This window comes from Dryobates pubescens, chromosome 24 (genome assembly GCF_014839835.1).
Source record: "Dryobates pubescens isolate bDryPub1 chromosome 24, bDryPub1.pri, whole genome shotgun sequence".
NCBI classification, from domain to species: Eukaryota; Metazoa; Chordata; class Aves; order Piciformes; family Picidae; genus Dryobates; species Dryobates pubescens.
In genome coordinates, this window is record NC_071635.1 from 3582431 (window position 1) to 3651898 (window position 69468).

A 69468-nucleotide genomic window follows, 5' to 3' on the forward strand; every position below is an offset into this window, starting at 1 on the left:
TTTTTTTGGGATTCCCATTCCCCATTCCGATTCCAAAACCTTTTACCTCCTCCTAAAACCTTCTTTTCAAACCCCTCCCCCAGTCCAACTTTCTTTCTGTCACTGCAATCCCCTAAAACTTTCCCCCTCCAAATTAAACAAGCCCCAAATGTTGCCTGTTGGACGCAGCACTGGGGGCAGCAGCCTACAGCTGCCCAGCAGGGAAGTTTCTTCTGAATTGTTTTCCAGGAGAAGCTGCTTGCTCCAGGAGGACACAGCACCCATGGGTGCTGAGGCTCTCACCTGCTGGGAGAAGCACCTGGCTCTGACTGCTCTTGTCCACTGGGGCCTTAGGTTAAATCTCAATTTTAGGCAAGTAGCTTGGTTGTGTTTGTCTAAGGGGGACATCAGGAACCTCTGCTCAGAAATGGCTTCAAGAGATAGGATGTCAACTGTTCAGTACAAGCTGATTCTCAAGTCCTAGATGCAAGAGATAGGACACAAAGTCCAGGGGGAGACCAAGCCCATGTTACACCTGCAAGCACACACCAAGGCATTTGCAATCTGTCCTTTTATTTACAGATTTTAACATACATGTCAAAACACAGCACAGCCACAGAGCTGTAGATACAGTGACATCCATACTGCATTCTGCCATGGCACATGGATGGGACAGGCTGTACTCTGTGGAAAGACAAGATCCAAAACTACATCACACAAGGGTGTGAGATGGAACAACAGTCTTGAGCTGCTGGAGGATGGAGTTGTGAGTAGCACAGGGATACCACAGAGCTGACTCCAGCCAGCTCTGGAGGTCTCCTAACAGTCCTGAGATAAAGGCAATGCAATCTTTCTCTCCCTGTGAGTTTTACACTTGTCCCACCTCCCCTCAAGGAACCCCAAGGTTCCTTTAGGGACCTAAAAGGACTGATGACTTCAGTGAGCTACTGAGCACTCAAGAGTGCTCACTTCACAGTGCTGCATGGCTCAGCATTTTACAGAGATATTCTTGATTCACCCAGCATGGCCAGACAACAGGCCCAGCTAAACACCTGCAAGGCAGCTACCCAAAGACTGGGGGATGAAAGCATGAAGGGAAAAGGGACCTGACAGAAGGTCACACTGCTGCTGAGCATTAGCAGGGGTCTCCAAGGAACAGCTGGGAACACTTACAGGTTGTATTTCTTGCACAAACATTTTCCTCACTGACATTTTTGTCAAGGCAAAAGTGTTTTCCAGTACAGGTCTGGTAGCCCCCACCACAACATGGCAAATTGAACAGCTCTCTACTCTCCTCACTGTTCATTTAAAAAGAGAAACCCTCATGAGGGCAGCAGTTAGACAAAACCAAAGCCCAACTTCCTTCCAAATCCTCTTCTGCCCTTGCCACACACCAGTCACCACTATTATTCTCCAAGTACCCTCAGACAAGACCTGGCCCTAGGCCAGAAAGTCAGCATCTCAGGAGCTGTGTTGTGCATGCAAGAAATGCAGCAGTGATAGCAGCATGAGCTCTGCCCTCAGGCTGGACCTGAGCCACCTCCCATGGCAACCTGCTGCACCAACAAGATCAAGGGATGCTCCTCTCTCCGGCTGACACTTTGCAGCTCTAGCACCTGGAAACTCAGGTGGGTTGTCCCCACTGTTTCAGCAACCTGCAGAAAGAGGAGAAGAGCAGAATGATGTCATGGTCAGGCTACAATACCAGAGGTATTCCCTCATGATGTGCTTCCTTCATTACAGCTACAGCTGGGGGAATCATTTAGGCAGGAAAAGATGAAATACACATGAAACAACTTTAGCAAGGTCTCTTTTTCCCCAACTTCTCCTATCAGGACTGCAGAAATTAAAGCCTACCTCCACCTTTCAGAGACAGATGTGATCTTCTCCATAGGTCTAGTGCTCAACTCTGGGGAAGCTGCTTTCTAATGCATCAGGCAACAAGGTCCCTGACAACTGTGAATTGGGAAAGAAAAAACAGAGGATCAACTTCCAAGAAACAAGAGAACAATCAGAAATCACCTTCTAGGGACATAAGCAGTGCCAACATGTAACTTAAATCTATTCTTTGATCAAGTCAAGACTTCAAATGCTTCCTCCCCCAACACAGTCTGCCAAATCTCAGATGGAAGTGAGGTAGCCAAAATGACTGTCGATGGAATTACTTACCTCTCAAATAACATCTCAGTTTTACTAGGGAATTAATCTGAAAGAGAGCTGCAAGTTCTCCCCTTCTCTCCCTATGCCAGGCCCCTAGAGTTTCTTCCTCCCTACTGCATTCAGCCCCTTGACATCTAACTCAGCCAGATGAGCTCTCCTTGAAACACATGTCCCCCTTAGTTCCAGGCAGCTGAAATAGCAACAACTCAGGTTGTCTGTCTTAGCAGTGAGAATCTAGTATCTAGCTGACCCATGATTCATCATTTAGAGCCCTGTGTTCCATCTGTGACCTTTCTCTTTTCCCTTAGCATGAATGCCTCAGGTGCTTTTACTCAGTTAAGAAACCAAGCAAGTTCTGCTTCTGTTAGGAGTCACAGTGGAAATTTGTGGGTCACAGTGTTCAGCCAGTCCTGAATCAAACAAACACAGAGCAGCACAAACTATTTCATTGCTTTGTTACCTGCTGGGAGGCCAGGCTTGGATTATGGAGGTCTATGGCAGCAAGGGAGGGGACACGGGACTCTAAAATGGTTTTATTTTCCTTTCTGAGGAATCTGGGATGCCATGCTGCAAAACACAAGGAATCACTGCTGTAATGCACTCTGCTTCCTGCCACCTTTTTAGCAGCCAGGTTTTATTTAGGGGGCAGCAAAGCTCCTACCTTCCACTCCCCTCAGTTCAGGAAGATGATTTAGCTCTGGCAAACGCAGATCTGTCTTGGAGCATTCCCATTTTTTCCTGTTGGCCTGAAGGGGGTTTTTTTCATTAGTCACCTGAAATCAAGAGCATAAGTATCAGCTCAGGAAAATACAGGGGAAAAACACCCCAAAGCTACAGTAAAAGAAACTAATGTGTGAAAGAATCTGTTCTGCTCAAGGGTCACTTGTACAATATAAACAGCTAAAACCACCCCATCATCAAAGTGAGGCTGCAAAATACAACACTTGGAGAATGGTTTGGATTAGTTGCCTGTAAAAAGGGAAATGCCCCTCCTGGACAGAATATTGCCTAGGCAGTGAGTGCAGTGGGAAGCTTCCCTTTTCACTTGTTTTCATCATCAATTTTTAATGCATTTAGAGCATGACTAATTTAGACCCTGCCCATGCTCAACCCACATCCTCAGTTCTGCTTCAGTAGCACAGCACATATGGTCTACTACTTCTGGCCAGGCAAGAGGCCATGGACACATTCTGAGTCTCACAAATACCCTTGTTGTTGGACTTTTCCCCTCATTAAAATTGTCCTCTGACACAAGATGTTTCATATCAGATAACTATTAGCAAAAGGTAACAGAGGACAGACTTGTAGGGACAATAAAAGGGGTGAAGAAATGAATGTCTCTAGTTGGGAGTTACGGTGAGGGCTGCAACAGATGGGATTCCTGACAATAAAACACACACTTGAGTTCAGAGTTTACCTCTGCTTTGCCAAGGGGGAAAGAGAGAGGACTTACTGATGTCAAGCTGACACTGTAACAGCCTGCTGGAGAATGCTTCCGTTGCTTTAGAAATGGGTTCAGGTATTTCTTACTCTTTTCATCAACTCTGTAATCAAAAATGTCCCAAAGTTTGTATTAACTGGGGTAACACAGTGAAAACAGAAAGAGCAAACCCAAGACATCCAGAAACACTGTCATTACATGCTTAGAAAGAAGGCTTGTGGGGAGAACATCCTTTGTGAGCTCAGTTAACAGAGCAGTTTGCTCCAAAGGACAAGCCAGCACTCAAAGCAAGGCCATTGTCACAGCAGCTGGCAAACTGTTGTTCAGGAGAACTTCGCCAAAAGCAGGCACACAAGGACCCTGTGCAGCTGCTCATGGGGAAGCCAAGATTTTGGATTCATGTACAATCTTCCACCCAAGAGCTGCTCTCAGCCCTGTCCTGTCCCAAACCCACAACCTGACGTTCTCACAACACCAGCACCTCTCTCACAGCTCCTCAGCAAGAGGGATGATGGATAAAAGCTCTTCCAGCTCTGCTCCCATACCTGTAATGAAGGTTCCCAGGCACATGACCCATCCCGACTGTAGTGGGAGAAAAGCTCTGGTTGATGGGAGGGATCACTGTTATGCCAATGTTCTTGGCACAGTCCAAGCTGCTGCTGGAATCTTTGAGGCTGGTTTGAGGGCTTATTTTGAATGGGTTGATGGCACTTTCATAGAGGGAGCTCAGGTGGGAGGCTCGCTCTGCTTTCTCTGCATCAGCTTTTGAGCGCTTTGCCTTCAAGAGCTTTGCTTCCCTGCTCTTTGGGTCGATGCTGATGTCCTGCTTGGGAAGAGAAGCACCATCGTGTTTAAGAGGGAGCTTAGAGCAGATTGAAAGTCAAAAGCCTGAACCTGAATGATTCTGCAAGGATATGATGGATCTTGGAGCAGCCAAACAGCTCGAATCAAAGGCACAGAACTTGCACCCAGCAGCCTGCAGGCTGTATTGCACCAAGTGTCAGAGCTGTGGGGGTACACTCAACGGGGGGTCCTCAACTGGGCATCTTCAGCACTGTTAAGACTCAGAGTGGCCTCCCAGGGTGAGCTTCTCACATCACACTTCTCCAGGCTTTTTAAAAAGCATGGAATGGACAATTATGCTTCTGGTTTTGCTATGAAATCAAACTGCTGCACATATTTACACAGAAAAAAATAGTAACAGAGGTTTGAAGAAGCAAGCTGGAGACCAACCTGGACACCAAGCATTTTTCTTTCTTCTAAAACATCATCTTTGTCCCTTTTGCTGATTTTTGATTTCTTTTGCAATTGATGGTCTTTGGCCTCCTTCTGAATCTTCAGTTTAAGCTCCTGAGTAAATCTACATTTCATATAAGGAGAAAAAAAGGCTTCTGTTAATCTCCATGTCGTCACCAGTTGGTGTTCAATCCAGCCTTTAAACTAATCAAACAATTCAACTAACAAGGCAGCCAAATAGGCTGTATCCCTTGAAATAAATCAAGTCCTGCAAGCACACACATTTCACATGTGTGAAATGAATATGAAATGAATTCCTCAGCAATGAAGGTGTCTGTACCCCAGCCTGGTGTGGATGCAGGCAGTGAGCACAGTGTAAGCCTGTGCTGGCCAAATAAGGCACAACTGGGCGCACAGCCTGATGAATTAATGTGGTGACAACGTGCTGAGGCAAACATGCCACTGCAATGTGTTCCCTTTCAACTGTTCTCCTACTTCCAGGAAGGCTAAAACCAAACAAACCCAAGACATTTAGAGGCTGTCAGCTCTGCAAACCCAGCATTCTATCTTCAAGTGCAACTGGTTAACCTCATTCTAATATTAACCCATTTTGGGCAAGAAATGAACTGTTTACCTTTCAGCAAATCCATCCTTGGTAAAGAGGTCACACTGCAGGAGCTCAGCACAGGATGGTCTCTTGTCTGGATCAATCTGCAAACACTTCTGTCAAGTCAACATCAGAAGGAAAATATGTTAGAAATCATGGAGTCATAGAATGGTTTGGGTCGGAAGGGACCTCCAAAGTCATCCAGTCCAAATCCCCTGCATTCAGCAGGGAGATCCTCCACTGCATCAGGCTGCTCAGAGCCTTATCCAGCCTGACCTTGAAGAGCTCCAGGAATGGGGCCTCAACTACCTCCCTGGGCAACCTGTTGCAGTGTACCCACACCCTCATGGTCAAGAACTTGCTCCTAACATCCAATCTCAATCTGCTCTTCTCTCATTTCAAACCATTCCCCCTCATCCCATCACTGCAGGCCTTTGCAAACAGTCACTCTGCAGCCTTCTTGCAGCTCCCCTCAGGGACTGGAAGGCTGCTCTTAGGTCTCCCTTGAGCCTTCCCTTCTCCAAGCTGAACAAGCCCAGCTCCCTCAGCCTGCCCTCATAGCAGAGGTGCTCAGTGATCAGTTAATTACCTTGGCTAAATCTAGCACTGCAGCAGGGAGCTTGGGATATCGTTTGTCCAGCGATTCAGCCTCCTTCACTTCAGGCAGCCTCATGCCAGAAAAGAGGGGATTTTTATAGAATAACTCTTGATGTCTTGGAATTAAATTGCCTGGAATCACACAAACAAAGCAACCACATGGAAGCAATACAGAACAGTTCCAGGGATCACCTGAGAGGCTGAAATTGCAGGTCAGCACTACTGTAAGGGCCAAGAGGGTGTGCTTACCCAGGCACTTGGTGATGTGGTAGAGCTGGTCAATGTCTGAATCTCCAGGGAAGAGCGGCTCCCCTGTGAGCATTTCTGTTATCAGACAGCCAATAGCCCACACATCCACAGCTCTGGAAAGAAACAAAACATCCCAGCTCACCACCTGAAGCAGATCACATAGGAACATGTCCAGGCAGGCTTTGAAAGTCTCCAGAGATGGAAACCCGTCTGGAGGATTGTTTGGACTTTTCTACCTTCCCTCCACCACTCCAACTGCACAGGAGGAAGGTCTGGCATAGTCTTCCCCAGTACTAGCACTGGCAACTGAAAAGCTCCTACAGGTAACAGACCAGGAATGCTGAGGGCTCTCCTTGCCTTTTCAGCCAGGAAAGCCTGTAATTGGGTGCAGGGTGGGAGAGAGAAGAGAGTGACAACGGCTCTCTCTCCCAGAGAGTGTTGTTAGCCATTGGGATGTGCTGCTCAGAGAGGTGGTGGAGCCACCATCCCTGGAGGTGTTCAAGAGGGGACTGGACGTGGCACTTGCTGCCATGGGTTAGTAGTCATGAGGTCTTGGGAGACAGGTTGCACTTTATGATCTTTGAGGTCTTTTCCAACCTTTATGATTCTAAGACTTAAACCTTTACAAGTGAGCAGCTGAACAGCATCCCTTTAACACGTTTGCCAAGCAGCAGTCCCCTGCCTCCCCAGCAAACAGAGAATCCCCCCCAGTACTGCCCACAGACCCCTCTGCAGCCTTGCCTGGCAGCCTCTTACTTGCCATACTTGCTGTCTCCCACCAGCAGCTCTGGGGCCCTGTACCAGCGGGTTGCCACATAGTCTGTGTAAGCTTCCCCAGAGGCTGCCAAGGTCCGGGCAAAGCCGAAGTCACACAGCTTGACGACTCCTGCCTGGGAAACCAGGATGTTCTCTGGCTTAATGTCCCGGTGTATTATCTGCACAGGGGAAAAGCAAGTCAAAACAAACAAAATGACCTGTGTCCACAGGGTAAGCTGACTGGCTTATCAAAAATCCTAGCTCCCCCACACTGACTGGCTCACCAAGAGCAGCAGCTTTCTCACACCCAGGTAGAGGAATCACATTTTTTTTGCGGCCATGGGGAACATATGGAGGCTGTGAGAGGCAGTGGTGTGCACACAGTCCAAGGACAAGTGCACAGGCCAACACAGGATATCTAATTTTGGATGTGTTTTATGTATCACTCTGCATATGCTCTGCAGGTGTATTTACAAGAGGGAGTTTAACAGGCACAAGTTAGGATGCTTGAAAAATCTGGCCTAGATACCTCATGTTTAAAAGCTGGAAATGCTGGAAAGGGTCATGGGCATGTCCTGAAGTTAAATGCAAGAAGTATTTTGGGATTTTCTAAGAGACACTTTCCCCAACTTAAACTATATAAATGTGTGTTTATATACACAGGTATACACCTGGGGTTAAATTGAGGAACCTCTCACCAATCAACAGAGAACAAAAATCTTGACACACTGAAAGAAAAGCAGCCAGTCTACACGTTTATATAGACTAGGAGCATCAAACTTTTGAAAAGATTATCTCCCTCTGCAAAATAAGCCAAGCTGCAATGAGGTGCCACCAAGTATTGGATCCCCAGGGACTTCTGGGCCTTCTCCTTGAAACACTCCCACAAACCAGCCAGAGACAAACTGCTGGATTAGCTGACATCAAGCCCTGCCATTGTATATGAAATTCAGTCCTTCCCTTTTGCCCTGCCTCTTCCCTCTCAACCAAAGATTTACCTCTCTAAGTTATAATGTGTATTTGAAACAACACACATCTATGAATCCGAGGTTAACTGCAGCACTACCTCCTGGTGCATACTTACATTGTGGCTGTGACAAAAGGCTATTCCTCTGATGATCTGAAACAAGTATTTCTGAACCCTGCTGTAGTCCAGCCCGTTTGGAAAGGCCTCAAGGTCATCAAGCACCGTGTGATCCACAAATTCAAACACCAGGTACCACCGTTTCTTCTTTTTGTACACTTCCAGCAGGTTCACCAGATTCTCATGCCTGAGTTGCTGTTATAAGACAGGAGAGATCTTTCAGTTGCAAACCAGCCAGGGTGCTGCCTTGGCTTGCTCTTCCTGTCATGGCACTCCCATTCATCACTCTTAAAATCAATTCATAACAATCAGCTCATTGGTATTTTAGAATACATTTCACTTTGCCAATTTCATTGTTTGATGTTACAGAGACAGGACAAGGGGTGATGGCTTCAAACAGGAAGAACCTTGATTTAGTTTAGCCATTAGGAAGGAACTCCTCCCCATGAGGGTGGTGAGGCACTGGTACAAGTGATGCTGCAGTGGCTTCAAGCCCAGAAGTGTTCAAAGGCAGATTGGATAGGGCCTTGAGCAACCTGGTTTAGTAGGTGTCCCTGTCCAAGGAAGGGAGGTTGGAACTAGACAATCTAGAGGATCACAGAATGGTTTGGGTTGGCAGGGACCTTAAAGATCATCTATTTCCAGCCTCCCCTGCCATAAACATGGACACTTTCCACTAGATTATCATTCCCCTTGCCTGCAGCAGAGCACGTTATTAGAGTAATAGCTACAAGAGCTTCAAAATACAAAAGCTCACACTTTGTTAATCATCTCGGTGCAGTGGCTTGGGATGGAGACATAAAAGTCTCCCAGCTGAACGACTAGCTACACATTTAAACAGAAACCCATGCAAAAAGTCATTGTTCTGGTCTGATTTTGCTGGAAAACACAGACCCGCTCACCTCACTGCCCCTCACAGCCCCCTACTCACCTTCAGCAGCCTTATTTCCCTCACGGCGATCTTCCTCACCACAGCATCGTCCTCACTTTCCAGGAACTTCTTGACGGCGACGACCTGCCCGTTCTCCTTGTTTCTACACTTGGTCACCATCCCGTAGCTGCCTTCTCCCACCAGGCCCAGCACTTGGTACTTCTCCATGGCCACAATTTCCCGCGGCGAGAGGTCGAAGGAAACTCCTCTAGGCCGTGGCAGGTTCAAGGGGCCCGGGTGGAAGGGGCCCGGGATGAAAGGGTCCGGGATGAAAGGGCCCCGGTGGAAGGGGCCCGGGTGGAAGGGGCCCGGGTGGAAGGGGCCCGGGATGAAAGGGCCCCGGTGGAAGAGGCCCGGGTGGAAGGGGCCCGGGATGAAAGGGCCCGGGATGAAGGGGCCCCGGTGGAAGGGGCCCCGGTGGAAGCTTCCGGCCGCGCCGCTGTTGCCCAGGCCCAGGCTGACGGCGCGGTTGCCAGGGCAGCGGCGCGCCGTAAAGCGCAGCCGCCGCGCACGTCCCCCCTGTCGCGACAGTCGCGCCGTACGGCGCGCCGCTGCCGCTGGTGTGAGGGGAGGCAGCCTGCTCCGGGTTTTTTTTCTCCTACTGTCCAATCTAAACCTCTCCTGGCACAACTGAAGGCCGTTTGCTCTTGTTCTAGCACTAGTTACTTGTGAGAAAAGTCCGAGCCTCCACCTCACTCCAGCCTCGTTTCAGGGAGCTGCAGAGGGCAATGAGGTTTCCCCTCAGCCTCCTCCAGACTAAACAACAGCAGTTCCCTCAGCTGCTCCTCACCAGCCCTGTTCTCCATACCCGTCACCGGCTTCATTATCCTTCTCTGGACACTCCACAGCACCTCAGCGTCCTTCTTGGAGTGAGCAGCCCGAAACTGAACCCAGTGCTGAGTACAGGTGAATGATCCGTGTCCTCGTCCTGTTGGTCACACTGTTCCTGATACAGGCCAGGATGCTGGTGGCCTTCTTGGCACAAGCTGGCTTATACTTGGCCAGCGGTTGACCAGCACCCCAGGTCCTTTTCCACCAGGCAGTTTCCAGTCACTTTGCCCAAATCTTGCAGTATTCATGGGGTTGTTGTGACCCAAGTGCAGGACCCAGCGCTTGGCCTTGTTGAACCTCATCCCCCTTGCCTTGGCCTGTCCAGATCCTTCTGTAGAGCCTCCCAACCCTCCAGCAGATCAATACTCCCACCCAGCTTGCTTCCTAACAAAGTCAGCCTAAAAGAACACCCAAGACATGCTGGAAATGTGCTTGACTATTAATGAGTAAAAAGCCTTTATAAAGAATTTTCCTTGAGGTTCTTTTCCTAAAGCCATTAAGGCACATCAAGAACAAATGACTAAGCAATCTCATCCTGGCATGAAAATGTGTGGTGGGCAGCGTGCCACAATGAAACCCAGTATGAATTCATTTAATGAATAATCCCTGCCTGAGCAGCTGAGTGCTGTGGCAGCTTATGTTGCTAGGAAAGTGGCAACGAGCAAGGTGGAATAATTACAGTTAAAATGGAGGTATCAGTGCTCTTGCTGGGCATTTGGTTTTTAAAGCATGGCAGTTTCTGCATATATTACTGTGCTCTCATAATACTTCACCTGGAGTGCTGTGCCCTCCACACAGGAAGGACATGGACCTGATGGAGCAGGTCAAGAGGAGGGCAACAAAAATGACTGGGGGGCTGGAGCACCTCTGCTATGAGAACAGGTGGAGGGAGCTGGGGTTGTTCAGCCTGGAGAAGAGAAGGCTTCAGAAAGACCTTAGAGTAGCCTTGCAGTCCCTGAAGGGGGCTACAAGAAGGCTGCAGAGGGACTGTTTGCAAAGGCCTGTGCTGATGGGATGAAGGGTCAGTGGTTTGAAATGAGAGAAAAGCAGATTGAGATTGGATGTTAGAAACACCGCAGGAGGTTGCCCAGGGAGGTAGCTGAGGGTCTGTCCCTGGAGCTCTTCAAGGTCGGGCTGGACAAGGCTCTGAGCAACCTGATGTAGTGGAGGATGTCCCTGATGAATGCAGGGGGGTTGGACTGGATGACTTTGGAGGTCCCTTCCCACTCAAACCATTCTGTGATATGATTTTATGAACGTGGCAGGCAATTTACAAAGACCTGTCAAGTTTGACAACTTTTTTCTTTGGGGGAAAAGCATAATATATGTTGCCAAAATACCAGTTCCCTGAAAAAAAAATAGCATCATCCTGAGGCATCATAAACTGTGGGAATGCTTTCTGAGACCTTTCTCATATTCCTCTTGAGTCACATCAATACCTGTCACCTTCTGTAATTCATTTGTGGTTATTTTTATTTCTCCTTCACCTTCATTCTCACTTGCAAAATGCAATCACTGTAATGCATCTTTCAAGGTTGACCTCACATTTCCAGGGGAAAAAAAAGCATTGGGAGCTCAGCTTGCATTCATTTATTATAGTCCTCCCACCTTCTACTGCTCTTCATTATGCTTTCCTGGGGTCCCACAATCTGGTCAGACAGCTAATTTGGCAACCAGTTAATTCTTCCACGGCTGAGATACCACTTCTAGCTTTCTTAAATGAAAGGCACCAACTACAACCACACAGAGAGTCACAGAATCATTAAGGTTGGAAAAGACCTTTGAGATCAAGTCCATTTGCAACCCAGCTACCATGACCACTTAAACTACATCCTGAAATGCCACACCTGCAGCTTCTTGAACAGCTCCAGGAGGCTTGGGGCAGTTTGAGTAGGTTTGGGGCAGTTTAAAGAGGTTTGAAGATGTTTGGGGTGGTTTGAGGAGGTTTGAAGAAGCTTGGGGTGGTTTAAGGTGGTTTGAAGAGGTTTGGAGCTCTTTAAGGAGGTTTGGAGCTCTTTCAAGGAGGTTCGCGGTTTGGGGCTGTTTAAGGAGGTTTGGAGCCGTGTGAGGAGGTTTGGGGGACTGTTTAAGGAGGTCTGGAGCTGTTTGAGGCGGTTTGGGGCTGTTTAAGGAGGTCTGGAGGGGTTTCAGGCGGCCGCCTCCCCCTCCGCCATAGCGCGCGGGAAGGGGCAGGGCCGCAGCCGGCAGGGCGGGGCTGGCGCGCGGGGCTGGCGGCGTCCGCCCCTGCGCAGCGGCCGCGGCCATGAGGCGGAGTGCGCGGAGCCGCCGCCCGGCCCTTTGTTCCGTGGGGCACCCCGCCGTCGCCGCCCGGTCTCACCGCCCGCCTCTTTCTCTTTGCCGCCCGTGATGGCAGCAGCGGCGGCGGCGGCGGCGGCGGTTTGAGCCCGCCCGAAGGGAGGAGGAGCCGCTGCCCAGGATGCGATGGGGAACTGCTGGGCGCAGTGGTGCTGCGGGCTCTTCTTCCGGAGGGAAGCCGGCCGGCTCCAGCGGGGCGGAGGGTAAGCGGGCAGCGCGGATACCCCTTCTCCTCCCCGGGGCGGGGAGGTGCTGGGCCCGCCCGGCTCCGCCTTCCCTCCTCCTCCTCGGGAAGGTGAGAAGCGGCCGGGATGGAGGGCCCTGAAGCGGCCGGTTCCAGTTTCCCGCCGAGGGCTTTGGCGGCGGGACTGGGATACCTTGGGGTAGGAGGTGCGTGACAGGTAACGCAGCAGTGCCTCGATGTGGGCCCAACAGGCAGGGGCCGGCGGGGCAGGAGGGGCAGTGGGTCAGGGTCTGGGTGGACCCGGTCGGTCCCCGCGGGTGGGTTGAAGGCAGGAGAGAAGGCAACGCGGAGCGGCTGCTTTGGTATCTCCGGATGATGAAATGAGGCTGAAGGGTTGCTCAGCTCAGTGCAGTTTGCAGGGCTGATGGTGACACGTTTCCAGAGATGGCTTCGGTTAACTGTCACTAGGGATGTGCTTACCCCTTAGTCCTCTCCCGCGGCTGTTTTTCCAGAGGAAGATTGTTCAAGTCAGCTGCCGAAAGCCGTGCAGGCTGCTGTGTTTGTGCAAAGCTGGAAACCCACCAAATCTGGGATATGATCTGGTGTTCTCTGAGTCAGTGGCTGCGACTGTTGGGGCATAGGGTGACTCCTATAAAGATGAGAGACACAATCATCTGAATAAACGTTCACATATCTTATAAATATGTCATCTGTGTTTTGTCCTGCAATGCTCAGTTTGTGGATAAGATGCATACCCAAAAGGACTTGGTTTTATTCTGTGTGCTTTACCAGTGTTTGATGCTTAACAGTTATTGTTGACTGATACATTAGGATTGAAGTCATGCCAGATGGATACACTGAGCATTTAACACACTGCAAACTCATGGCCTCCTATCAGATGCATCTGATGTTCTGCTTGTCCTGAAGAGCTCCTAGGAATGCTTTTAAGAGAAATGGGTGAAGGACCAGGAGAGTGTATGTAGAGGATGCCTGCTTGTGTTGTCAGAACTCCCTGAGAACATCTGAAATGCCTGAACAGTTGGCCCTTAAGTTTTTGTTGCTCTTACTGACGAAAATAGGTAGTACCTGTAAGGTTCTTGCTTCATCTGTGTTTTGCTGAGTCTCCACTCATAGGCTAATAAACTTTTTTAGCAGTCAAATGTAATGATAGTAAATCTTCAGAAACTTCTACTTACCCTGTAGATTATTGCTTTGGCTGTGGGGAGTCTCTTTGGGCTTTTATTTTTCCCCCCTCAATTACTTTTAACTGATTTGTGAGCACTGGGAGACATCTCCTGACTGACTTCCAAAGGAAAATATGATGGAGATAAAATAGGATTAAAGTCATTCACACTTTGGCTGGGGTGTTGATTTTTAGTACAGCAGAAGTAGGTGTTGGTTGGAAGTACAGAAGGAGCTTTTGTACAAGCACAGAAATGCCTGAGGCTCTGGGTTTATTCCTGATAGCAGTCAGCACTTGCAACTGGAAACTCCAGTTTCCCCAACAGTTCAATGAAATGGATGTTGTAGTGAAGTGCCAGTGTGCATCTGAGTGTTCTTTTGGGTGACAGCCAAACCTCTTTTGCTAGGTAAACATGTGCTCAGGTAACTTAATACTGTGTTATTTTTCTAGAGGACAGTGTTAAGGTAGTTAAAGAATCAAGGAGGAGACTGATGCCCTGTATAAAATTACTGTCAATAATTTTGTAGTTAAAAGTGTTGTCTTGACTTCTCTTTAGATGTTTTTCTCTAAGCTTCAATCCTCTGGCTGTGCCAAGCTGTCACAGCAAAATGTATTGTTTAGCACTGACGTTGTACAAGATGCTCTACTAGGAAAGGCTTCAGGGAGACCTTAGAGCAGCCTTCCAGGACCTGAAGGGAGCCTGGGACAAAGCTGGAAAGGGACTTTTTACAAGGGCTTGTAGTGTTAGGATGAGAGGGAAGGGATTGAAGCTTGAGCAGGGCAGATTTAGACTGGAGATTAGGAAGAAATTCTTTACAGTAACAGTTGTGAGACACTGGCACATGTTGCCCAGGGAGGCTGTGGATATCCCCTCCCTGGAGGTGTTCCAGGCAATTCTGGGTGAGGCCTTGAGCAACCTGAGCTTAGTGGGAGGTGTCTGCCCACGGCAGGGAGATGGAACTGGATGATCTTTCGGGTTCCTTTCAACCTAAACCATTGTATGAAAGAGATGAGTGTCATGATGATCAACAGCTACTGCCTGGAATAGTGTGGTTTTTTATTTACAGTATCCTGAAGGTATTGCAGAACATGCTAAATAGCTTTACATCATGAGTCTTAACATCCTGATGAGCGATTTCTTCTCAGTTGAGGGTGTTGGTCTTTCATCTAGTTCTACAGATGCTTACATTCTTTGGCCTCTTTCTGCCTCTAGCAGTGATGCAAAGCACAGGGCAACAAATAAATGTGTTTAATACATGAAGATTTACTTTATATTATACTTACTAATTGTAAATAGCTTCTAGAATGCTTTCAGGCATGTTTTCCTTCTGCCATGGCTTGAAGACTATTCTGTAGTGTAACTACAGACTTATCTTTCCAGGTCAAAGTATTTCAGAACATGTTCAACAGGAGAACACTACACTATAGAGGTGAGTGCTTATACTTGCAGTGATTTAAAAACAAAAGGAGTGGGGAAAGCTGCATTCTAACAGTGCCTTTTATGCTTTTGCAGTTTATTTACACTGAAATCTGGGTTATTCCAAACTGTTGCTGCACTGGGTGGTGGTGGAAATCTGTTTTGGTGCATAGGTTCCAGCTGTAAGAGAGTTTGTTCCTGCAGCAGCAGAAATAGGGTAGAAAACAATGTTCTGTCCTCCTCCCTAATGGTTGTTGTCTCCTCCCAAATTGTTACTCATGTTCTGCTGATGTTGATGTCCAGGTCCATAGGATTCTTGCAGTATTTCACTGCATGCAGGCTGACTCTTCTGAGAACAGTGTGGAGAATTTCCATTTGCTTTGGGTGTCTGTGGTAGCTGAACTTCTGCTGGATGAATTTATGCAGCTCAGAATGATTCATGTATTCTTGCTTGCTTTTTGACTAATGAGATTTCATTTTTATCAGGGCTCTCACAGAAGCTGTAGTGAGACACATGAAATATGTTTTTAATTTTGACTCTTAGGAGAATATAATGTTTAAGTAAAAGCCTAAGGAGATGGGTCCTAATCTATGGAGATGGGTCCTACTCTAATCTTCTCTCTGCAAGTAGGAGCTTTCAGAAACAGTGTTGATGTCCCACTGTTATCCCTGGAGTAGTTTGTACAAGACAGATTAAAGATGTAATCATGTTTGTATGTCTTTGCAATTCAGTATAATGTGTCACTAAAGGTTATTTGCTTTTTCTTTACAGTTTGAGAACCTGGTGGAAAGTGATGAGGTAGGTACCTGGATCATGGGGTGAAACCTGCCAGTACTACCCTTAAATGGTTCCAAGATGTGCAACTTCCTCCCACTTCATGCCATGATGTAGACAGAAATTGCAGGGTTCTTGTACTTTGAGTTCTGCCTGCTCCAGAAGTGAATATTTAAGACTTTGGGAGAGTCTGGTTGGGGGGAGTGTGGGACATAATCCTTTCAGGAAGAGAGCATGATAGATGTTAGGGAGGAAAAAGGAGGGGAAGAAATGAATGTGTGTAAGACTTAGAGAACTTGTTCCTGGTGTAACTCTCTGTCAGAGAACAGAAGTGGACCTGGGTTGCTTTGCTTTGGGAGTGTTCTGTCTTTCCAGTTTTGGATAAACTGGCTGAACCATGCTTAAGAAAAAAAAGAAGTTGGCCTTGAAACTTTACTCTTGATAAATTGAATTCAGCTTGATGAGGAGTGGGGGACACACCACATTTTCAGTACCCTGCCCTGTGTTTAACACTTTGGTTCCTGAAACTCACCACTGCAGTACCTATTTTCAGATGGAAGTACTTCTTTACTTTACTTAGCTACCTCAGTTTATTGCACAACAAGATTTATTGTTTTTTAATTCCATATTAAAAGGAGGACTTTTCCCCCTAATTGTAAAGCCAATATATGGGAGAAACCTATCTCATAGGATTTTCTTTCCCATCTTAAAATGGATTTGATTTGGATTCTCAGACTCATGGGTGATTTGGTTTTGTTTTGTTTGTTTTTAACAGGGGGAAAGCCCAGGAAGCAATCACAGGTAAGACCTTTGAGATTCAGGAACTTTTCTTCCCTCTGTGACTATTAAATTTTTCAAAGCTTCTGTCAAAATCCTGTCTGTCTTTAAGTTGTCAGATAGCTGGAGAGAATGCATGTCAAAGTAACCTCAATGCTTAACCATGTCAAAACAGAATAGTTGACAGCCCACCTGTACCAGACAAAATGTATAGCAAAGAGAATCTTTTTTCTTGCTCCCAAGATCTGCATTTAAAGTTGCACAGGTGTTAGTGCAGTGATTTTTTCTCTTTTTTTCTGAGCATGCTAATATTTCTGTAAGGAGAAGAAACTGGCATATACCAAACCTTATCAAACCTTGCTTTGCAAGTATGCTTTCTATGAAGGTGCAAAAAATGCTGATCAAACCTTGTTTTGCAACTGTGCTCTCTATGAAAGTACAAAAAGAGGTGCTTATAAAACCTTGTTTTGCAGGTGTGCTTTCTATGAAGGTACAAAAAATTGCTCATAAACCCTTGTTTTACAGATGTGCTTTCTATGAAGGGACAAAAACATGTTTATGAAGCCTTGTTTTGCAAATGTGCTCTCTGTGAAGGGACAAAAAAAATGCTTTGTAAGAGTAAGGAGTGGCAGAGTTGTCCTGAGTAAACTGGAACTTTGGAACTCTGCTCTCAGGAGCAGCAGGCCCAAAGCACAGTTTGTTGAATTTGCATTAAAGGGCCAGTGGAGACAGACTATCTGGATGTGTTGAAGTGAAACTTAGTGTTGTCATGCCTAAATAATAGATGGAGGCTTTCTGTGTTTCTCCCATGCTTTTAGACCTCTGACTGAGGAAGAAATTGCTGACTTGAAAGAAAGACATTATGACTCCATTGCTGAAAAGCAGAGAGTTGTTGATCTGAAACTTCAGTCAGAGGTAAGCAGTTAGGAGGACTGGTAAGAGTCAGATAATATTTCATTGAAAGTAATTAAAATCAACCATGAACACGAGGAGATTCCATTCCCATCAGTGGAACAGTGGGGTTTTGTTCATCAGTTGGCATTTTTTTCCTGTTCAAGATACACAGAGCTTGCTGTATGACACTGGGTTCATCAGAGAGTGCTTTTTAATAGCTTCTTAGCTGAAAAAGTAAAATGAACAGACTGCCTGCCTGAGATCTGCTGAATTTACTTTTCTTTTTGAGGAAAGGCAAAATGGGGACTGTACTTGATTCAACTCCTGTGCTCCTTTTATTCCCCCCCTCCCCCAAGCTTTTCTTGAGGGTGAAACCCCTGCAATTTGTCATTTTGTCTTAGTGTTCCAGCAGTCAGTGGAATATGGTGTAGGAAACAACACAAAACTTGAAGGACTTTCAAGTCCCAATGAAATATGCAACTGAAAATAAATTTTGAGTCTGGCTGTGCAGTTCACACTAAAATGCAAGAGGCCTTTAGACCAAATCACTAATAATGATGTTTGTTCAATAGGATAATGTTTAATAATCTACATTTCTTGGGATGTTTGGGGGTTTTTTGGGAGGGGAAACTGCTAGATTGAATTAATGAAGCACAAAATGTTTATAGCTATAGAACCTTTTTATTTTCTTTTTGTTTTCTAGTAGTTCTTTTGTTTTATTGTATTTATGGCTATATTGCTAGGAAGATAGATAGGTTCTGCTTTTGTTAACCATTACTGTTTTGTTCATATACAGTTAGCCTTACAAGAGGAGAAGTTAAGAATAGAAGAGGAGGCTTTATATGCTGCACAACGTGAAGCAGCCAGGGCAGCAAAGCAGAAAAAGCTCTTGGAGGTGAGGGGAAAAAGACCCCAATATATATCAGAGCTTCTGTTCTGTCATTCTTTGTATGTAGACTTCCCTGATATCTTTTACATCTAAGGAAATGTAATGAGGAAATGGCTTTGGCTTGTACATTCCAGTAGAGAAAACGCCATGATTTTGGAAGTAGAGCTGAAAATTACCAGAATTGCTTGAAACAGCTTATGGTGCTAAATATAAATATTGAATAAGAGATGCAAGCAGCTTATGTTGCTAAGCATAAATCTTGAATAAGGGGTGTGTGCTTTCAATCTATAATTACTTTAACAGGCTTCTTCCATTCTATAGAAGTTTACTGGTCTTTAAAGTAAATTCTGCCTTTCTAGTGAGAAAACTTGAGATGAAGCACAAATCGTGACATTTAGACTTGTAAAAATGTACTTTGTATGTTTATGTACCTGTTCCTTATCTCTGGTTTGTCTTAACATGAAGATAAATGTTTCTAAGTCATCTGAACTTACTGGTGAGCCTGCCTGGAGCAGGAGGGTTGTACTAGGTGACCTCCTGAATGCCCTTCCAATCTGAGGTTTTTTAATCATTTTGTGCCACCAAACATGGGATGTGTCTTCAGCTTGAAGTAAATGCCCAGAAGTTCAGATTAAGGCTAATTGAAGAAGTCTGAAATCTAAGAGTAGATACAGGGGAGATCTTGTCTGTATTCCAGAGTGAATGGAAATGCTCCTTTCCAGACTGATGGGGATGGGAGTTTTCATCTAATATTCGTGCTGCTAAGTATAGGTCTCATTTCACATTTCTCTTTCAGTCTTCTTGCTGTTTGATATGGGAGGGTTAATTCTTTCTGACCTTTTTAGCTGGCTGCTTCTTTTCCCCCCTTGGTTTATTTTAACACATTTGGTCTATGTAAAGTCAGCAAAAATAGATTCTTTTATGGCTTGCTTTGGGTTTTGTAGAAGTTCTGGACAAGAAGTTCTATTTTTTTCATGTCTTTCAGTATTTTTAATATGCACATCTTAGGAAGTAAGATGGAATGAATGCATGGACAAGAAGTTCTATTTTTCATGTCTTTCAGTATTTTTAATATGCACATCTTAGGAAGTGAGATAGAATGAATGCATTATAAAGACTTTAATTTCCTCCTCTCATGAAATGAGTTCCACTTAACCTCCTTTACAAACAGCCTCTCCCCAAACCCATAAGGATTTCTAAGGAAGTGTTTTTTGTGTAGATATGCATCAAGCATTTAACCTTTCTAAATAAACCAGAAGCTATTTGGAATCCATAACTCAACTTTGCTGTTTGGGCAGATGTCTTCTAAAGGAGAAAATGGCTTTTCACTGGGAGTTCTGCATCCTTTAAACTCATTGCTGATGTTGCCCTACTAAATGTCAGGGCCTGTAACAGCAGAGAATTTGAAGAGATGTGTATCCTGGAACTCAGAGTGCTAGATGTCTGTGACCTGGCAAAATGGGTGGGTAATTTAAATTGGATATTATGTGGGCATATGCATCTGGAAAGGAAAGAACTGCCCAAGTCAGTAATTGATTTTCACAGACTTGTTAACTATGTTGGTGCCAAGTTTCTGTCTCTTTTTTCCCCTGCATATTAATTCTTCTCATCTCTAACCACCATTAGGTGATGCTTCTGCTCCTACACTTCCCATTTCTGTACTGGCTTCAATCTTTTGATGCTTATTTAAAACACCAGAGACTGAAAGTGTGCCAAAAAAACAAAGCCATTATCATGCTGGGATTGAATAATGCTGTCTGATCCAGTGCAATTATCTGACAAGACTACCCAGCGAAGAGCAATTCTTAGAAGGAGCTGAAGTTGACATTAAAAATTCTAGGTTATGTACTCCTGCATTTCTTCTGCAAGGGCAGCTCCATTAAGGTTGAAAATAGGTAATATTCTTTTTCAGAAGATTGAGTAGCTAGATACACCAGACTTGTCTATAAAACTAGCTCATTAATTTTTACCTTACTTGGTCATAATCAGTGAACAATTATTGCTTCGTAACTGATTTGCCCTTAATCCCATTGTTGCTGTGCCCTATTTATGCTCTTAATTTCTCCAAGGCAGGGAAAAGAAATTTGAGACAACTTCAAGTTGTTTAATCCCCCAAACTAAAGCAGAACCCTACTTCCATGACAACATCTGTAGTCCTCCTAAGCACAGAAGAAATGCATTTAGGGCTTGTGTCTTGCATTTTTCATTCTGTTTTTGATAGTGACACCATGAATGCTTTCTACCTTAAGAGTGTAGAGGTATTAATGCTTTTGGCTCAGGAAGGCACCAAAGCTTTTATTAATATGAATGAAGCACTTAGTGCTGCTGCAGACAACCAGAGGAGAAGGGAGGGTGGCTTTGTATAGGGATACAGCTAGGAAATCCTTTACTTTATGAATCATGGGCTGACTGTTCTTGTGCACAGAGCAACCCAAATCAAACATAAGCCAAGGGTCAGTTGTGTATAGAAAATACTTGTGGCTTAAGAGAAGATACTGGAGGACAGATGCAGCCATGACTGAGGTGGTGGTCATGTTTTGCACCAGTTGATGCTTTTTTGGTGCATGATACATGTTGAAACATTGAGAACTCTACTCACAAAGCTAGCTTTTACATGGAGAGATTTCTGAGCTTATAAACAACAGCAGTTACATGTCATGAGCCCTTCAGCAGCACAAAACTTGATCTTTATTTGAGTGAAAGTCAGTCTCTTGCTGAGTTGTCCTTAGACTGCTCTGAGGACCAGGACAGTGCATCTTCTCATGTCACAGCTGGGGGAATGTTTAGTGTGTTGAGTAGATTGCTCTGACTGCATTCAGCTTTTTCAACCATTTACTTCTTTTGCTAGCAACGTAGACAGCAAAGGATAACCCAGAGAGCACATGCTGTTAACAATGGAGAATATCAGAGGTAAGATGTAAAACTTTAATCAAGACTCATGATTTTTTCACTCCTGTTCCTCATCTCCTCCTCACAAAAAAAACCCTACCAAATCCATGTTTTTCAAACCTTCCCTGTGCAGCATTTCTAACCAAAGGGTTACTGAAGGCAAAACCTGTGTTTATATGGGAAATATTGATTGATATAAAAACATTTATGATTCAGATATGGAAAATCTTGGTTACTATACAAACATCTGTTACTCAGAACCCTCTTTGAGATGCCCAATGAAAAATACACACTAATTAAATGGAGAATTGAATAGTTTGTATAGAATAGAATACAATTAACCAGGTTGGAAGAGACCTTTGAGATCACAGAGTCCAACCTATCATCCAACAGGTTGGACTCAAGGATCTCAAAGCTCTCTTCCAACCTGCCTGTTACTTCATTAGTATCTTTCATTTCATTCTTTTCATTCCCACCTTCTGTGTTCAGTGTTGGGGGGGAAATACCCCCACAAGCAACCCTCCAACTAATTAACTGTGAAAGGGTAGAGGTTAGAAGCTCTCAAATCAAATTTTGAGTGGAAGAGAAATAGGAGAGACTTTTAGCTGGGGGAGTGGTTAAAAAAGGAGGTGTAAAACCCAAGGTTTTATGGCATGTGTAGGGACTAGCCAGCTTTTAAAAAGAAAGGACTGCACTAGGGGGACTTCAATTCATTAAAGGAATTGAAAATCAAGGAGGCATTATCTTAAGGGACAAAGGATGAGAGGGGAAGGATTGTTTTGTGACAGAAGCTAATTAATTTTTGACTGAAAATACTACTGAAACTTGAGCAGAAGCTCAGGCTGAGAGAATGTGATGAGGAGAACTGGGAAAGGCCTTTTGTAGGTCATTTAATAAAGATTTTAGTAAAAGGTATATATGCTTTGTAGCACAGACCTGGGTGTGGGGGGGTGAATTAACATATCTTTTGCAGCATCCTTAGAGGCTTCTAAAGCTAAAACCAGTGCATTGTTCTTACAGCTCTGTGGCAGAGGAAGATCTTGATGCTTTCTTAAGAAATGCAAAATTCCAGTATGAAGCTTTTAGAAGTAGTAGTAAGTCTTCCTTGTTTTATCCATGTCTTTAAACTTAAGTGTCTGAGGAGCACAGAGTGCTGTTTCTTTTTCTGCATAAACATCATTTATTTAGGTGCGGGTTGGTCTCTTCTCTCTAGTTTCAGGTGTCAGGATGAGAGGAAATGGCCTGAAATTGTGCCAGGGGAGGGTTAGGTTGGAGATGAGGAAAAATTTCCTTGCTGCAGGAGTGGTCAAGGGTTGGAACAGGCTGCCCAGGGAGGTGGTGGAGTCCCCATCCCTGGAGGTGCTCAGAAACCTGTGGCCATGGCACTTGGGGACATGGTTTAATGGCTGTGGTGGGGTTGGGTTGAAGATTGGACTAGATGATCTCAGAGGCCTTTTCCAACCAAAACAATTCTGTGGTTTAGAAACTTTGCATTTCTAACTCATGGTGCTTCAAGTGCTTGAAAACCACAGTACATCCCACTTGTGCTGCAGCCATTCCAGTCCTCAAAGCAAATCCTGTAAGCAGCCAAGCCTTGGGCATGGATTTTGTTTTACTAAGGCTCCTCAACCATCTTTGTGGAGGCAACATCAAGGCAGTGAACTTCTCTTCTAAAACCTGACTGTGCATTAAAGATGCAACTGTGTGGCTTATTTAATCACCTCCTAGTAGGATTCTAATTATTTTGCTAATGGTTAACTCTTTTTTTTCCTGATGAGGCACAGGAGAGGATTTGGCTGCCTGCATTTAAAAATTCCACTCAGTTTAGAGGAAAATGATTTTATAACCTCCAATCCCTAAGTTTTATTTATATGTGATAGTAACTATGAGGTTGGAGGACTGGTGATAATTCTTAAGGAGTGCTGCCTGTAGTCTGGGGGCTCTTGGGGCAAGGATTGGTTTTGGGGTTTGGTTTATTTTTGAAAGTCTTCACACAAATCAAGCTTCCAGCTTAGTAATTCCCTCTATAATCTTAATCAGACTGTATTGTTAAATGACCTCTTATGGATGTTGACTGTTTAAAAGCTGCTGTATCGTCTCTGATGTGATGCATGAAGTGCTTTTTCAAATGTTCCTGAGCTCTAAAGGCCACAAAGCACAATACAGATTTTCTTTGTAAGTTAATTTTGCATATGGAACCACAAACTCCTATTAACACATTAAAAGTACTTACTTTCTTCTTTTTTTTTCCAAATACAGGGCTTTCATCTGATGCTACAGTGCTGACACCCAACACAGAGAGCAGTTGTGACTTAATGACCAAAACAAAATCGACCAGTGGGAACGATGACAGCACTTCATTAGATCTGGAGTGGGAGGATGAAGAAGGTATTTAACCTGCCAGTCAGGTTCATTCTGAGCTTCCCAGTTAAAAATGCTGACTGTGTAAACTGTCTTGGTTGTGAACCTGTCATTTTCTAAAGTGGTTTCAAACTGAATTGTGATGGATTTCTGTCAGTTCTGTAATGAATGGGGTTGTTCATCCTGGAGAAGACTCCAGTGGGACCTTAGAGCTGCCTTCCAATAGCTGAAGGGATCCTACAGGAAAGCTGCAGAGGGACTTTTTGTCAAGGTGTCTAGAGGCAGGACAAGGGAATGATTTGAAGCTGAGGGAGAACAGGGTTAGAAGGGATCTTAGGAGGAAGTTCTTCAGTACAAAGGTGGTGAGACTCTGGAACAGGTTGCCTAGGGAGGTTGTGGATGCCTCTTTTCCTGGGAGATGTTCAAGGCCAGGTTGGATGAGGCCTTGAGCAGCTGATTTTACTTGAGAGGTGTCTCTGCCCATAAAGGGGGGAGATTGGAGCAGATGACCTCCTAGGTCCCTTCCAACCTGAGCCATTCAAGGATTAAAGTGTCAACTATTTTTTGACATGGAAAATGGCTTGTTTTGATAAATGCAGTTATTTGTCTGAATGAATTAACTTCCCTGGATCCTTCCCCAGATGTTTTCTCCTGCATTTTGTGGAACTGACCTAAGCTCACACCAAAGCCAATGGTAAAGAACTGGCGCCCTCTTGTGAGCATGCAGCAGAAGGCAGCTTGCTCTTTGCTTTAACATGCTGGAAGCTGGGCAGGAATCTCTGACCAAGCAGCAATGTTTCCTTAAACCCTAATTCCTTTTATTATAACTTATGCTGGAAAATTAGGTCTGTCATTTCAGGAGAGTATCCCAACTATCCTGAGTGCTGCTGTTACAGATTGATTTCTTTTTTGCTGTTCTCTTTAAATCTGCAAAAGCTTCTACTTTCAACGCTACTCCAAAATGTTGAGGCCTTGGCTCAGGAGAAGCTCACCAAACATAACCTAAGATTTCTTTCGTCCAATGGATAGCAATTTTATTTTGCTTTAATAGGCTGCTTTTGACAATCTGTGTGTGGCTTCAGTGTTTAGTGCTGTCAAGAGCAATAGTTCAGAAGCCCATTCTAACTTTCACAGATTTCACCAGAAGTACCCAGCAGCATCATCTTTTTTTTTTCATCTGGTGTGTGCAAAAACTATTGGCATTCTAGAGGAGCTGAAGCTAGAGCAGGATCATGTCTGTTGAAGTGCACTGGATTTTACACTGAGAGTAACTAGCACCAGTGCAGAAACAGTGTTCTAGGAACTCTATATTTACACTGTCCTTAAGAAATGGGAACATTGCATTCTCTGCTGCTTATGCAGATTGAGTTGTCCTCCCACTCTTATGTACTATCTTTCTAGATAACTACTGAATGCCAGATATGACCAAGATTTAGTCTTTTTCTGCATGCAGAATTGCCTTGCTCAGTTGACTGGTTGAGGTTCTTGTTGAACATGGCTTTCTATTATCCTTGTTGGGAAATTAATTACATTTAGAATTAACAACCTGTGATGTTTTGCTCTTCATTGTTCTCATATCACTGTCATACTGACTTAGATTTCATCTAGTTTTGAGGTGAGTAAATAGGAACACTCATTGTGTCATTCTGGTTCTGGCTCCTACTGGCTTGTGCCCTTCAAAGGGGAGTGATTTTTAAGAGGCAGTGTATTTCTTCTCCCTGGTAACCTCAAATCTGAAGAGAAGAGATGGTAACATAACCCATGGAAGATTGCTTGTGCTTGAGAACAACTTGTTGTCATGGCTGCAAGGAAGGAATGTGGTCATCTGAAAGAAGTGCTAGTCAGTGGTGCAAGGGCCTGGAGGTATTTTTGGTAGATCTGGCCCAACTTAGGGGTGTTAAAACAACCTCCTTGATGGGGTTGACTACTGGGGATAGGAGGTGGAGTTACTGTGTGTGCTGGGAGTGTTGTCATACACCACGCTGACAAAGATAGCATCTCTGAAGTCTTTCTGCAGTCTTTGATGTTTGGCCTTACTTTGTGTGAAATCAAAGAAACCTTTTCAAACTGAAGACCTTTCCTGAGCAAATGCACCCAATACCTATCTAAAATTTACCTGCTCTTTAAAATGTTTCATCTTTGTGATTAAATTACAAGAGCAGCACAGGATTCCCCAGGCATTCAGCTTCTATGGAAATAGCACTGCACCAGAAGTCTTCTAATATTAACATGTCCATAATGGAAGGCAGCAAGCTGCATATCTAGGAGGCAGAAACATTGCTAGGGAGTTGCTTCACTGTGGTGTCTTCCTTAGAACTCTGTAAATCATTGCCACTGGTGGCTGGGTTTCAACTGGGCCAAAACTGACTGCAGACTGTGGTTTAATCATAGAATTGTTTTGATTGGAAAAGACCTCTAAGATGAAGCCCAGCCATCAACCCAAGACCATTGTGGCCATTAATCACAGTATCACAGAATGTTAGAGGTTGGAAGTGACCTGCAGAGACCGAGTCCAACCCCCCTGTCAAAAGCAGGATCACCTAGGGTACTCCACACAGGAATGTATCCAGGCAGGTTTTGAAAGTCTTCAGAGAAAGGACTCTACAACCCCCTTGGGCAGCCTGGCCCGTGCTCCATCACCCTCACTGTAGAGGTTTCTCCTCTTGAGGTGAAACCTTCTATGTTCAAGTTTGTATCTAATGACATGGAGAGAATGGCAGGGTATGATCAGGGCCATGGAACATCCATAAGGATAGAGGCCAAGTAGGGCTTGATGTTTTACTATGAAAAAGAAGTTAAGAGATTAGCATCCACAAACTCTACCAAGATAAATAATAGTAGACTCTAAATGGGTGGGCTGGAATAATTTCAGACCCCAAGCTCATTTCACTATGGGTCTTGGGACTCCTCCTAACAGTGAGTCCCATATAAACACTGACTTCAGTCCTGGAATCACACAATCACAGAGTAGTTTAGATTGAAAGGGACCTTAAAAGACATTAAGGACATTAATCCATGTGCCCAGTTGCCATGTCCACACATTTCCTGAACACCTAATGTGAGCACCACCGGCAGAAGAAAGCTGCTGCTGCTGAGGAGTCAAATTACCAGATTTGCCAGAGGCTCCTTGTTTCTTCTGATGTTCTAACACAAAGCTGCTTCCCTCCAAAGCGGTGTCTCTCCTCGTTGCAGGCATGAACAGGATGATTCCCATGAGGGAACGCTCCAAAACAGAGGAGGATATACTCCGGGCAGCCCTGAAATTTACTAGCAAGAAGACTGGGAGTAATGCAGCCTCAGCCTCGGATGACTCCAACGGGCTGGAGTGGGAGAACGACTTCGTCAGCGCCGAGATGGACGACAACGGCAACTCCGAGTACGCCGGGTTCGTCAACCCTGTGTTGGATCTCTCTGCATCTGAGAGCAGGAGAGCTGACTCTGGCCACCAGGACAGATAGTGGAGCCCTTCCTTCTCTGGGACCAAATGGTGAAAAGTGAAGTAGAATGTACAAAGCTGATTCGCTCTTTTATAACCCGGTTCCCTTTTTACGTAGGAATTGATCAGCAGGGAATGGGAATGACTTGCTCCCTGAATTCCTTCAGAATTAAGTGCAATTTTATCATCTACCTTCTAAACTTTTATGAAAACTGGAATGGTTTTATTGTGTATATTTCTGGGTTTAATGTAAAATGATCTGCACTAATTGAAGCTTCATAGCCTGACATTTACCTATATTTTAACGAGCCTTTTCTGGGACCTTTTTACTGGGTTTGGTTTTAAGATGCATCTTTGGCCTAACATTTATCTCAGTCTGACATCATTTATCAAATACTTGAATATAAGAAAAGAATTTTAAGAGTTTTATTTCCATCCTGTGCTTTGACTGGTTCTTTAGAGGGTGTGCTTAGCCAGCTTCAAGATAAATCTCACACTTGGCAAGCTGCAGTTTTTCCCTGCCTAGCTTAAAGTCTTCCTAGCCTTGTGTTGTCCTCTTCCCATTTCTTTTTTGTCTCTATGCTAAGCACAGCTAACTTCAATAAACACAACAGAAATCATTGGGTTAGGTAAAATACTGTCTTGTATAATATGCCAGACTTAGTGTGTGCTAGATAGGAAACCAACTATAAAAATCCTTTGTGTCAAACTGGACATTTTAACCAGTATCTAGGAGAGAACTGGGAGGACCAAAGTTTTGATGTCCATGCCCCTCTGAACAGACCAACATCTGTTACTACACACTCCTTAAAATTCTTTAATTGGGGAAAACTTGTAATAAGTCAGCTCAACTGGAAACATTTGGAAAGCAACATTCTCTGAGCAAACTGGGGAAGGGCTGATTGCTCTTCTGCTGGGGTGGGGAAAAAATCCCAAGAACCTAAAACCTGAACTCCTGTAATCTGCATTTTAAAAGGGAAAAACCCTAAACTTCAGGGTACAAACCAGCATGTTGAAGTGCTCAAGCTTTTTGGGTTTTGTGCCTCTAAACTGGATAGTTCATACTGCTAATGTGGAGGGAAATCCCAGGAGGTGTTCAGTCACTGCAAATCTGGTACCCTGTATCCTGTGATCTCCCCTGGTTTTTAATGCAGGTGATACTTCTTAGAAGGAGATGACTGAAGAGAATGTGTAAACCACTTGTAGATCTCAAGCTGTCCCCAAACTTTCAGTAAAGCCATTCTGATGTACTGGTTTTTTGTGTAGCTGTCTTGTTTTTCCCTGAAACAAGAGGAATGGAGGTGTAACTTTCATTGTGGAGTAGAAGCAACACAGTGTGAAGGAGTAGATCTGCATCATCACAAGAACTCAATTTGTTGGTGTAAGTTGTGTCAGTTTTAGACCATCTGAGGCTCACTACAGTGTGGTCCTCTTGAAAACACCACAGACTGGGGTCAAATAGGTACAAATACCAACAGTAATGGGTAGCTAAATCTTGCTGGTAACATTCCAGTTCCTAACTTAAAATTGTAGCTGTGTCCCAGCAAATGTTTTACTGTAATTATGTTTGCAATGCCTGTAAGAAGCTTTAAACATTTGTACACATCAAATGTATATTTTGGGTTTGGCATAAACTGTGCAACTTCTCCTGAATGTTTATTTGTATGATATTCCTATGGAAATGAAAGCAACTTTCTCAACATGTAAATAACACCTTTTTTTTCTTTTAACCTGTTGAAACTGAAGTACCCTGCAGTGGTCACTACTTTTTCCTGACCAGTGAAGATGAGGTTGACTTGTCCTGACCATGCTTTGAGGAACTAAACTAGCTGATAATCCTGTGTGTAGAATGAACAAGCACTGAGGAAAAAGGAAGCTGACTCCAGCTGGAGGCTTTTACCATGATGGGCATGTTCTGTAGCCAGGGTTAACAGCATTCTTTGCTTTTTTTTTTTGAGTGCACCACCCTGAGGGACTCGAGGAATTTATGGTCCATATTTGTGGAAACTTAGGGATTAGAAAGATTATATAAACAGCTCCTGTAAAATGTGTACCTGTACAAATTTAAAAGGCATTAAAATTTTCAGTCAGACTTGGATTTGGCAGTGTTTCATCTTGTGGCTGGTTTTGTGGCTGCCAGGTCATACCTAGTGAAAACATGTGAATTGTTAAAATGTTACCCAAAACTACCTCTGCATCAGCTAACTAAGGAAGGTTTAAGCTGTGTCCTGACTGAATTCCATAGCCTCCTTTCTTGAGACCTGTTGGAAGGCAAACTGACAAGCTGTGGTAACAGAAGACTTGAGGAACTTGAAAGCCCTTCTGTCAGAAACAAGATGTTTCTCATGGAGGTGATGGGTAGAAGGTTGGACTTGATTTTAGAGGTCTTTTCCAACCTTAATCATTCTAGGATACCAGTCATACCTGTATGTGGGCTGAAGTTGAGCCAGTGTTGAATATAAAAATCATTTGATGTGACTACTTGGGCAGTCTGTTCAGAGTATTTGGTCAAAATAGAAGTGTCTGCATCTTTTCTGTCATTTATTCCATGACTGTGAACACTAGAACAGCAGAGACAAGCAAGAACTTAGGCAAAATCTTGGCTGCCTCTGTGTGTGTAGTGCTCCTCTCAACTACATTGACAATACATCACTGACAGTCTTGGGGTGAGGGGAGGCAAACAGAATCTGTTTCTGGTGAACAAAGTAGGTTCTGATATGTTTATATTGTAACTCTTCTTCACTCAAAACTCATTTCTGCTGGTCAAATCCATGCAGTAATGGGATTCTCCTAGGAGAAGATGCATTTTTAATGCATATTTTGAAGATTAGAATTGACCAGGTTGGAAAAGAGCTTTGAGATCATCAAGTCCAACCCAACACCATCTAATCAACTAAACCATGGCACCAAGTGCCTCATCCAGTCTCTTCTTAAACCCCAGGTAAATATAGTTATTGAAATAGTGTTTGGAAACCATTACTTTGGTCTAGTTTCATTTTTTCATTACCAAGATTTCCTTCAGGTTCCTGGAAATGTGCCTAAGCAATGCTTTGCTCTAGATCTATGGAGCCCCTCTGGCCAGGGTGAATGCAGAATCCACTGCAGTGCAGCACTCTGGACTTTGCAGACCAGACAGAAGATTTTTCTCAGGTAAATACTGGTTGTAGACATTCCTGTTGCTACACTGCACTTGAAAATTTGAGATTGAGGTTGTCACTTTCTTTAGATACTAGCCTAGAAAGTGTAAGCAATTAATATGATCAATATTTGCATCTTACTCTTTTTCATTTGCAGTTATTGGTTGCTCTGTCTCACTAAAGGATAGGAGGACTCAGATCAAAAGCATACAAAAGGCAAGCAGCCAACAGCTAATGGTGTCATGGAGATGCCTGCTCAGGTTTGTTTTGTTAAGCTGAGGGGCTGGGTGTGTGATGGAGGCATTTGTGCCAAGGCAGCAGCTGAAGTGCACATCTAGGCCAAAGACTGAAGTGTCGGAACCTAGTTCAAAGAGCGGAAAACATGGGAATGAGGAATTTTTGGCAAGGATGAGAGTTTCGGTGCCTCTGCCAGGACTTCCACTTGCAGCTGTTTGCCTTAATCATCTTGGGTTATGTTGTGCAATTCCACTGCCATTCCCCCAGTTATAATTGGTTTTCCTGTCATGATTAAAGCTGAAATGTATCCTGATGTTTAGGAGATGATGGTTTCCTTCTTTTTTTCACTCTCATGTGTGCTCTGCTCTCATTCTTTCCAGAGTGTGTTTTAAGTAGGGGAGGTTGGAGTAGATGATTTCTAGGGTTCCTTCTAACCTGAGCCACTCTGTGAAATACTGAACGAAAGTGCTGATGACAAGCTGAGCCCCTAGCAAAGTAGTTGAAAACAATTAACTGAAACAACCTGAGGAATCCTTAAATGAAAACAACATTGTAAGAGAGCTTGGGGGGAGAAGGGATAGAGGCAGAAAACTTGCTTGAAAGTCTTTTAGTCTTATCTTGGAGCAATGCCACTTTGAGATCAGAACACTGCCAGAGAAAATTTCTTGGCTAGATTGTCCTAAAGACTTTTATTCACCGTAAGTGCTTTTAGATTGTAGTTGCAGACCTTTACTAGGCAACCAAATGCTTTTATTACAAAACTAATCTGGGTTTTTACATACCATGGCATGGTTAGTTACACTCACAAACAAAAATAGTTAACTTGCAATAAAAACTTCATTAAACCTAAAAATAGAAGAAAAACCTTATTGTAAAGTTAATAAAAACATAAAATGGCTTAAAGTGCATCAAAATCAGGAAGTTACAGCCTAGGCCTGGAAATACTGCTGGCAATTTCATGTCCAAAGCAAAGCACAAAGTATAACAAATGCAGCAAGGTATTATGGCCATACTTGGTTAACCAAAGGCTAGAACACTGTTCTGCATGCTCTGTATTAATGCTTGTTAAATATACCTCCAAAGTCTGCGGGCACAGTTCTTGAATTGAGTCTGTTGCAGAGATTTGAGTGACCTTCCATCTCCCATGTTTTATGAGGCAAATGGTGGAGACCAGAGAGCATGCATACCCTGGTGAAGAGTGGCCAGAGTCTGTTTCTGTTGAAAAAGCATGTTCTGGTATGGCTCTGCTGAGAACATCAAGGAAGACTGCTGTGCAGTGGTGAGAACTATCAAGAACAGTGGACTGAGACGACAGCCTTCCATTATGAAAGCTGAATGGTTTTCAGATGATCCAGATCTGATCCAGCCTCTTTCACCCTGCTAGCAGGGCTCATTTTCATCAATCTCTATGGGGTTTTTGCCTTGGGAGGAGAAGGAGGAAGAAGAAAAGCTATTCTCTGGTATAGGCTGCAGTGATGGCAGGCATCTTTCTTGCAAGATTGGCACTGCAGCCAAGTGTAAGTGAGTCTCAAAATAATCCACGGCCTCCCCTTCTTGAGTCTCTGCTAAGATCTGGTAGTCCCCAAAACAAATGATGCACTTCCAGGGCAGGTCAATTTTGTTTAAGTACCCCAGCTCTGTTTTGTCCACCATCAGTTTTGTTTTCTTGCTCATGTTCTTTATCTCGAAACAAGATTCTGAGCTGTTGAGCTTCCTGTAGAACTGCAGTGAGAACTGAATGCGAGAAACGCGGGCGTCCAGCAGGTTGTAGTGGCAGATGGTGGAGTCGCGGCCAAACTTGGCCACCTCATCTGCCCTGACCTGTTCTCGCTTACAGAAGTTCAAGCACCGAAACATCATCTTGTCTTCTTGGCAAGGATGGTAAAAGGTCAGGTGGAGACAAGTCACTGTTTCTTCAGTGTCAGCTTCTTCGTGACAGATCATGATGCAGAGAATTGGAACTGCCGAGAAAGAAAGAACAAAATCAAAGCATCAAATCATAGAATCAAAGAATGCCAGAATGGGCCTCAAGGATCAGCTGGTCCAATCTTTCAGGTAATAGTGCAGTTGAAATGAGCTGGGCCTGTCAAGCTGAGTCTGAAAACTGTCCAATGTAGGGGAATCCACCACTTCCTGGGAGGTGATTCCAATGTCTAACTGTAGTATCACAAAAAAATTACTTAGGTGTGGCATTAAATTACTTCATATGTTACTGTATCACAGAATGCTAGGGGTCAGAAGATCATCCACTCCAATCCCCCTGCCAGAGCAAGATCAACTAGGGCAGGTCACACAGGAATGTATCCAGGCAGGTTTTGGAAGTCTTCAGAGAAGGAGACTCTGCGACCTCTCTGGGCAGCCTGCTCCAGGGCTCCAGCACCCTCACAGTGAAAAAGTTTTTCCTTATGTTCCCATGGGACTTTCTCTGCTCCAGCTTACACCCACTGTCCCTGATCCTATCACTGGACATCCCTGAGCAGAGCCTGGCTTCGTCCTCCCAACACTGCCCTGCACATCTTGATCAACAGGAATGAGGGCAGCCCTCAGGCTCCTCTGCTGGAAGCTAAAGAGCCCCTACTGACTCAGCCTGTCCTCACAGGGAGATGTTCCACTGCCTTCAGCATCTTTGTGGCTCTGCACTGGACTCTTTCAAGCAGCTCCCTGAGGTCCTTCTTGAACTGAGGGGCCCAGAACTGGACACAATATTCCAGGTGGCTGTGTGTAATCTATAGCAAAATGGTTGACAGTAAATGCAACAAAGCCACTGGAGTGAAGAAGTGGGAGTTGAACACACCACTTGGCTAAAGCTTGTTGGGTGACCACAAGATTATCTGAGCCTGCATGCTCTGTTTCACAGAGTGGTTTTGAGACCTTTGACTTACAAATGCAGTCTGACAGTAGGCAGTGATAATGCAAATGTATTAATAGTGTGTGTGAAAGAAAAGCATGTATAGATGTGACAATATATAAAATGAATGCAAAAGATGGAGTATCAGCAAGACAGTGTGGCACTTTAGGAAACATGGTCATCTGGTCCCTTATACCTGAAAGCCAGGATTTTTCTCCACTGAAACTTTGTCTAAAGGAATAAAAAGCAGAAAGCAGAGAATGACTTCCGAGTTACTCACCAGAGCAACACATGAGCATCCCTTCACCTGGCATCACATACTGCAGGTATTTGTCATGTTTCTCCTTCTAGATGACAATGAATTCTCATTTCATACACTAATCCTGAGCCTTCTCACTGCCTTCATTCAGTGAATGATGCTGAAGAGCACCTCACAATTTATAGTCTGCTTGTTTTATGAGATGAATCATCATTGCAGGTGAGTATCCTGGCTTATGGGTTAGAACCACTCTACATAAACAAGCAGCACGGTGAATGGTGGGGTGTCTATCAGCACATCACTTTGCATGAAACTTCAACATTTCCTCCTCTTTATACCCTTAATGCAGTAACAGCAACGATTCTGAGGCAGTAGTTGAGCAACCTCAGCTGCTTGTTGAAATAAGCTACAACAGTGCCTCTACCAAGCTTGGATGATTAGAGAAATGGAGTGAAAGTTGCTCTCAGAGCTCACAGAGGAAATGCCCTCTGTGCTTTTGACAGAAGCAGACAGAGATGATGCCCTGACAGCAGATTACTCCTTTGCCAGCTCTCAGCCAAGCAGTGGTTGCATCAGTTATCTATCTACCCATCCCTTCTCCTGGTATGCCTGAACTCTAGGGAGCTGGAAGTAGCCCTGAGCAGGAGGCTGGACCATCTCTGTTTCCGTTTAGTTCTGCCTTTTGCTGTTCTGCACCGGTAAGAGGAAGTGATATGTTATATGAGGTCAGCTTTGGTTAAAGGGGAAAACCAAGTCCTTCCACTTACTTTGCAGATCAGCCAAGAGACTGTTTTCTGCCACAAATTCTGGTTACAAATTAAAAGCACGGTCTGCTTCAGTTACTGTCTTCCTTAATTGATTTCTGAGATGCATCAGGACTGGGCAAAATAGAGGAATATTTATATATGTATTGAGAAATCTGCAGTGTATATGAGTGTGCATCAGATCAGTGCAAAGCCTTGGTATTTTGTTTATACTGATGTTGTTTATCAGTAGGAGAGGTGCTGTTGTAGCTGTTTATTCATGTGCTTAGGAAATTTACAAAGTGGTTGCATTTATGAATGGGGGAAAGGGAAAAATGGCCACTGACTGCTTCAGCAGCACTCCCACAGACCCTGATTCTCTATTCAGGATTCACAGATTGCATTGGGTTGGAAGGGACCCTCAAAGGTCTTGTCTAACCCCACCCCCTGCAGTCAGCAGGGACACCTCCAACTATACCAGGCTGTCCAGGGCCACATTGAGTCTGATCTGGAATGTCTTCAGGAACAGGGCCTCAACCTCATCCCTGGGCAACCTGATCTGTATGTGTTCCACCTCAAGCACCCCAGCTCAGCTTGTGTCCTGTCTTGAAGGTTTATTGAAGTTGGACTGCACATTGCATGTGAATACTGTAAGAGTTTCTATTTACTAGATGTATTGGAGAAAAAGACTTCAGAGAACTCCAAACTGGAGAAAGAAACTTTCAATAGCTACATTCAAACTTCTCCTGCAACTGTTAAGGGAGTCTGGTGCATTGCTGTCTGTACCTTAATTTGGTTCAAGGTATGAGGTTACCTCTTTCCTCTCCCAAAAATCATCTCGTGTGTGCTTTTAGAGGAGAATGACAGAGTAGTAACAAACAAGGACACACAAGTTGAGAACCACAGGGCTCCTACTTGAGCATTTAACACTATTCAACTGCTCCAAGTTTCTACCTACAGCTTTCGTTTTGAACCACACTCAAGTGAGGCCAGGGCACTGCTGAATATGATTTTCAAGCACATGCCACAAGGCTTTTTGCCTCTCTAACATGCCATGCTGTGCTCACTAGCCATACCCTTTGCCCTCTGCAAGAGATTCCAACCACAAACTCAGCTCATCCCCAGGCAGGTTTGTCCTGCTTGTTGCTGCAGGTAGCAGTCCATAGGCAAATATACTTCTGTCAGTTCCTAACTTGGGAGCTTGTGCTTGGATTTAAATATTGGAAGTTTCCTTCCCCAGTTAGGAGCTCTCTGAAGTCTTTTTCCCGCCTGATATATCTAGCAGATAGAAGCTCTTCTAGTATTTACATGAAGTGTTCACCCCAACCTCAATAAACCTTTAACACAGGACTCGGGAGCTGAGCTGGAGATGCCCAAGGTGGCAAACATGCAAATCATGGATAGCAGGGTCTGTAGGAGCAGCTGGATCTTTCAGTGGGCGCTGCTGAAGCAGGCAGTGCCCATTCTTCCCTTTCCCCCATTCATAAACGCAGCCACTTGTAAATTTCCTAAGCATGCGAACGCAGGGCTGCAACAGCACCTCTCCCCCTGACAAACAGCCGGAGCTTTGCCGAAAACACCATCTTTGCTGGAGAACGTGCCCGAGCTGTGTCCCACAAAGCAGGGCCACCTCACCCCACCCCGCTCTCCCGCTGCAGCTCAGCTGCGGCACGGCAGCGACGGCAGCTCCCCAGCTCCCCTCGGCGCTCGCGCGCCGCTCCCAACCGCGCACCGCCTCACCTTTAGGCAGGAAGGCGGGAGCGCCCCCCCGCCTCCGGCTGCCGTCCGTCCCGCCTTGGACGGCTGGCACGGAGCGAACTTCTGTTGCCACCGGCTTTACCGGCTCCTCTCACCCTCGGTAGCTCGGCGGCGGCTGGCGGAAAGGTGCGGAGCGGCCGGCGGTAGCGGCGCTGGGCCCTCCCCGTGGGGGTGGCTGTGAGGGAGGGCGGGAGCGGGCGGCCGGGGAAAGGGCGGGAAGGGCTGGCGTAGCCTCGGAGGCGGCGTTTCCCCGTGTATGCTGAGCTTTCTTTCCTTTTATTATAGTGAATAAACTGGGGGGGGAACTTAAAAATGCATAGGTTAGCCTCAGCTTTATCTGCGATTTATCTAAAAATCTTGCTTTGGTGAGTAGCTTAATCGCAGCAGCGCTCACAGCGATGGCAGGAATGCGATCCACAGGTTGCAGGCTCAGCTTTCTGCAAAAGATTTCCAGCTTCATCCCCAAATGAAGGCTTGGGAGAGTAAAACGCTTTGGTAAGCATCACATTGGAAGCATAGCAATTGGCTAATGATTTTTTCCTTAAGTCTTTGTTTGCTTGAGGCAACAGTGGTTCAGCTTTTTTGCACTGCCTCTGGGAAAAGCCCCTAATCTTCCCTTGGCCGCTGGTCTAAGCTCAGTGGAAAACTTTCGGTTTCACTAGGAATCCTGAGGCAGCCCTGCCATCTGGTAGGGAAAAAAATCAGCAATTCTCTCTCATTCAGCTGCTTTGTTTTGTTCCTAAGCCCAGAACAGGAGGCAAAATGCAGGGGAAATAAAACCAAACCCTGTTTCACCTCAATCTGAATCCCAGGTCCTCAATGTCCTCCTTTCTTCGTGCTTGGACAGTGTTGTGACTGGCAAGGTGGTGTGCTTCAATAACTCCTGTAGGCTTGATTGCTTTGGCACAGGGTGAAATGCTGTGTTGACTCACATAAACTGCTTTTTATTTCATGTGGATTCTTTATTGAACAAACAAGTGAAATCCTGGTGGGTCAGTAAGTTCCTTTTGTAGCTCTTGTGGAATAGCTCTTGTCAAATGACCTGGACAAGCTGGAGAGGTGGGTCCATGCCAACCTTATGAAATTAAACAAGACAAAGGTGCTGCACCTGGGTTGGGGCAATCCCAAGCACAAATCCAGGCTCAGTGATGACTGAATTGAGAGCAGCTGTGTGGAGAAGAGCTTGGAGGTGGTGGTTGATGAGCCGGTTTGACACGAGCTGGCAGGGGTTGCTAGCAGCCCAAAAAGCAAATTGTATCCTGGCCTCCATCAAAAGATGTGTGGCCAGCAGGTTAAGGAAGGTGATTCTCCCCCTCTACTCAAGTGAGATCCCCCGTGGAGCTGTGTGTCCACCCAACACAGATATAGAGAGGGTCCAGAGGAAGCCACAAAGATCACCAGAGGGCTGGAGCACCTCTTCGACAAGGACAGGGTGAGGGAGTTGGCTCTTTTCAGCCTGTAGAAGAGAAGGCTCCAGGGAGACCTTATAGCACCCTTCCAGTACCTGAAGGGGGCTATAGGAAAGCTGGAGAGGGACTATTTACTAAGGGCATGTGGTGACAGGACAAGGGGAAAGGGTTTGAAACTAGAGCAGGGTAGGTTTAGATTGGACGTTTACTGTGAGGGTGGTGAGATGCTGGAACTGTTTGCCTGGACAAGTTGTGGGTAGCTCATCCCTGGGAATGTTTAAGACTAGGCTGGATGAGACTTTGAGCAACCTGGTGTAATAGGTGGGTGTCCCTGCCCATGGCAGGGAGGTTGGAACTAGATGGTGTTTAAGGTCCCTGCCAACTGAAGCCATTGTGTGATTTGTACGTGCACACAGGCTGGTACATCTGCCGTCTGTGCCCTTCTCCTCTTGCATCAGTAAAAACACTGTTTACGAGAAGTCATGTTGAAAAGCAGAGGAGGCAAATGGATTCTTCCAAGTTTTTCCCTTAGCAGAATGCCTGTTGTGCAGCAGGCAGGGCTGGGCATGTGTGCTGCTCACATAATAGCACTTCTGGAAAAGTCAGAATTGTGCAACTCTGGTAACTTATTGCACCTCCTGATGGTTTTAATTCCTGTCAGCCCTGTGGCTCCAGAAACAGCCTGCGTCCAGAACTGAAAGAGACCTCTTCTGAAAGGATTGTTTTGATACTTGTAGTTTTTGAGGTATGTAAGAAAGTTTCTTTTTATCCCCCCTAGGATTATGTAACCTTGTATTAACTACTTGTTCTTTATTACTTTATAATTTAAATGCAACTCTGAATGATTTTGTACAGGAAAGGACAGGAATTGGTTTTCCTGCTCCTCGTTTCCTTATCTAACTTGTTGAAATGCTGCCAGCTTCAGGAAAACGACTCCAAGTTTGTCCTGTATGAGGAAAAACATAACCAGGCAGTCTGTGCTTGGGGATATTTTGGGTGTTTTTCCTGCTAAGATGGTTATGTGGTTTACTAGAGTTCATTCAAAAGCGAAACTGCCAATAAATATGGAAGGCTTTGTAGGGCTGAGCTGTGCTGTGTGGTGAGCAAGCTGCTGGGATTTGGGCCAGAGGAGCTGATGTCAACATTAACCTTATAGCTCTTGCTGCTGTCCTGTTTTGTGTTTTCTGCACAACCCCTTCCTCCCTTGGGGCTGTGATTTTCCCCAGACATCCTTTTGTGAATCTGCTCTGGTGTCCCTGAAGTTATCCAATGGATAATTGAAGTGATGGACGCTGCACTGCAAAGCTGATGGCACATGGCATTCCCCTGGTTCCAAGGTAGTGAGAGAGGAAAATAAAGGTGGAGCAGAACCATGCTGTACTTTCAAGTTGGCTTTCAACTGGCTGTTTTGCAGACACCTGTATTTGTTGCCTTGCAAATCCCTAGAGAGGAGGAAGGCCTAGGAAAAGTCACGTTCATGACTTTAGATGGACGTTTCCTGCTTACGTATGTGTGATGTGGCTTCTCTGTAATTATTGGTGGCACATGTATCAATGCTAGCCATTTGGTCTCTGTATGTACTTGCAATGTGGAGGCTGAAGGACTGGCTTGGCTGCAGTGGTGTATTGTTTTTTTCCAACAGCTGATTCATAAGGCTTTGGATAACTCCAGAGTCTGGAAAATGGCAATATACTAGGAACTCTTCCATTGCTTTCAGTCATGATCAGCTTTGAAAAGCTGAGAGTCAGCAAGGGCAAATATGTTTCCTTCTCTTTCTGGAAATTTCTTGGTAGGTCAGAAGAGTTATAGACTCATAGAATGCTTTGGGTTGGAAGGGACCTGCAAAGGTCATCTAGTCCAACTCCCCTGCAGTCACAAGGACAGCCACCACCAGAACAGGTTGCTCAGAACCTTGCCCAGATCTCTAGGGATGGAGCCTCAACCACCTCCCTGGGCAACCTGTTGCAGTGTTCCACTACCCTCATGGTGCAGAACTTGTTCCTAACATTCAACCTAAATCTCCTCTTCCCTAATTTCCTACTGTTGCCCCCTGTCTTATCACTGCAGGCCTTTGGAAACAGTCTCTCTGAAGCCTTCTTGTAGTCCCCTTCAGGTACTGGAGGGCTGCTATTAGGTCTCCCTGGAGCCTTCTCCTTGCCAGGCTAAACAAGCTCAGTTCCCTCAGCCTGTCCTCCTAGTAGAAGTGCTCCAGGCCCCTGATGATTTTTGTGGCCCTCCTCTGGACCCTCTCCATCTGGTCCATGTCCTTCCTGTGTTGAGGGCTCCAGAGCTGGATGCAGCACTTCAGGTGAGGTCTCACCAAAGCAGAGGGACAGAATCACCTCTCTTGACCTGTTGGCCATGAATCTTTTGTTGCTGCCCAGGCTGCCATTGGCGTTCTGGGCTGCAAGTGCACATTGTTGGCTCATATTCAGCTTCTCATTCACCAGAATTCCTAAACCCTTTTCCACAGGGCTGCTTTCTATCACCTCATTCTCCAGCCTCTATTGATAATGAGGCTTGTTCCTCGCTGTTCCTCCCATGTGCTGTGAGTTAGTGAGTGGAAGGACTGGTTTTGGCTAGGTGCATTCTAGTGAATTCTTTCTGAATAACTCACCATGAAGCCTTCCTTCCTGAGCCTTCCCCCTGTGCTTTAACACACCATAAGAAACATACCAGAACATCCTTGGGATTTTTTATGGATGCACATGGTGCAGCTGGCATGGTTGTCAATGATCTGCCAGGCTGATCCTGAATTGGGGATACTGTGATAATGTTTCTCAGAGACTCAAGGAACCATGTCCCGCATAATCCTGTAAAACTTTGCAGCAGGAACATTTGCAGACATTAGGGTCTGGTTTTAAGGCAAATATGTAGATGCCATTTTTCTGCAGGCTTGGCCTGTCACCACAAGGGGACAGAAGCCATGTTTTGATATCACCCATGTAAAAGATGTGGTTATCAGAAAGCCTGCAAAGAGCAGTTGCTAGGTGAGCAAGTTGCCCTCTCTGTATTCCCCTGTGCAGCCCTGTGGGCATGACTCCCAAGGGACACATGTTCTGCTCATTGACTTTCCCTGGCATTAAGTGCCTTGCTCTTCTCTTGCTGTGGCAGTTACCTGTCTCGTGAGCCTGGGCATGCTGGGTAGCTTGGGGCATGCTACTGCTCTGCCTCCCCTGTCCCAGGGCTTGCTGTCCTGTGACATGAAATCATCCTTCATTCATTCAGGGATGTACAGAGACACAGAAGAGGAAGCTGGTGAGAGATGATTGCTGCTCTAAAGCTTTACAATCCAGGCTGGTGGACCTGTTTGCTTGGGTGTAGGCAATGCTAGGGTATAATATTCACTGAGTACACTTGAGCACACACGTGGTGTTCAAATACTAACCTGTGTCCTCCAGCAGCTCTTCCCCTTTGCTCCACAGCCCATTTCTTGATCCAAACCACCCCAGTGCTGTTGAGGGTAGAAGGGCAGGAGCCAGTAGGTGGCAATGTGTGACCAGACATGGGACGTGTCACCACACATGGGGAGCCATCGTTTGTTTGGGGTGCTTTGGTGTTTTGTGGGGGTTTTTTTGTTTGTTGTTCTTTCTTTCCTTTTTGAAGTCAGAAACTTGATTTTGATCTTACAAGAGCTGCTGTGGTACTTGGTACCTGTAAGCTAATGGTAATAATGGCAGTGGTCACTTCCAAGAGTTTGTTTGGAAAAGGCATAGCAGTGTATGCAATGACCTGTAGCTGGGAGCTGCAAGGGGTGATTATCACTGTACAGCAAACTAGTGCCTCATGTTGAAACAGAAAAGAATAGGCTTTCCTGAAAGACACCTGTATTTCAAAGATAAGGCAAGATGTTCAGCTGGATCTCAGTGTGAGAAGAAAGAGAAATGCATGGGAAGGAGGTGTGTTCACTCAGCTTTTAGATCCCAGTGCCAAGAACAGTGGCACTGCACAAAGCAGAGAGGAGGTCTGCCAAAGGAAGAAGAGCACAGTTCCCCCATGTTTATTTACTTCTTTGCTCCTTGTTTACTCAGGAAAAAGAACTCTTCCATTTCCCATCTCACCTGACATCATAAACTGATGAAGAAGCTCACCTTGACTACTGAAGAGAAATATTTCTTACAAGATGGACTTTGTTTAGCCACTCCCCAAGTTCTCGCTTTCTTTCTACATCACAGTTTGCACTTGGTCCTCATTCTGAACCCTCTGGCCTCTCCACTTCTTTCTTGTCTGTCTGTTATCTCAGTTTCTCTTCCATCTTCTTGCCCCTCTTGCTGTCCGTTGTTCTTCCCCCTGATTGTTTTTTCTACCCCCTCTGTGGCTCCCTCCACCCCTTGTTTGTTTTTATTTTTCTCTGTTTGGATTCTCTTCCTTTCATCCATCCCACTGCCTTTATTTCTGCTTTCTCCCCAGTGTGTGGAAAGTGGTGAAGGTGTTTCTTGTGACTTGGAGCCTCTTCCTCCAAAGCTCTGTCTCCATTTTCACAGTACATCATCAAAGTTTCACCAGGGGAGGTTTAGGTTTGATAGTAGAAGAAACTTCTTCACTGTGAAAGGGCTCTCAGACTGGAATAGGCTCCCCAGGGAGTTATCTGAATCCTCATCCCTGAAGATCTTTAAAAGCCACAGAGATGTGGTGCTGAGCACCAGACTTGGCAGAGTTAAAGAATAGTTGGACTCAATGATCTTGTAGGTTTTTTCCAGCTGAATCAATTCTGTGATTCTATGATCAAATCTCATGTTGAAGATCTGCACCAGAGGAGGTTTTAAGTGGTGAATGATAACAACCACAGGGTGAGGGTTCATCAACCTTTACAATCTCACTGCCCAACAGCATTCTTGGCAAGAACTGGAACAACAGTCCAGGTTTCCTGCAAAGATTACAGCAGAGTATGTTCTGCTTTGGTCACAACACTTTTATTTCAATTGGATGCTTTTTGATATTCCTCTTCTAGAGGTCTCAGCTGAGGAAACTGCACTGCCTTGAACAGGCAGATACCAGCAGTAACCACAAGGCAGCACAGCACACGGCTTCGCTAGTGGCGAGTGCCTGAAGTGCTGTATTGGGAATTGATAAGGTTCAAGCAGTGATAAAATCTATTTGCTGCCTTACAAAGACAAGAAAAAAGAAGCAGCAGCCTGTTTCCTGATGCTCTGAAGCAAATCCATTGGTGTGTAAAATCTGTGACAGTTGATGTAGACTCCAGTGAAATGGTTTGGCTGAAAGCAGAAGCTTCATGACTTCAGCACGCTTTGGAATAGCCTCTGAAACAGCCTCTCTGTACTTCTGTGCCCTCGCCACGTGAGGGACGATGTGGTCTTGTCTCTTAGTTACTGAGGAGCCTTTCTAAATGTGTTGGATTTATCAACATTGTGAATGAGATAGTATCTTAATAGTGAGTAGCTTAAACATTGCCTTCACCAGGATCTAGTTCTCACTGCTTAGACTGAATCTGCTCACTCTGCCTGGTTTGACACCATTTGGCTGAAGATAATTCATTGTGTACAACGTAGACAGAGTAGAACCAACCTTTCCAGCTCCTTTCAAAAGCAGTGACTGAACAAAGAAAGTTATGTTGGAGAGTTAAAGATAAGCTCTAACAATAAGCTTATCTAAAGATAAGCTTTCAGTGGTTCTGACATAGTGGAATGAGTGTTATACAGCATTTTGTGGTGGTTTTTTCCCTCTGAATTTATGTTAAAGATTCCACGTTCTGTGCTGGGTGGCAATAAAAACTGTATTCCATTATCTCAGTTTATAGCATTTAAGGGCACTCAGCTGTAAGAGGTGCAGCCTGCCTTGGAGGTACATGACCCTTTGTTGGCTTTTTTTGAACTTTAAAGATACATATAATCATGTCCCAAATTACCTGCCATAGCTTTATGTTGTGGAGCATGCTGACATGATGCAGCACTGTTTTCCTTGGATAGAGGCTGTCATTGAATTAGTTTGACAGTGCTTTTGCTTTTCAGATAGCATCCTAAAACTAAGTGACCAAAACCCAGACCTGAAATAAAATATGAAGCTTGCTGAAATAAATGTGAGCTTTTTCACAGAAAGGGATCTAAGATGGAACAGAGGCAGAAAGAAGAGACCAGAAGGAATCACATTTCAATAAATACTCTGTTCGGCACCTTCTGTCTCACTCTAGTTTATATTCATAGAATGGTTTGAGTTGGAATGGACCTTAAAAATCACCTAGTTCCAAGCCCCTGCCATGGGCAGGGACACTTTCCACTAGACCAGGTGGCTCAAGGCCTCAGTGTTCTTGATCTTCCTGTGCTTGATCTTCAGAAGTCTGACCACGAGCACCGCCAACTTTTTCAAACTTAACCCTCTGTCACCCTTTTTAATTTGTTGACTGTCACCCTTTCAGACTGAGCCATTGTAACCCCTCCAGAAGCCTTGCTCAGTTGTGAGAGAGAGGATTTGCCCAGGGAAGCAGGTGTCTGGTTCATCTTCACCTTTTATTGTTCTGGTACACCCACCCCTCCACCCCCCACCACCTTGGAGCAGTTGCTGTCTGATGGTGTTTGGAAACAAGGCATTTGCATCAGTGAAGGCTCTGGTTGTAAACTGACATTGAGAGGTGGTGAAGGCAGCCATGGATCTCTTCCCTCTTGTGCAGCCCCTTGCTTTGGGACTAGGGAGAAACTCTTGGTGATGGAAACAGTAAGATTTGACAGGGAGCATTGGTTTATGGCTCTCTGCAGAGTCTCACAAGGGAACACTGTTCAATAGGCTTCAAAGTGATTCAGGCATGGCACAACCGTGGCTGTGGCCACATGTAATATAGCCTGTAGCTCTTTAAAGAGGATTAGCCTTAGATCAGGGACAGCATTCATTGCTGGATTTCATGTAAAGGAGAATATGCTAATGACATGTAAATGTCTACAGCAAACATTGCATAATATTGAAAACCTCAAAACTGAGCATTGTGCCTTCATATCTCTGCTGGAAGTCAAACTTTCATATACTATTTGTTCCTTAGAGCAAAACTGAAGTTTGTAATATCACCATGAGAGTAAGTTAACATCTAGTTTGCAGTTCTGCAAGCAGAGCTAAAAGGGCAGCAACAAGCATTTGAAGGGAACTTTTCAAACACTGTTGAATGCTTTAATGATGTCATAGCTCTCCAACAGAGACAAAATCCTCTCCACATCTTAAAATATCTTCATTTGGGTTTTCTGCAATATGCATTGGCTTGGTTCTATTCTGCACTCTCTCCCTGTCTGCCTTTTGGTTGCTCTAAACACCGTATTTGGGCTTAAGAGACTTTAGCATCAGTCCTGCAGAGGCACAGTATTTCTGACATGCATTTTTGAGCCATTTCATCTGTTTAAGACACTTTCTGTCAGTACATCAGCCTCAGTAGGCTTGATTTGGCTCTCCATTTCAGTTTTTTGACAGTCTTTTGAATGCCTGAAGTTTAATATTGTATATATCTGGGGAAAAAAGGAGTTCCCAAACTTCAAGGGGACCTGTGATTCAAACTGTCTGACTTGAGATGTTGTGGAGGAGGTCATGAACATCTCTCAGTTTTGGTTGGGAGCGCTGGGAAATCAGTGGCCACTTGTGCAAGCTGAGTTGTGTTGCTGCATGTAAAGGAACCCGTTCTTACTGTCGTGTTGCACCGTATGTCGTTTTTCAAACCTACAATCACCTTTATTTTTAATGCTGTGCATTTGTAAGCTTCACAGGAAATTTGTCACCCTCATGTGGGGCTGACTAAGTAAGTGTCTGGGCTGGAAATCTCTGCCCGTGGAAGCACTCAGACCTGCTGCCGGTGCTTTCCTCCTTGCCCAAGTGAGCAGGCATTCATGTGAGGCTCCTCTCAGCAGCCCAGCGATGCGTACTCGTGGCCTGGGGGGTGATGCCCATGCAGCACATTCAGCCAAATGCTAGGTATAAAATACAGTGATCAACATCATATACCCCAGTGGGCCATTCTGCTTTTGTCTGCTTACAAGTGATGGCTTGAAGTGCCTCATCCCAGTCTGCTGCAGAATAAAAGTCCAAAGAAAATCTTTGGGAGGAAGATCTCTCTGACTCCCCTTCCAAAACATCTACTTTCATTACTAAGTAGCTTTTCCTGTTCACACAGCTCTGTACCTTGGGGTGTGGTTGTTCTGGGATTTATGTTTGGTGGCAGTGGATGGGTTTGAGTTTTTTATTTTGCCATTTGGAAGAGGGTGTTTTTTTTTCTGTAGACGTGGAGGGTGGTGATACATATTCATGAAAGAGAAGTCTTTCACATTGCTCACATTGACAAAGACTTAGCTGTTTCACACAGCAAGCTGACTGGAATTGTGTGGGGCTTGCCTGACCAGATTAGAGCAAACAGCGAGCTTATTCCTCCACTCGTCAGGCCTCCCCTTCCTAACAATTTCCCCAATTGTCATTTTGACAAGGCTGTCATTAGGTGATGGCTTCTTTTGGCCATTTTCAGATAAAGATAATTTCCTTAACTTCCATTTTATTTGACAACGAGTAGTTTGGGAGAGAAAGGAAGTGCTTCAGTAGTTTATGGATTAAGGGTTTGTCACTTCAAAGGATCTTTGATCTAAAAATATGTGCTGTACCAAATTCATTATGGCTTTCTTTTCCTTTTTCCCCCTTCTTTTTTTTTTTTTTTTTTTTTGGAACTTTTTAATTTATTGATCTGCCCCTCAATTATTCCCTCTTTTTATTTTTTTGCACCCTGTAGTAGTACATGGGATGGCAATGGTGGAAAGTCATGACCAGGGCAAAACAACAGGTGCTTTTGTTTGGCAGCTAGCACTGGCTCCATTGCAGATCTGCTTTTAGCCAGAGGGATGTGGTGGGATGGGTGTGAAGCTCAGTTCAAAACTAGGAAACAGAGAATATATTTCATAAGAAATAGCTTACTGAAGCTCTGGTTTGTGTCTGTACTGCACTGCGAAATCCCAAACCTCATTCTAACAAATAAAACCAGGAAATAGCTTTTCCTGATCTGAAACTGGAACGTACCACAGAGCACTAAACTCACCTTTGGACAGGGCAGGTGCTGCAGCCACTGAGTAGGTTGCTTGCCTGACCCCATCCACCTGAGGCATGCTCAAAGGTGGACTTGATTATCCTATGGGTCCTTTCCAGCTCAAGATATTCCGTGGTTGCTAAGTGGAGGTCAGAACAGGCAGATTTTTCTCTGGGTATGTGGTTAGCAGTGTTACAGAGAGAGTGGGATGTGATGGGGCTTTGCTGGGCTTTTGCAACCCCTGCTTTAGCTGTGTCAGATGCTGGGCTTAACTGCAACCCCTCCCCTGCTTTTTAGGGCTGACACAACTGTTCAGTGCTCTAGCAGTGTAAATCCATCACGGTGGCTCCCTTATGCAGGCTTAGCTGAGGCTGGGCTTTGTTCTGTATTAATATTAATATCTGTTCTACCTAATTACTGCAGCTTTCCCTCTCGTGTTACCTCCGTATTATACCCTGCCTGCTAACCACCTCCTTGCTGCTGGAGGCTGTTCTTGATCCCATTTCTAAACAGAAGCAGTTCAGCTTCAGCTCTGGCTGTGGTAGCTGTGCAGAGGCAGGCTATTTTTTTTTTCTTTCCCCCCTTTTGCCTGCTAATTGGCTGAGACCACCAGAATTTGGAGGACACAGATGTCACTGATAGTTTGCCTAGGGAGCACATTCATGCCCATCTGTTGCAGTCTAGAAGGCTGTTCATATATCCACAAGGCCTTCATTTAATTCTTGTCAGAAAGTAATGTAAATCCAGTTTACCTCAGAGGTCACAGCCAAGATTTATGCCAATGAGCCCCCTGCAATTTACACACACTGTAGTTGTATAGGATGAAAAGAAAGCCTTTCATGTTGGTGCATATTAACAAGAAAGCTTGCCTTAGGAGAGGCTTTTTGATTGAGGTTCTTCCTTATTTTAATACAGCCAATGCCAGTTGGGATATCCAGCTTTACCAAAAGAAAACATCTAATCTTTAAGCCAGAGAAGTAAACTAGCTAACTAAATAAATAAAGCCCCTAGCAAATCGATTTTTCTTTTTTTTGGTTGTTGTTGTCACCATTGTTTTCAAACCATCTTTTCTCTTTCATGTGGCTAAGCCTCCCTGCACTGAAAAGAAAGGTAAATGCTCTAGGAAAAGACCAGCATGTGTGCACTGAAATGGTGAGGAAACTCAATTTGCTTTCTGTGGAAGATGATATTAACTCAGTCGTTGACACCTTTGCAGAATTATTGTCAGCATATTTTCATTTTGTTTGTTTGTTTGGTTTGTTATTCCCTCAAGCTGCCAAATAGAAAATAAAGTTGGGGCTGTTATTTTTGACACATCGAATGGGAAGGATTCCAGAAAGCTTGTGCTCAGATCTGTAGGAGGAAGAGCAGCTGAGGGTGCTGTATGAAGTGCATGCTCTCTGTTACCTGCTGGAGGAAAAAATACCAGCCTCAGTGTTCAACCACTCTTCTAGGGACAACCATATCCCATATTTTCAGTCTCCCTATAGAAAGCAAGGGGAGACAAAATATAATATGGACTGAAGATGAGACCATACCTTTGCCAGCTGCAGGAAGGGTGCAGCCATTTGGCTTCTGTGTCATGATTTCACCTCCTTATTTAGCAAATGACTGGACCAATTAAAAAAGCTCCCTCCACAATGAGCGTTGCTTCACTGACCTCAGTAGGCCATGGTACACCATGAGCTACTGTGTGCAGTCTTTGCATCGGGCAGTTAATTACTTGATTGGAACAAAGAGACTGGATTTCATAGAGTGGCAGGCAAGGACTCCTGCCCCAGCACACGTCAAACATGCTGTCCTGCCACGTGCTGTTGGCATGGCTAAAATGTATAGGAAAGCCTCTTCAGTTAGACTGGAGGGAAAAGCTGGAAGTGGTGAGGATGGTTGGATTGGAAAATGGCTGTTTAAAATTAAACACTCTGAGGTATTTGGGTTATTAAAATTGATGTAAGGCCAGGCAGAGAAAAGTAGTAGAAAAAGATGGGTCAAGGTGTGCCAAAAAGATGACCATAGAGTTTCAGGGTTGGGTACCTCTGCTTGGAGGTGTTGGAGGTGTTCAAGAAACATGTGGATGGGGCATGGTTTAATGGCTTTGGTAGTCTTAGGTTGACAGTTGGACTCGGTTATCTCAGAGGTCTTTTCCAACCAAAAGAATTCTATGATTCTTGAGGCCCAGTGTAATTTGAGGGTGTTTGTTTCAGTTATACTGGCTCTGCTCAGAAGGATCCTCCTCCCTTTCCCCCTTTCCTTTCCCCTATTTTTTTTTTTCCAGCTGATGGATTTTACTTTGGAAAACACTTTCAAATCTTACAGGAATGAAAATCAGTATCATTTGCGCCGTATCATAATGACCAGAGTGGTTTGGGATTAGGAGGGAGGAGAGCAAGGCATCCAAATGAAAACAGGGCTCAGACTCTAAGTTTCAGCATAGCACTTAAAATAATTAAAATGTTTATTTGAAAGTCAAAACAGGCTCGGCCATAAATAACTATCCATTCCTCAATTGATTGTGTTGAGTCCCAACAGAGAGCTCTGGGAATAAGGTTTATTTGCTCCCTGTTGGGATTAATCCATAAATGTAGTCTCCACATGGAACTCATCAGGTCTTTGCTTCCTCTTCATTAGTCTCCCTGGAACTGGAGGGTAGCCTGAATAAGATGAAAATTAGGATAATATATTTTCAGAGAGAAAAGGTCTGGTGATCTCTAATTTGTGTTTCAGCACCATAATGCTGTGGAAAATTTCCCAAATGATGTTGTGGGAGAAACCAAGGCTTGTTATCCTTGCCCTGTTTGAAGGTTGAATGCAGCAATTACATCTTCTTTTTTCTTAAAGCCTCCAAAGCTAATTGCAGTCTTAAACTAGCTAGATTGACTCCCAGGCTGCCTTCTATCCACAGCAGAACTTAAAATTCCTTTCTCTTGACAGATCTTTTGGTCTTCTAGCCCAGGGGCTCTGAAATGTCACAGTATGGCCCATTTCTTATTAAAGAGATCATTTCACTGTAGCCCACCCAATTCCTCCCTCCTTGTTCTGAAGCCCAGTTCTGATTAGAGGGCTATACAAAACCACACTTTGTCACCCCCTGAGACCTTTGTAATTTTTTTTCCCCACCATATTTAATGCAAGAATTTGATTAATTCTTAATATTTTAATGCAAGCTTCAACCAGAAATAGCAGGTGGGTTGTTGGTTTTTTGCCCCAGCATTTCTCTTTAAAATGACATCAACCATTTAAAAACACTCTGTGGCCAAAGCTGAAGTAATGGAGCTGTCCTGTCACCAGAAAAATATGCTCAAGTCCTCAGCTGGATGTAAAATTGTTTTAATTATGTGTTTTGAAAGCATTTCTCGGCTCCTCCTTAGAAAGCAGTTTTGTCCAGACTGTTTTGCAGCATATCAGCTGCAATTTTTCTCACTTCAGAACTGTCAACCCTTTAAAGTCCTGCTTGTTAGGATTTAACGTGCTTTAAGAAAGCTAATTAGTAACCACTGAGAGGACTTTAAAAGCCTCTACAAGTTTTTGCTGGTTCTGCTGTTGGGCTTTAGTCTCAAGTCCTGCCTTTACCCCAGGTCTGTAAGCTGTGTGCTTGGTTATTTTCTCATCCCAGCTGTCACTCAGTGCTCCAGCTGTCACAAAACACAACTTACAAAGTGGCATCTGTGTAAAGGATGCTGCTGTCGTTTAAAGCTTTGCACTGCATTTTAAGCTGGTTTTATGATGCGAGTCATTGCCCCTCATGATGGGTCTCCAAAGGCTGCCTTCCTTTAATGTACTAATGTACAGTTTATTGCACTTTTCTCTCTGCTTCCAGCACTTTGTGGTTGCTGCTGTTGTAAATCAGCATTTGTTACTCTAAGCTTGCTGTTTATTCAGAAAGAGAAAAAAAATGTACTTGAAGAAAAATGTCTGGCTTGCTGACATTCATCTGTCACTGTTATGGATCTGGCAGTTTCCTGGTGAGTTAAATCTTTACCATCCTAGGAAGCCAAGTGCTGTACTTCTGCACTCATTGAAGCTTCCCCGCTAAGCCCCAGCAGTTCTTTGTGAGACCTGCAGTCTGTGTGGCTCACAAAGCCACGGGGCCCTCCTGCTTGCAGCAGACCCAGCCTGGCTGTGAGTTTTATTTCCAAGACTGATTTGGGGCTCTGGGACTGCAACGTAGATAAGTTGGGCCATATCTGTAAGCTCCCTTGGCTGCTCCTAACGACATGTTGCTTGGTATGAAGGCAACTTGTTTGCTACAGTGCATCTTCAGAGGAAATTGTGCTTATGAACACGTTTACCAGGGCTGCAAGGTGGCAGCTGATTGCAGGCTTTCTCCAACATGCTTCCACATGCTTTCAGCATAGAATAGTTTGGGTTGGATGGGACCTTAACAGGTCATCTCATCTAACCCCCATGAAGCAGTGTCCTCCACTCTGTTGGACTAATGATCACAATATATCTGAGATGTGTATGTGCTCACTGATTACTAAAGAGGACCCCCTAGAAAATGAGATTTTTGAGAAATCAATTAGACAAAGGACTGGAGTCGAGGCCAGATGGCAGGGATGCTTCATCCCAACCTGGGAGGTACTCCTGGGACGGCTGCACACTCCTTCCCGCAGGGCTGGGTAATCAGAGAAATCAATTAGCAGATGTCAGTGCAGCTACCAGAGCAAGCAACACTAGCATAGGTGTGTTACTATGATTGTAGCAGAGGGAGCTGCACTGCTTTTCCCCAGTGGATAACCAGCAGCTGGATCAGCTTTTCTAGACAGGGTGGGAGGAGAAGACTCTGCATTTCCCCAGAGTCTGCTTTCTGGGTGTGGTCACCAGGTTCAGCCCTTGCTGACCTGGAGGTGCTTAGGGAGAAGGGACCTACATGAATTAGGATGTAGATTAGGACTTTATGCTGTGGGCAAATCCCATCAGTGTGGTGGCCTTTTAGTAGAATGACCATTGTCAGTGACAGTTCAGTCCTGTTCCCTGGGTGGACTTGGGACCATGCTGTAGCTGTCTCTGGCCCCATCTCTCCTGATCCTGATGGGACCTCTCTGCCTGGTCCATCCTTTTGCCATGGAGGGGGTGATCACAGCATCTACCTGGCTTAAACCCTGTGGGATGTTGTCCTGTGTGGGTTGGCCCTGCTTACTCTTACTTGGAGTTTAAAAAGATGGAGAACCCTTTCTGGGTTTTCCTTCTGCTTTATTTCTTAATATTCTGAGTCAGGATGGGCAGAAGACCCAGGGAGAGGCTTTCACCTCTACATTCTGCATTTATGGCCTTCTTTTAACTTTGCCATGTTTAGGAGTTGTATTCTTGGACTGAGTTGACACCCAGACCGTGAAAACACTTCTAAATCTTCCTCCAGAAAGACATTTATCATGCAAAAGTAACAGGAGAAAATGAAGGTGGAATTATGAACTTGGGCAGAGCCTTGAAGGGTAGGAAAAACTGCCAAAATCCCACCTTAGTGTTTTGCTGGAGAGGAGAACTAACCCTGAGTGCAGACTTTAGCCTACTCTCGTTATAAGGACTCTGACCTGTATTGTGTATTTTACCCGATTGTTTTTCCTGATGGCTTCAGTTTTTAGCAGCATACTGAGCACAGAGTTGGTTGACTGAGAACCACAACCAGGGCAGTGAAACCTGTGCTGTTCCTCGGAGCACCTTTTCACTTTATGGGCTTTTGTTATGCATTCATTCATAGGGTAGACATCTCATAGACCCTGAGGAGCTTGGCTTCACAGCACCTGAGGTTTCTAGCTGTCCGTTGAGATGCCCAGCAAACAGTGCTGACCTCAGATGGCATCTGTCTTCCTCTCTTATGTATGTGATGAGTGGAAACAAGTGTGTGTGACTTGACATCAAGACATCAAGAGCAGACCTAAGAATGGAAGCTAGCTTTGTTTGGTTGCCCACCCTGCTCTCCAGTTGTTCTTATGTGCCTGTGCTCCTGCCCTCAGTCTCCCTTTTATGGCTGCTTCTTAAATGTCTTCTTTCTCTGGCATTTGTCTGCAGTCAGTCACAGCCCTGCTGACTAGCCCCTGCCTCCAGGCTCTTTGCTGATCAATCCCATCTTTTTGCCCCGCTCCACCTGCCCTTCCACGGCAGGCTCTCTGATCCTCTCTGCTTTCGCATGAGTGCATCTCTTTTGCCCTCTGCTTTTCAATCTGGCAGCCTGCTCTTGCTTGGTGCTGTTGAGAACACAGGCTCTCTGCCACCAGCTCTGGGATCCAACCATCCCAGAGCCGCTAGAGAAGGGGGAAAAAAACCAAGCTGCCTGGAAATTTAGCTGCTAAAATGTGAGCTATTTGAAGCCAGCACCCATGTTCCTTTGCATCTTCCTCTCCTCCTTCGCAGCCGTAGTTTACTCAGTTTTAGAAGTGTTGCTGCCTACGTTGCTTCAAACTGTTGAAGAACTTTTCCAAATGAAAGTGTCACCAAATTGGTGGGAAAAAAATACCCCATGCCCCATTTTTGAAAGCTGCTCAACAGTTTTGGCAGATATTGAGCCAGATACATGGGATAGAAATTGTGGGGGGAGGGAGGTTATTCTGTATTGCCATTGGCAACGTTCTAAGCACCTGAAGGACTTGGGCTAGATCGTTTTAGAGGTCTTTTCTAACTGAAAAAATTCTATGACTTGAGTAGAAAAGTTATGGCAGGACAGATAGCTGAGTGAATGCACAGATAAAAGCAGTCCAAACAGATGCTGGAAGACCTCTGCTGCCAGGGACTTCCCTCAGAATGACTCTGGTAACTGGGAAGGATTTGCCATGGGTACCCTGCACATCAAGTCTGAGTTGCTCTATGGTGAGCAGAGGAGTCTGGCTGCTACCAGCTGATCTCAGCCCAAAACCTTGACAGGCAGGCTCCTTCAAACACCAGTGTTGCTCCGCTACCTCCACCGAACCATGGCAGGACGCTGTGTTACCTGACTAGTGTAAGAGCAGGTGAGGGAGCCATGTGCTCCCGTGCCCCAGGGTAACAGTGGCAGCCCCCGCGGTGTGGTCCTCCACGCGTGCACGGCTCTGCCATTCAGTTCTGGCTAACAGCATGCAACAACCCGAGCCTCCCAGGTGCACAGAGCTTCAGTGCAGCCTGGCTGGTCACTTCCCTGCTTGGGCTTTCATGGCTCCATTGAAGAGCCTGTCCTTTCTCCCTGGTACCTCGGAGAGGTTCACCTCGCACAGTTTGTCCCCGAGACCCTGCAGTCATTTCACACACTCCTCTAATCGAGTCCTCCGAGGCTGGCATGTATTTTCATGTATTTCCCCTATTATTTCTCCCTGCTTGAGCCTTTCAGATAATTGATGATACTTTAGTTAATCATTTTCCCCCTCCTTTGTTCACCAGGTACCTCAGCCTTGAAGGGATCCTTTTCATTTAGAATCCGTGTCTTCTCTTAAGTAATTGATCACCGTGCACCCGGGGACACCCAATTCACAGCCGAGCGGGATCAGCCTTCATGAATAATCAAACCGCCGCCGCCGCGCTGCTGCGGGAGTGCAAGCGAGCTCTGGACGCTCTCCTGTCAGCACAGCCTGGCACGGCTGAGGAAGACCAGCAACAATACCGGCAATGCCAAGGTGAGGTCCCCAGGAGAGGTGGCAGGACCATGGCAGCAGCCACCAGCCCTCAGCCCTGCCCTATTTTTCTTCTTCTCCTGGCAGATGAGTGTCAAGAGATGCCTGGATTTCGAGGCCATGAATGGGATGCGGGCTACAGGCAGGCAGGGAAAGAAGTCCACTTTGTTGCAGTGAATTGCTGTCAGTTCTAATTTTAGGCTTCAGTAAACATGAGGCTGTAAGGAACAGTTTAGTTGGGGGAGAACAATGCCCAAAAGTTTGCTGATGCACATAAATTTCAGTTATTAAAAAAAAAAAAAAAAGGAGGAAAGAAAGAAAAGGGGGAGAAAAAAAAAAAGGATGCAACTTCTGAATAAGGGCACATATTTCCTCTCCTTTCATAGGAACTGGGGGAGGGCCTTTTCTGTTTGTCAGCTTCTTCTCATATATTAAAGAGCTCATTGCCTGCATCTTTATCTTGTAAAATGTGTGTGACCTCTATAAGTGGTGTCCAAAGGGGGGGAAAAAAAAATAAAACAAAACAACTTGCAATATCCCTCTTGAAAAGAAAATCCCTGCTAGCTAATGGCTGGAATAAATAACCAGGAAAGGAAGGAGTATTTAATGAGGGCTGTAATAGGGGGTTCTTCATCTTTTTAAACACTGGTATTACCTGCTGGAAAACCAGCATTTATTTTGATGTTGCCCTGATGCTTTGAGAGTGGTTTGCAAATCACAGAGGTGTTTTCCAAAACTATTATGGGATTCTATGAATCCTTGGTTCTCTGATTCTACAATTCTATGATCCTATGATTCTATGTCTTAATTCCAGTGGAAATCCACTTCGTGTCAAACACAAAAGGGTTCAGTTTTTCCCTAGGTTCAGATTTCCAGAGGGCTACATGACTTCATTGCCACAGCTTTTTCAGTCACAAAATAAAAGCCACATTTGAATTGCTGAACTTGTTTGAATGACACCTTTTTTAGTACAGGGTAGGGAGGTTATGTGCTCCTTCTGCCACACTCAAAAATAACTTTATCAATGACACAAGAATATAGCAGAGGATGAAGGTGAAATTTCTAGGGAGGGAGGGGGAAAAAAAAACAAAGGCATTAACAAAACCCCACAAACCCCTCTCTCTTCATGTGGAGGCTTTCCTTTGCGTGACACATCTGCCTGCTTTCCAGTTTGGTGTTAATAATGTTTAGTTTTGCTTTGCATGAGTGCCTCGGCCCTAACGTTAATTTGATCTCTAAAATCCTTTGTTTGTCTTGGGGAGCAGAGCCGTTGAGAATATGTTTTTCTGGCCATCCCTTTTCTTACTGGGAGGTCAGCTGCCTTTTTTTCTGAAGCACCTAAGTCTGTTTGCAGTGCAGGGTGGTGTGTAAGTTTCTGTTATGGATACTGGAAGATTTTTTTTTCCCCTCCTCTTTTTTTTGTTGTTGTTTTGTTTTGAACAAAGGCTACTTTGTTTCCTCATCACAAATTCTTTTAAGTTTTATTATGGCTTCTCAGAATAGGCTCTTGAGCTCCTAATCAGGTAGCCCTTTTTCCCCCCCTCATCCTCCTCCCTCCTTTTCTCCTATTAAATGCCACAAAGTATGAGAAATAATCAGTTTAGTTCCAGATAAGGTAAATCAGTGCCCTTATAATCACTCGATTAGACATGGTCCTTCAGGTAAACCGCTTCAGGAAATGGGCGATCAGAGCCTGAAGTGATGCTCGGGCTTTTCCGAGGGCCGTGTTCCCATCAGCTGAAAGAAAAATACCCAGCAGCGGGGCGGTGACAGCGACATTAATAACTGCTGGGGCTCTCTGCCCGGGGAAGGAAGGCAGGGCCTCGCAGGTCGGCTCCCGGCTTCGGGGGGACCCTCCCAGCGCAGAGGCAGAGGGGGCTTCTTTGCTCCCCTCTCCTCCCGGCGCTGTCTTTGTTTGCCCCGGCTTTCTCAGGCCAGGCACAGGGGGAACTGAAAGCTAAACACGTATAAACGGGTGTTAGATGGGTCTGGAGAGCTTTTTTGGTTTCTTTTTAGACTGGAAGTCGTTCCAATCAACTTCTGTGCTGGCTCAGCCTTCATTAAGTAATTAATTTATATTGCCTGTGGTGAGAAAAGCTCTGTTAAAGAGTACACTTTAGTCCTGGGAGTTGGACTTCAGCTGAAATCTTCAGGACTGTTCACATCAGCTCCCTAACTGGTTGATGTGGTTCCAGTGGATGTATTCTTTGTTCTTTAGTGCATCAAGTCCTGGAAAGCAGGAACCAGAGAACAGCAGCAGTATTTCCATGCTTTAGAGAGAGCACCAACAGCCATGTTATCCCACTGGTTGTTTTCATAGTTGCTGGCACCATGATTTTTCCTGTGTAAGTGTTAGGTAAGTGTGAGTTTGTGTGCATAAGACAGAAGAAGGTAGAGAATGGGACAGGCTGTCTGTATAAGCATCCTATTTCTCTAGATCCCTCCCCAAAATGTCAGTCTGATGGGATGAGATGGGGAAATATGCTTGCTGTGACTGCCTTCAGGCCCCTTCCATCTTCCTTTGGGAAAGGTTTTGGAAAGCTCAGTCTTCCCTCCTACCTGAGGGGGTAAAATCTTCTGTCCATCATCTTGCATTCCTTGTGATGAGACGTGTGTCTCCACTCCTGATTTTTGCAGTGAGGGATGTGAGGGTGTGGGGAGTGGGAGCACCACCTCCTTTCCCCTCCAGCCACCTTCCCACGGAGTGACCACCATGGCCAGCACTTGGCCACTTTGCCGTGGCATGAAGGGCTGAGCCCCTCCAGGCACCACTTCAGAAGGGCAGGGAAATGTGGCTGCTTGTGAAGCTGGGATGGGTAGTGGCCAGCATGTCCAGAATTGCAACAAGTGAGAAAATAGGGTTTGGAAAAAGTGATTATCTTTTTAAAGATGACCCTTTGGAAAAAGGGATCCCAAATAACCAACTTCCCACATTTTCCTGGGGAAAAAAGAAGTGCTGGTGAATGCACTGTGATAGGAGCATGACATAGACTTTCTATATAGTGATTTAATGATTTGTCTACAGTCATCCCTAAAGGACTGATTAAAAATATGTAGTCATACATTTATTGCACTGCCTCGTTAAAGTGGTCTCTGAGCAGGGTTTTTTTCCTGGGGATTAATGGCCAGAAGGGTCTAGATCTGCAGCTGATGATCACCATTAACCCCATCTGGTCAATAATCCTTGTTAATCCACTTTCATTGGCCATTTCAGCGTCTGCCCAGCCGAGTGGTTAGCACAGCACAGCTTCACCCCTCTTCCAAGGAAAAGAAAGTGTGGGCTGCAGCTGAAAGGAAGGGACAAATCCAAGCCCAAATCTCTAGCTGTGTGCTCCTGCTAGCAGCTGTATCTTCAGTCTGGTCAGGTTGGAGATCCAGCTGAAGCCAATGGCTATATGAAGAGAAAGGCCAGCCTGAGGAAGCGTCAGCCCGTGGGCCAAACTGTGCTCTTGCCTTGCAAGCTCTGGCACATTGCTGGAGGATCAGAGGCCTGGTGTAGGAGCTGCAAGAACTTCGCCCTCATCCATAAAAAAATACTTGTCTTATGAGTCCATTGTGCCTGACCTTTCCAGTGCTTTGGGAATGATTTGGAAGCCCCTGGGTGAAAGGTGTGAGAACTGGAATTTCCATGCAAGCTTCATGTTGGCCATGCCTGGGTAGGAGCATGTCCTGACCAAGGGCACCTTCTCCTAACTTATTTTTAATCTACAGTGACTGCTGTGAGAGGAGGTTGAGTAACTCAGCTTTTAAACGGAATTATCACTCAATCAGTCATTCTCCAAAGCATATGCCTGTTACTCACCATATCCCTCTAGAGCTTTGCCTAACTGCTTTATGTGGGCCAGGTTTATCTCTCAGTGTGGATGTGGCTTTTCAAGGTGGCTCTGCCACTGTTACCAGCAAGCCCTGAGCAAAGGAGGCAGGTCTTCTCTGTGCTGTTGGCCCCATTTGCTCTGCCAGGAGTCCTCTCCTCACACAAGGGAGCAGGTTCCCTCCTGTCTCTCTTGGAGTAGCTCTTCACGCTTAGGCAGCCACCAGCCAGTGTGACTTCCTGCTAAAAGCCCTTCTAATGGCTGGTGGCTCCCACTTACCTGCAGGGCAGAGCAGCCAAGGGTGACTGATGACAGGCAGGCTCACCTTCCCCCCCAGTGAAGCTGGTGGCAACTGGGAGAAGGTCGAAGAGGGAGGGGAGGTGTGCTTTGTGCAGGGTAGGTGCTCTCATAAGTGTTGCACCTGACGGTGCTGCAATATCTTTACCTGCTCTTTGACCTTTTCAGCTTTGCTTCCTGAGGACTTGAGGACTCTTCTGGAGGAGGCAAAGGAAATGAAGTGGCCCTTTGTGCCAGAGAAGTGGCAATACAAACAAGACCTTGGCCCAGAAGACAAAACAAACCTGCAAGATATGATCAGTGCGAGGCTTCCCGATCTGCTGGTATGAAGTTCAACACACCTGCTGTGTAAAAAATCCCACTGAGGTGCTTGAGGGTGCACAGAGCTCTTGTAGGTTGTATTACCTGTGCATTCAGGGTCTTGTTTTTCTGCACAGTGGCAGCAGCAGGTGAGGAACTGCTTGGCAAGCAGAGGTAAGTGAGGCTGTGGTGTGATGGAGCTGCTCGCAACAGCCAAAAGGCTGAAGCCGAGAAGTGATTTTTATTTGGTTTTGGTCTTCAGACAAGAGAGAGACCCAGAAGCTACATATAGTTTCCAGTTATTTTCTTCAACTTTAAAGTAACACATGTGAAACATGGTTTTCTTCTCCTTGTGAGGTAGCTCAGCTCCATGTCATCCCTGCTATCTTCCAAGGGAAGGAAAGTCCTGCCTTCTGCTGCCACTGCAGCCAAGCCAAGGTTGTGAAATTGGTAGGAGGTCTGCTGTGGGGTCAGGCTTCTGGGCTGTTAGCTCCAGAGCTCACAGCACATGGCTGTGCAACACCATGCAAGGCTGGTTGGGCATCTTGCTGGCACCTGCAGCTTTTTATGTGCTGTATCAGTGCAGGGAAGATAAAATGGATTCATGAAATGAAGTTTTGGGTGTGTCCAAGTGTTTGGCTACCACTGTGAGGAAAAAAAAATGCCCTAACAGTAATGACAATGACATTGCAGAGGGGAGGTCACTGGCTGTGCCTCATCTAGAGGTATACAGGGACTGCCCATGCATTGAGCACCTTGGAGAACAACTGTCTTGGTCGTTGAAACATGCAGTGATGACTTTGCATTCATGCTGTTTCTGCTCACTTTCATGCTCGGCTCAGGCTAGTTTGGACACTTGCTTTGTCCCTTCCTCTGATGAGTGAAGGATACTTGGCTGTGTAAGGAGTTAGAAGATCCAAATGGTTCTTAGAGATCCAAACAAATTTGAGCTTCAAGATTAGAGAGCAGCAAGACAGTGGACTGCTTTTTGCTCTTTTGATTCCCTCAGAGGCTTGGCAGACATGTAGCAGAAGGCTCCTTTTCAATGGCAAACAATATCTAAGCTAACGAGCCTCCCTTTGGCAGGACACATGTAAAGATGAAGTTGGAGAGGTTCTGGTGGGATTTTTTTGCTTGATGTGGTTCATGTCTGAAGCAAATGCAGTCCCATTCCTCATGGGAAGGGGCAGTCTGGCCTGAAAATCCAGGGTGCAGAGGTCTGACCCTGCTGAAATCCCAGCTGCAAAACTGCTGTTAACTCCAAGGTGGCCGGGGGATTCCACCTGCCTCAGAGAGCGCCCTGCCCAAGTAAGGCCGGCAGGTTTTGTTTGGGGACAGCGATGGCTTTGACTGGCACTGAGCAATGAGAAGCTCAGAAAAACCAGGGCTGGGAAGTGTCAGCCCCAACATCCCCACGTTGCAGGGACACTGAATTCGCTTGGGGTATTTCTTTTCCTTTTCTCTTTGGTGTGTGTGGCCTCAGACAGAAATTTATGGCAGAGGTTGACCTCCTTTACAATCCCCGCGCGGCTCCCTAACTTGGGAGCGTTTGTCTGCTCTCTCCCAGGACAAACACCTGCAGTAAACTCCCTGAGAGACCTGGCTAGATGGGAGATTAATGTGGCTGTAATAGTGGAGCAGTGTTTGCAGCATTATGCCCTCTCCCCAGGTAGATGGATCCTTTCTGAGATGATACCAATTATTTATTGCTGAAACATCTGTTGATAACTGCAGCTGCCCTTGTTAAACAAAGCATATCATGGGGTCACAGACTATAGGGACCTAAAATCCTGCCTCATGCTAGTTTTAGACTATTCACCCACACCCCCTGAAGTCCGTTGGTTGCCGTTGTCCTCAGTGTTCCATCCTGTGGCTGGAAATACTTTGTGAACGTTGTGGTGCCTTTCCCCATGTGCTTTGAAGTATTATTTCATCTTCCTTGGTAATTTATATTCCAGTGCCATTGTACCATGGGAAAAAGGGAAAACCTTTTTTGTTTTCCATTTAATTGTAGATAGACTGACATTTTGACCTGTATTATTAGTATTAGTCAGGAAAATGGAGGTTTTTTTCCCCCTTCATCCATTCCATCTCCCTACTCCACTCTACTCTTTTTTTCTCCCTTTCCTTTTTTAAATAAAATTTAAAGGCTGCTTCAGTCCTTTGAATAAAAAGCTGGGGGAGAAATGAGGCTGAAGAGAAGTGATTACAGTGTGATGAGGAAAGATAAAAGTCTGAGCAACTTTTTTCTTCTTCTTCTTCTTCTTTTTTTTTTTTCTCCATGAGGGACAGAAGAATAATTTAATTCCCTGGAGAAAAAAGAAAAAAAAATCAAGTCTTTGTGGATTGATTGTTCAGAAAAAAGCTTTTAAAATTTTTCATCTCTGTTTATTTTAATTTGCCATGCTTAGAATAAGCTCATAAACCGTAATTCATTACATTTAAAAAGTGCTTTGAGATCCCTCAATGAAAGGCACTTCATTACCATAACACCCCGGTGGTGTTCCAAGGAGGCAGAGCTGCCTACCAGGGCTCACCACGAGGATGTTTTACTCTGTGAGGAGGCTCAAAAGCTCCAGGAGACCAGCACACTGAGTAAGAGGATTAAGCTCTGGCTTCAAGGGTTTGCCTCAGTGTTGCACTTTCAGAAGTGGGATACCCCTGGCTGGTGGCTGTGTGCTGGTTTGACACATCAAGGAAGGGAAGCTACCTGCACCTGCAGCCTTTTAAAGTGCCCCTCTTCTGCTTTGCTGTGGGATGCTCATTACTGCTGCAGGCTGGTAGGCTCAGCTAAAGCAGCCTGGGGTGGGGACAGAGAGTAGGGGCTTTCCTCAGCACTCATTTGCTGCAGCCTTGGTTCATTGGGAGCTCTGGGCAGATTTTGGCAACGTACACTAGCTTTTCTGTATTTTTCCTTCTCTCTCTCCACTAGATCATAGAATTTTTTGTTTGAAAAGACCTATATGGTCATTGAATCCAGCCATCAACTTAAGACCACCATGGTCATGAAACCATGTCCCAAGTGCCATGTCCACACCTTGCTTGGGCCCCTGCAGGGATGGTGGCTCCACCACCTCCCTGAGCAGCCTGTTCCGGTTCCTGACCACTCTTACAGGAAAAGAAATTATTCTCAATAACCAATCTAAACTTCTAAATGTCTAGATGAAATTACTGAACCTCCATGGGGATTTTAAGGCAATAAATTTACTGCAGTCTTTGAGGCAAAGCAGCACTTCTGGTTTTACAGAATCTCTGTGGCTTACAGAACTTGAAGTCTAGGGGATTGGGGTTGCTCTGCTCTAATGAGGCCACAGCTGTAGAACTGGCTCCAGTTCTGGGCTCCCCAGTTCAAGAGAGACAGGGAACTACTGGAGAGAGTCTAGCAGAGGCTACAAAGATGCAAAAGGGACTGGAACATCTGTCTGGGGTTTGGACTGGGATCCAAAAAGGAGGCTGCTAGGGATTACCCTTCCTGCAGATGCTCACTATCCCAGGGGATGGAAATCACCTTATTGCTCTGTGACCAGCCAATAGAGGGCAACATGCCCATGTTCACGTAGGCTTTGATCCCACAAACTCTGTGCTGGGTGTCACTGGACCACTCCATGCACACAAACAGTTGTGTTATAGGATGACTGACACCTCAGTAACATTTTAATTTTGTAATTTATTTTTTTTTTGCAAGATCAGATTCTGTCTGCAAACCCATTGTAAGCATGTGGAGCTCCACTTGATTTTTATCACATATCCACATTTCCTGCTGCCAGGCTCAGGCATTCACCCATGGATGAGGATCTGGGGACCAGGTACAGTGCAAATACAACAGGAAAGCCCCCAGCAGTAGCCTTCTTGCAGGTCCTTCTGCAGGGAGCTGTGCAGGCTGATCCTGTGGATGGGGGAGCATGGATCCTGGTCCTACTGGCACAGAATCCCATGGGACTTACTGGGAATATTGAAAAGAGTAGAAAATAAAGCCCTGCAGCCCTTGGCTAATTACATGCTGATCGATTGCCATTAGGGAAACCAATCTGAGGGACATTCCCTAACTACCCTTAGGTGTGTGTGTGTGGCACTTGAGAGCTGGGAGCCTTTGAAAAAGAACTAAAGGAGGGGGGTGAGGATTTAGTTTTCTCCTCCTTCTAACTGTTGGTGTGGTAACAGGAGAATTAAAGCCCTAAATCGTAGCCCTGGGATCTTGGTTGTTCAGGCTGACCTTTTGCTACCTGCCTCATAAGAGCTCTTCTTGGGTGATCCCTGTGAAACTAAGAGTGGTGTAAGGAGAGCTATGGCTGTGAGCTCAGCCCAAGAGGGAATCTGTGACACCCCAGCCTCCCTTAACTGTGCAATTGCTGACACTTTGTAAATGAGAAGTATTGAAGAGCCTTCAGCTGTCCAAGCTGACTGCCCTGGTGCTGCCAGCACCTCTGTCTTCAGCTGCACAGGTGGGAAAAATGACAGCAGAATTTATGTAGAGCACCAAATGAAAAAATGGGAAGTCTGATCCAGACTGCCTGTAAGGTGGTTGATTCACTTTGTGCATCGGAAGTGGGTTTTTCCCCTCTCAGATGCAGCTTCATGGAGCATTTCCTCCCTGAAAAAGACTTTAAATGTTGTGTTTCTGAGCCTGTTGTGAGTTCCTTCCAAATTAAACCTCTTCCTAACAGAACTGACATTTTGAGGACACAGATTTAGGGAACAGACTCTTGGATTTTTAGCTGATTATAATGACCTTGATGCCACCTTCTCAGGAGGGTTCTGTGAGCGGCATTTAGCAATTTTTAAGTATTAAAATATCCCTTCAACGGAGACTTTTAATGTCCCACAGGGAATTGCCACAATGGTTTAGAAATAGTCTGGAGCTTGAGCACAGCAGGACAAATCAGGGCCATGAAATGATTGTTGCAGCTCTGCTTGGGAAGAATTAAGACCAGCTAGTCCTGCAGCTCACTGCATCCCCAAGCCCCTGGTGCCTTCTCAGATACACGAGGCCCCCAGGGACTCCCCCTCTGGTACTTTCTCAGTTGGTGAGAAGATGTGGTCGGCTGTAAAAACCTGACCCATTCTGCAGTGTTTTGAGCTGCTAATAATGGACCTAATGCTGCTGCCATTGAAAAAACACCCAACTCTCTGTTGCCTTCGGGATGAATAACTTCAGCTAATTAACAGCTTCAGAAGCTCAAGCCATTAAACGGGGTTCTCTGAGCGGAGAGGGAAGTGTCTGGGAGCTTCTTGTTCCTCACTCTGCAGCTATTTACTGCCCGACTCCACTGTCCTGTGGTTCAAGTGTGCCTGCACCTCATGGACACGCTTTCTGCTGCCCATCCTAGAGGTGGTAGGAGGCTTAATTCCTTGTTATTTGTGGAGTGGGCTCTGATTGCTAGCTGAAAGGCAGAGATTGATAGAGAAGTCCCGTGCAGTGACAGCAGCTTTGGTCTCTTGGAAAGACAGGCTTTGCTAACAGCGCGTGGGGTAAAAGGGTGAAAGACTTCAGCCAAATCCATTGGTGTTGTGACTCTCTGTTTAATCTGACAGGGGATGAACGGAGGGGGAAAGAAAACTGGGCAATTTGTTAGGGTTCAGTGGAGTGCTAACTAGGAGCAGTGCTTGGGAGAGAACTAAAGCACCTGGGTGGATGCGCTGCTGAAACTCCTGCCTTGTGCACAGAATCAGAAAGTCTTTGTGGGCTGTTTTTGGGTTTAAAATCTTAAACCCCAAAACCAGTTACAGATGAAGCAAAGACTAAGCAAGTCTGAGACAAATGGAGATAAGCAAAAGTAGAAATCCAGAGTGTCTGCAAAACTGCAGGGACACCCTGAAAATGAAATGATTCCTGCCCTCGCTTTCTAACCTCACCGCTTGCTGAGGTGTTTTTCCAAAGGGGACCCTCCAGAGCCTGCAGTCTGGGGCAAGGGGGATTGCCTCCGGGATCTTCTCTTTATAAAGAAGGCAGAGAGAGTGGATTAAATCAATATTTCATTTATTTGGGCTTGTAATTCCTCTTACATCAGCTGCCACATAAAGATTTTCACCTACTTTCTTCCCCTCCTCCTCGTCCTCATTTACTATGCACCAATAATTTCCCTTTGACGCTTTCCTGCCAGTCCTAGTGCCAGATGGCCCCAGTTCTGAGCTTCTCCCCTCTCTTGGGAGCAGCCCCCATTGTCAATGCAAAGGAAGCGTCGTGGCTTTGAACCCAAAGCTGGGACCCAAACTTCAGCCCTGGTGCGAGGAGGAGCTAACCCACTAATGCAGGAAACCATGCAAACAGCACACCCTCCCACTCAGCACCATTAAGGAAAGAACCCCTTCACTAAAGGGCTGTTTTGCATTTTCCCCAATGGTCCATGTATAGAAATCTGGTGCAAATTTAATTCTCTCACCACCTGATTCCACTTCCCAGCCGCGAGGTTCCCTTTGTGCCCTAAACTCAATTAGACATATGCATTTCACATCATGGACACAGATGTGAAAACAAAGTCTGCACCCACCTCGCTCTCTCTCTCTCTCTCTCTCTCTCTGTAGATGTGCCCACGTCAGTTTTAAAGCCATAAAGAAAGTGAGTAAATCTGTTTAGGACACCAGCCCCACTATGCAGAACAAAGTGTCCGGCTGCAGCGAGCCCTGGCTGAGCTGCTGATTGTGTTAGGGTGGGCTGTGACATCCTGGATATCAATAGAGTTTCCCTGTGGCTGGGCTGGGTGACAGGGAGCTGCCCTGGTTCGTTTCAGAGTGGCCTGGGGAGGGTGTTGGTGTGTGGCTTGGGTGCGTGCCTGGCACCTCTGCAAGAGCTGTAGGTGCTGAGGAATTTTCCAGCCACACGAGCTGGCAGGGAATTAAAGCAGCGGCTCTGAATTTCTTGGTGTACCGCTCGGGATGGGGAGGGGACAGCGCAGCAAAAGCTGACATCGAACCCTGTGTTGCTGTGTGCCACACAGCATGCAGCCCTGCCTTTGAACAAAAAAATCGCCCAGTTTCTCTCCCTGCTTTGACTTTTCTCCGTTTTATGTCCATTTGGGTTTGGAGAGGGACACAAGAGGCTTGGGCATTGAGCGGAGAGTTAAATTATGCAGCTGCAAGACTGCCAAGCCCTTCAGAATGGGATGCTTCGTTTAGATTTTCCACAATGCTATTGAAGTGCTTATTTTCCTCCTGAAGAGACACAAACAGATGCAAACTTCTGTAAACACTTTAGAAATGAATTCAGTGAGTTTGGCCTCTCAGCAGTGCTCAATAGCTGACAGAAAAATGTCTAATTAGTGCAAGTGGAAATAATAGGGCCACTTGGATTCCTTCCATCCTCCTCCAAGTCTACTTTTCCTAGGAACTCAAAGGCTCTTTTGTTTGGTAGGTCACCCTCTCTCAGGCTTTTGTGCTCCCATCTATTAAAGGAAGAAGGGGAGGAAAAAAAATAGATTAGGCGATGCTCTGTGCTTAAATATATGGCCTGTTGATGAGCATTTCCAATGGCTGGTTTGCAGTGTCAGTTTACAGGTGCTTGGAGAGGGGGATTCCTCCATTGTTGGCCGGCACAAGCAGAGTTGTGCGTGCCTGCCTCCAGGAATCCTTTTCAAGTACTATCCTCTTAGAAAACCCAACCCAGGCTCAGGGGGGGGAAAAAAAAAATGAAGGAAATTTATCCAAATCCTCCTGGCTGAAATGCGACCAAGTGAGCAAACGCTTGCGACGGATCGGAGCTGCGAGCTGCCTTCATCTGTATCCCACAGGCTCTGCTCCAAGCAGTTTGATGTGGGCACTCCTCAGAGGGTGGCTGTGCTGCTCAGGATTAAGGAGTCTTGCTGTCAGGTTGTGGGCCTCTGAGCTAAAAGCAAAGGGAATAGAAATCAAGCTGGGGCGGAGTCCAAGAAGCCTGAGTGGTGCCTAAAGCAGATGCCTCTGCCTCTGCATTTACACCAGGAGGGCAGGAGGAGGCTGGTGCTAAATCAAAAATGGGAGAGAGCTGCCAACTTGATGTTTTAGTGGAGATTTGGACAGTTCTCTTGGCAGTCTCTCATCCTCTGATTATGCTGTAGGGCCCCGTCCTCCCTCCCCTGCATTTCTTTTACTCTGGTGTGAGTGGGTTACTCACTGATGTGAATGAGATGAGAAACACATTCTTTTTCTGAGGAGGCTTTGTATGGTTGAAGGTGTTTTATATGTCTCATGATTGACTACACCAGAAAGCAATCCTTGACCATTGCCAGCTCCCAGATGTTCCAGCCAGGCTGGGCAGCATGAAACTGGGCTCTTTGAGGCAGCATGAAGTGGCCACAAAGACCAGACAGGTCAGGCCACCCATGAGCTTCCATAGCTGGAGAGATGGGGCTTTCTTTACAGCTGATGGCTGTATTTCAACCAGGTGACCCAGAGAAACAATAGCTGGATGCCATCATCCCCATCCTGACCACAAAACCCTAAAAAGGAAATCACCTGAGTGTCAGTGTGTCGAAGCATGTCCTTGTTCCACAGGCAGGGAGTATCAACCTCTACCCACCATGAGAAGGGACTGGTTTTCACTAGATGTCCCCAGGTCTGTGTGGACTTCTGTAGCCATGATGAAGATGTGTACCTCCTCATGGCAGTCTTTGCAAGCCTCCTGTCCTCTTAACAGCATGCTTTGGCTGGCTGGTTCCTCTCATTGGTGTGATGGTTCAACAACTGTGGGAATCCAAGAGAGTCCATACAGACTTAATAGTCATTAAAGATGACCTGCAGGGCAAAAAGAATCAGACTCCTGACCTGTTTGCTTGTTTATGGTGTACAAAGGAGTGGATGGCTTGAGCTCTGCCTGGGAGAAGGGCTACATTGACCTTTTCCAGTCTTCCCAGACTCATGTCTCCTTTTTAAACTTGCTTTTATTGCTGTTTATAATCTGTTGGGCAGGATTTAAACTCAGGAACTGACCACCAAAACATGTGGTTCCAAAGAGAAATTTTCCAGGAAGGCTCAAATAGAAAGACAAACCAAACCAAACCCAACCCCCAAGCCCAAACTAAAACAGAACCAACCAACCAAATAAATCCAAACAAACAAACAAACAACAACAAAAAAATCAGGGCTGGTATCTACAGCTCAAGCAAAATCACTTTAAAAATGGGAGTGTGATCAGGAATAGTCACACTTGGAGGTTAGAATAAATCCTAGCTGATCCCTGCTACACAGACTTTCTCCATTGTATCCACTGATACATAAAGGAACATAAAGACTGTAAAGTGAGTAGACATTTTTGGGACAGCTTTTTAATTGCTAGTGAATATTTGCCTCTTGACAAGTTCAGTACTTAGAGTCATAGAATGGTTTCGGTTGGAAAAGAGCTTTAAGATCATTGAGTCCAACCACTGACCTAACACCACCATGGCCATTAAACCATGTCCTGAAGTGCCATGTCTGAACACTTCCAGGGATGGTGACTCCACCACCTCCCTGGGCAGTCTGTTCCAATGCCTGACCACCCTTTCAGGAAATAAATTTGTTCCTAATCCTTTCTGTAAAGCTGTGTAGCCACCTTACAGTGACTAAGAAGATCCCATCTGGTCTAAACTGATGAGTGGACAGTGGGTTACTGAAGCTGAATAGGTTCTCTAGACAGTTCACCAAGCCTTTGGGAGATGAGTTTGTCCGTGGCTGCCCCACGACACTGGTATTCTTTTTAGGTTTATTTGAAAGCCTCCATCATGGTCAAGGACTGTGTAACGGCAACAGCTATTGTGTTCCTGATTGACCGCTTCCTGTATTGGATCGACGCCTCCAGAGAACTTCTCCAGATCACCAAGGGGCTGCACAAGCTGCAGCCCAGCACACCCATCAGCCCTCAGGTGCTCATCCGCCGGGCTCGCCTCTCCGTCAACACAGGTACCTCTCCCTTGCCTCAGCTCAAGCCCAATTAGTTGCTACTTGACTCTGAAGAAGACACTTTGTCTCTTGCAGGGGATGGCGTGCTTATGGCCCCGAGTACAGCCCACTCCCAGCCCCCTTGAGCCCTCCCAGCTCCTCTCACTAGCACAAAGGGGCTGGGATAAAGGGTTTCAGAGGCAAAAGCAGGAGAGAAAATTGTGAAAGGGTGTGGAAAATACTAATTGGAGCTTTTGTTCCTTAACAAATCTTCCCTGCTGGTTTCAAACAGGGATATCTGAATTGCTATACTTCTGACCAAGGGCCTTTAAAAAGTAAATTAGAATCCCAGCACTGTCCCAGCTGCCTTTTTATTTCTTTTTTTTTTTTAATATATCAGTGGGTCCACTTGACTATGCAAACAATGAAGCATGCAGCCCCTGAGGATAAACTGGTCTCAAAGAAGATAAATTCCATCATGCCTACAACGTGAGGCATCTCCTGCAGCCCTTCGAGCCTGCCATGGGTGACTCCAGACGTGCAACAAAACGTCTGAGCCATGTGACAGGGGGTTGAAAGGCAAAATCCCCACTTTGTGTTGCTTACTGCGTCCTTTCTCTGTATTTTTGGGTTGTATATTCTGTGTTTAAGGTGGTTCTGAAAAGCTAGAGTCTGAATCCTGCAGCAGCCCAAGGCGTGGGAAGCAGCAGAGCGAGAAATGAATGCCTGGAGCCACCTGCCTATGGCAAGGGGCTCAAGTTTGCTCTGAAACCAATGTGCAGCCTTAGCCTCTCTCGTGAAAAAGAGGTGTCTGTTGCTTTCTCTTTGTGGTGGATTTACTGAAGCATATACAGAAATTCAGCAGGAATTCCAGAGCTTGACTCAGGGAAGACTGGGTTGAAGAGTTTAGTCTAAGTGTGGACACACTGAAAATGCTGGGGAGAAGAGTACAGTTTCATAGAATCATAGAATTGTTTTGGTTGGAAGAAAGCTCCATGATCATCAAGTCCAACCTTCAACCTAAACCACTGCAGCCATTAAACCATGTCCCAAAGTGCCATGGACACAGGTTTCTTGAACACCTCCAGGGCCAGTGACTCCACCACCTGCCTGGGCAGCCTGCTCCAATGCCTATTCCAGCTTGCAGGGACTTTCACTGCTGAATGCTTTTGTTCACTTCATGCCACATGATACATTTTTATATTAATTTTGTGGGGTTTTTTATTTTTTAATCAGGTAAACTTCTAAAAGCTGAATATATCCTCAGCAGCCTTAT

General features: G+C 45.4%; 4 protein-coding genes across 6 annotated transcripts in view; 2 read left to right on the forward strand and 2 right to left on the reverse strand.

The window, feature by feature from the left end:
* Positions 1-1349: 1349 nt before the first annotated feature.
* CDKL2 (cyclin dependent kinase like 2) lies at positions 1350-9292 on the reverse strand. 2 transcript variants are annotated; one of them, XM_009911755.2, is made up of 13 exons: positions 9041-9292; positions 8110-8304; positions 7026-7204; positions 6270-6382; positions 6013-6152; positions 5451-5539; positions 4814-4940; positions 4126-4403; positions 3593-3683; positions 2801-2912; positions 2600-2706; positions 1837-1935; positions 1350-1634 (listed from the first exon to the last, which is right to left on the reverse strand). In XM_009911755.2, the coding sequence occupies exons 1-12, from the start codon at positions 9206-9208 to the stop codon at positions 1876-1878; spliced, it is 1659 nt and encodes a 552-aa protein (XP_009910057.2). In that variant the 5' UTR covers positions 9209-9292; the 3' UTR covers positions 1350-1634; positions 1837-1875. The 2 variants fall into 2 exon arrangements, with proteins under 2 accessions (XP_009910057.2, XP_054028672.1); XM_054172697.1 differs by having other exon boundaries at positions 4126-4406.
* Positions 9293-12129: 2837 nt separating this feature from the next.
* On the forward strand, positions 12130-28714 carry AP1AR (adaptor related protein complex 1 associated regulatory protein). 2 transcript variants are annotated; one of them, XM_054172662.1, is made up of 10 exons: positions 12130-12390; positions 14936-14984; positions 15744-15770; positions 16522-16547; positions 17342-17438; positions 18214-18312; positions 21155-21216; positions 22216-22289; positions 23455-23583; positions 26749-28714. In XM_054172662.1, the coding sequence occupies exons 1-10, from the start codon at positions 12314-12316 to the stop codon at positions 27012-27014; spliced, it is 906 nt and encodes a 301-aa protein (XP_054028637.1). In that variant the 5' UTR covers positions 12130-12313; the 3' UTR covers positions 27015-28714. The 2 variants fall into 2 exon arrangements, with proteins under 2 accessions (XP_054028637.1, XP_054028638.1); XM_054172663.1 differs by lacking the exon at positions 18214-18312.
* Positions 28715-30982: 2268 nt separating this feature from the next.
* TIFA (TRAF interacting protein with forkhead associated domain) lies at positions 30983-36084 on the reverse strand. The gene is made up of 2 exons (XM_054172652.1): positions 35957-36084; positions 30983-32327 (listed from the first exon to the last, which is right to left on the reverse strand). The coding sequence occupies exon 2, from the start codon at positions 32308-32310 to the stop codon at positions 31747-31749; it is 564 nt and encodes a 187-aa protein (XP_054028627.1). The 5' UTR covers positions 32311-32327; positions 35957-36084; the 3' UTR covers positions 30983-31746.
* Positions 36085-53731: 17647 nt separating this feature from the next.
* The window catches only part of ALPK1 (alpha kinase 1), a 26797-nt gene continuing 11060 nt past the window's right edge, over positions 53732-69468 (forward strand). The window contains exons 1-4 of the mRNA XM_054172666.1: positions 53732-53958; positions 58233-58387; positions 68015-68213; positions 69429-69468. The exon at positions 69429-69468 is cut by the window's right edge and continues 20 nt beyond it. Of these exons, the coding sequence (XP_054028641.1) occupies positions 53838-53958; positions 58233-58387; positions 68015-68213; positions 69429-69468 (515 nt within the window). The 5' untranslated portion in view covers positions 53732-53837. The remainder of the gene's footprint in view (positions 53959-58232; positions 58388-68014; positions 68214-69428) is intronic.

Excerpts from the sequence above, each read along its gene's own strand:
- AP1AR (XM_054172662.1), top strand. The coding sequence starts at position 12,314 with ATGGGGAACTGCTGGGCGCAGTGGTGCTGCGGGCTCTTCTTCCGGAGG. Across the intron at positions 16,548-17,341 it reads AGCCCAGGAAGCAATCACAG|ACCTCTGACTGAGGAAGAAA; the intron begins GTAAGACCTTTG and ends CCATGCTTTTAG. Across the intron at positions 22,290-23,454 it reads TGAAGCTTTTAGAAGTAGTA|GGCTTTCATCTGATGCTACA; the intron begins GTAAGTCTTCCT and ends TTCCAAATACAG.
- CDKL2 (XM_054172697.1), bottom strand. The coding sequence starts at position 9,208 with ATGGAGAAGTACCAAGTGCTGGGCCTGGTGGGAGAAGGCAGCTACGGG. Across the intron at positions 8,305-9,040 it reads GGGAAATAAGGCTGCTGAAG|CAACTCAGGCATGAGAATCT; the intron begins GTGAGTAGGGGG and ends GTCTTATAACAG. Across the intron at positions 4,941-5,450 it reads AAGGATGGATTTGCTGAAAG|ATTTACTCAGGAGCTTAAAC; the intron begins GTAAACAGTTCA and ends TATGAAATGTAG.
- TIFA (XM_054172652.1), bottom strand. The coding sequence starts at position 32,310 with ATGATCTGTCACGAAGAAGCTGACACTGAAGAAACAGTGACTTGTCTC.